The sequence below is a fragment of the Lotus japonicus genome, chromosome 2, assembly GCF_012489685.1.
Source record: "Lotus japonicus ecotype B-129 chromosome 2, LjGifu_v1.2".
NCBI classification, from domain to species: domain Eukaryota; kingdom Viridiplantae; phylum Streptophyta; class Magnoliopsida; order Fabales; family Fabaceae; genus Lotus; species Lotus japonicus.
In genome coordinates this window covers 1,159,590-1,231,678 of record NC_080042.1, presented here as the reverse complement: position 1 = coordinate 1,231,678, position 72,089 = coordinate 1,159,590, and the positions used below count along the sequence as shown (strand labels likewise).

The following is a 72,089-nucleotide window of genomic DNA, read 5'->3' as shown; positions in this document are numbered from 1 at the left end:
CTTATTGGCTCTTTGCAGACATTTGAGTTGAAACTGAGTGGAAAATCTGAGAAGAAGAATAAGAGTATTGCTTTTGTGTCAAACACTGATGAAGGTGATGATGAAGATTGTGAGGATGAAAATCTTTCAGAGGCTCTGGCCATGCTAGCAAGAAAATTCAACAGAGCATTGAGAAAAATTGACAAAAGAACCAGGCCTAATGTCCAGGACATGAAGTTCGATAACAAACCCAAGCCTTCTAATTCACAGAGGAAGACCAAAGAAGAAGAAAGATCTGGTCAGAATAAAGGAGTGCAGTGTCATGAATGTGAAGGATATGGTCATATCAGGTCTGAATGCGCCACCTATCTAAAGAAGCAGAAGAAAGGTATGATGGTAACTTGGTCAGATGAAGACACTGAAGATGAGGAGGAAATATCTGCAAACAAAGTCAATGCTTTCTCTGGAACCATCTATGAGTCTGATACAAGTGATGAGGACATTACAGATGAGGAACTGGCTGAGACTTACAAGCTGCTACACATCAAGTGGGAAGAAGCATGTAAACTTGTGAGAGAAAAGCAAAGTGAGATAGAACAACTTGTTTCTCAGAATGAAAGACTGAAAGAGCTCAGCACAAAGCTGAAGGAAGATCTGGAGGAATGGAAAAGTAAGTTTAATAATGCTGATGTTATTGAAAAGGCTAATCTAGTGTTGATCAATGCAGGACTTCAAGAGGAAGTGGCAACTCTGACAAGAAAGCTTGAAGCTACTCACAAATCTGTTAGAATGTTGAACAGTGGTTCTGATATGCTTGATGAAATTCTGAAAGAAACTAGCAAGCAAGGAGGGAGTCTGAAGGGAATTGGCTTTGACTATAAAACAGCAAACAAAGAAAATCAGAAGTTTGTGTCTGCTGCAAAACAAACTGAATTCAAGCACTACAAAAAAACCGGGATTTAGCGGCGGCTATTTTTGCCTTTAGCGGCGCTAAAAACAGCCAAAAGCACTTAGCGTCGGCTGAAAAACTAACGCTAAATCTGGCTACGCAAAATATTTGGCGGCGGTTATATTGGCGTCGGTTTTAACCGCCGCTAAATATAGCGTCGGCTTTTGGCGTCGGTTACAACCGCCGCTATATACACAATAATTTTTTTGTTTTATCATCATTTAGTGGCGGTTTCAACCGCCGCCAAAATCTCCAACTTCATTTTAGTATATAGAATACACAATTTTTAGAGCAAAAAACTATGAACCTTATGTCCCCTCTAACAAATTCCACATTAGTTTTATAAGCAGCTCAGCGACATATGTCTTCTACATGCTAGTACCACATGAAAGAAACATACATTTTGTTCAAAAAAGAAACATACATATTCTCATAATATCGTAATACATTATCATAATGTCTTTGCTAAAAGTTCCTAAAGGGGCACATATTTTGTTCAAACATAAATATCTATATATCTAATTCTGGACCAACCTGATGTATCTTTTCTCTGCCACTAGCATATGCCCAGTTAACTTTGATAGGCTGCCCAAAGAACAAGAAAGTCAATTATTTCAATTTGATCAACTGCATTGTAGAATGCATCAACTGCCATCATGTCACAATAAGAGAATATGAGGCCAAGGGTTTTTGTTTTGGTTTTAATTATTATTGCTAATATTATTAGTTTTTACAAGGCTGCCTTGCATCCTTTGAATGTGAGTAATCTTTGTTTCAAACACTGAAGCAGCCCCTCCTCACAAGTTCTTTCTCCTGTTTCTTGTAGGCTATAACCCCTGACATTTTAGACATCCCTCAACTATTGAGCTCAAGCTTGTTCATGACTTGAGTCATCCCAGTGGTTAGCTAATAGAAAACTGGTAATCAAGGCTGAAAATGTTATTATATTTACACCAGAGATCACTCTCCATTATTGATACAACCAGAGAATATTTATACACTAAACGTCTATCCCCATTTAATTAAATATTAAATAGTGTGAATGGAAATGTGTACATTTACAGGACCAATTTCATTTAATTCTTCATATGAATAAGTAGTTTGAATAGTAGAATAGTATCTATATTTACTCTAATATACTATATATGTGTGTGTGTGTGTGTTCATGCTTTCAGGAAATTTTGAAAATGAATCTTCACATAAAACTTACGAGCAATTAACCGTATAATCCATATGACGACAGGGATATGGTAGAGGAACACTTTGAATGATAAGATTTGTACCAATGCAAGTTCAAGATGAAATCCATCAACAAACCTGAAGAGAAAAACACAACTGTATATTTCAAGGTGAATGAAGGACAAGATATGATGCCATAGTAGAACAAAAAGCAAAAGAAGGAATAGATGGGCACCCTAAACTAGCTCCCTGATCCATTTAAATAGAACATTTGTCGGGTTTAAGGCTCAATCACATAAAGAAATGAAGGAACAAAGAAAATAAGTGTGCAGCTGAGATCACTTAAAGCAAAATATATCAGATGTTTTTTCCACTTACACATGCACCTTCTATGGAGTGCTGCAAAGATCGGAACTAGATTTTGAATTTGATGACAAACATTTCCCTTTATGCAAGACACTTGTATTTTTTTTCCGACATAACAGTGGTTAGGATAAATTATGCTCCGATACCCCTTCTCTCATTTTCTCATTTTCTACCAGCATAGAGTTTGAGCTATGGAAACACACAATAATCAAATCCTTGACGTTTGTCAAGGGTACTTACTACCTGACTATGTACATGAACAAAGGCAAACCCTCTTTGGGTCAACAATCAAATTTGTGCATATGCTAGCAAGTTAAGGGGTTTTTTTTCTCACCGAGTGCTGAATTGTGCCATGCTAAGAAGTTGATTTCTTGATCATTAGGTTATTTCTATATCCACTTGTGACGGTGAGCTGCATCCACTTTTCCTATCAACCTGATCCATAAAATCTAATTAATTACATCTTTGCTTTGGATATCTTCCAAGAACAAAATCTGAGAAATGTTATTAAGTAACATTAATTATATTAGATGCATTCTCCTCCATAGTTAGAAATCGTGGAATGAAAAAAGGGAAATCATAATAATCATTAAAAATTGGAAGTTGTAGAGACCAAGCTCTCAGATTTGAGGTGTGGCCGAATAAGCATTTGCAGCAGCTGAAGACAAAAAAAATCGGGAACTTGCAGATACCAAGGCACAAGAGTGAAGAGAGTGAAGAAAACATGTCCACTCACCATATTATGTGTGCTGAACCCATTGATTCCTGCATTGTTCACCTGCATCATGCGAGTTTGGAATTCTTAAAATGAGTCATTCATGTAATGAAAAAGAGAAACAAAAAAATCCAGGTTATTACTATTGTGAACCCATTGATTCCGGCATTGTTTAAGATCACTGGTCAGCCATCTAAATGTAACATAATATCAGGAAAATCTGAGCATAGTAACGGATCAGAGGACTCAGTTCACAAGATGTTCTGTGTGTTTCCCATTTTAATGGGTTTGTCACACATAGAAAAATAATTCAAGGGTACAACCACAAGTCAAGGGACCCCTAGATTCAAAAATGAGTTACCAAATCAAAAAGAAACACTGCAGAGTCCACTGTTAAAACAGACATACACAATTGCTTGCTTTTGCTTACCCCGTTATGTTTAAGCTCTCCCATGGAAGACCCTGAATGTCATTCCCCTCCATTGCTTGTGTAGCTGTTGTATCAGTACCTTAGTAAGCTGCTACAATCATCAAACCCAACAAAGAAAACAACAAAAAGAATTCCCTTGGTTCAATGATGAATACATGAAAAACACTCAGAAACCAATTTCAGATGCAGCAAGAGTAAAGGAAAATAAACAAAGTAACAAACCATCTCATATTCATCAAGACCAACATCTTGAACACCCCCATCATAGATTTCAAATGTTAGTAGGCAGATTTAGGGAATTAAGTTCACTCCACCCAGTACACAGAATAATCAGTCCCAAAGTTGAAGCACCCTTTGACAACACAATTAACACAAGGTCAGTACATTGGAAGACATTATGATTTCAAAAACATCATTCCCAATTCAAAAGAGTGAAAGCCAAAGCACATAGAAAAGTCAAGCTTACCCATTTGCTATCTGAATGGAGTGAGAAGAAGATAAAAAAGATGAAACCTTACCTCTTGTGCTTGTGGGTTCAGAAACCCTAAAACCAAACAATGTGTTGGGGCTTCGAGAGAAGGAGCTTCAACATAACATCTACAATGAATCTTCTGGTGAAAGATGGAAGATATTGCAAATTTGCTGAGGATAATGAATTTGAGAGAAAATAAATAAACGCATACCTTAGAATTGCAGGAGATCTCAAGGGTCTGTGTTTGAGGTTGTGACGAGCACAAGTGTGGTGAGAGCTTGAGCGGTGAGCATATGTGCGACAAGGGCGAGCCTAGCGGCGACAACTAGGTTATGATTTTGAGACTCGAGGGAAGATAGAGGTGGGGGAACCGGTGCAAACTGAGGGGAGGAGAGGTTGAGGGTTTGCCAAAATGTGAGGGAGACGTGAAGAGAGATTGAGGTTGAGGGTTTTCGAAGATGTGAGAGAAAGGGGAAGAGAATTTGGGGAGCGGGGAATTAAACCGCGCTGTGCATTTCGCGAATTTTTTTATTATGATAGCGGCGGTTCAAACCGCCCCTATGAACAACACAGCCGCCGCTAACGCACAGTCTTCAATCCTAGTTAAAGACTTTGGTGGCGGCTTGGATAACCGCCGCAAAATAACAGCCGCTAAAACCCGTATTTTTTGTAGTGAAGAAGCCCCGAAATTATCAGTTGTCAGATTCATTGCCTCGACATGTACCTATGCATGTGAAACCCCAGCTTAAGCTTGACAAAACTTTACCTTGGAAGTGTCACTACTGTGGTAAGAATGGTCATATAAAGCCCTACTGTTACAGGTTATATGGTTATCCTCAGATGCACGAGAAAAAGCCTGTTCAGATGAGGAAGCAATGGAAGCCCAAGGGTGAAGTCAGATGTCAGGTAGCCTAAACGTCCTTCAGAGTATCATCAAAGGAAGATTGGTATTTTGATAGTGGCTGCTCAAAGCACATGACAGGAAACAAGAGCTTCTTGTAAGACGTCAGAAGTCACTCCACCAACTATGTTACTTTTGGAGATGGAGCTAAAGGAAAGATCAAGGGAGTAGGAAAACTTTTTAGCACAGAATCTCCTAACTTGAACAATGTGTTACTTGTGAATGGTTTAACAGCCAACATAATCATCATAAGTCAACTGTGTGATCAAGGATATGATGTGAAGTTCAATAAGATAGAATGTGTTGTGACCACTGATGATGAGGAAGTTGTGATGAGAGGAGTCAGATCAAAAGACAACTGTTATATGTGGACATCAGAAGAAAAAGCTCATGTTTCCAGATGTTTGTTAACTAAAGAAGATGAGGTGAATGTATGGCATCAAAGACTAGGACATCTCAACTACAGGAGCATGCAAAAGATTCTTGCAGATGAAGCAATAAGGGGATTGCCCAATTTGAGCTTGGGAGAAGGAAAGCTATGTGGAGAATATCAGATTGGTAAGCAAACCAAGGTGCCACACAAGATGCTCCAGCATCAGACCACGACAAAGGTTCTGGAATTGCTTCACATGGATCTCATGGGTCCCATGCAGGTTGAAAGCTTGGGAGGAAAAAGGTATGTGTTTGTTTGTGTAGATGATTTTTCAAGGTATACATGGGTTGAATTTATGAGAGAAAAATCAGAGACTTTTGAAATATTCAAGAATCTATGTATGAGACTTCAGAATGAGAAGGACTGTGTGATTGTGAGAATCAGAAGTGATCATGGAAGGGAGTTTGAGAATTCAAAATTCTTGGAGTTCTGTGGAACAGAAGGTATTAGCCATGAATTTTCTGCCCCCATCACTCCACAGCAGAATGGAATAGTTGAAAGGAAAAATAGAACTCTCTAGGAATCAGCTAGAGTAATGTTACATGCTAAGAAGATTCCACACCAGTTCTGGGCTGAAGCTATGAGTACTGCTTGTTACATACATAATAGAGTCACCATCAGGGCAGGGACATCCTCTACACAGTATGAGCTATGGAAAGGTAGAAAGCCGTCTGTAAAATACTTTCACATATTTGGAAGTAAATGTTATATCCTTGCAGACCGTGATCCTAAGAGGAAGCTTGATGAAGGAATTTTCATGGGGTATTCTATGAACAACAAAGCTTATAGAGTTTTTAACTCTCGCACAAGGACCATGATGGTATCTGTGAATGTGACTGTGGATGATGAATCAAGCAAGAAGGAAGAAACAGTTTTGAATGAAGATGATGATGATGCTGATGTTCCAGCCGATGCTTCAGCAACCGCCCTCGACAATGAGTCAGAAACAAGTGCTGATGAAAAGGAAGACAAAGATATCACATCAAACAAAGCTCCATCAATCAGGGTTCAGAAGAATCATCCTCAAGAAAACATTATTGGGAATCTTCGAGAAGGGGTAACTACCAGATCCAGAAGTATGATTGCCTACAGTTGTTTCATTTCTAAGATAGAACCCAAGAATGTAAATGAAGCTCTCACTGATGAATACTGGATAAATGCTATGCAAGAGGAGCTAGAGCAGTTCAGGAGAAATGAAGTATGGGAGTTAGTGCCTAGGCCCGAAGAAGTAAACATCATTGACACTATGTGGATATTCAAGAACAAATCAGATGAAACTGGAACAGTCACAAGGAATAAAGCAAGGCTAGTGGCTCAAGGATATACTCAGATAGAAGGGGTTGATTTTGATGAAACCTTTGCTCCAGTAGCTAGACTGGAATCTATAAGACTCTTGTTAGGTGTTGCTTATCTCTTGAAGTTCAGACTTTATCAGATGGATGTGAAGAGTGCTTTTCTGAATGGCTATTTGAATGAAGAAGTATATGTTGAACAACCTAAAGGGTTCATAGATCCACATCATCCAGATCATGTGTACAAACTGAGGAAAGCATTGTATGGCTTGAAGCAAGCACCTAGGGCTTGGTATGAAAGGTTAACTGAGTTTCTTGTAGGCAATGGTTACTGCAATGGAGGAATTGATAAAACTCTGTTCGTGAAGAATGTCAAAGGAAAGCTCATGATAGCACAGATCTATGTGGATGACATTGTATTTGGAGGAATGTCGAACTCAATGGTGGAGCATTTCGTTCAACAAATGAAATCTGAGTTTGAGATGAGCTTAGTTGGTGAATTGAATTATTTTCTAGGACTACAAGTCAAGCAAATGGAGGATTCTATGTTCATATCTCAGAGTAAGTATGCTAAAGGCTTAGTTAAGAAATTTGGCCTTGAAAAGGCTGGTCACAAGAGAACCCCTGCTGCTACACACATCAAAATGTCCAAGGATGAGCAAGGAGAAGATGTTGATCAAAGTCTCTATAGAAGTATGATTGGAAGCTTGTTGTACCTTACTGCTAGCAGACCTGACATCACCTTTGCTGTCGGTGTATGTGCAAGATATCAAGCAGCTCCTAAGGCTAGTCATCTGCTACAAGTCAAGAGAATTATCAAGTACATCAATGGCACGAGTGACTATGGTATTCTCTATACTCATGATACAAATTCTTCTTTAGTTGGTTTCTGTGATGCAGATTGGGCAGGTAGTGCAGATGATAGAAAGAGCACATCTGGTGGATGTTTCTTCCTAGGGAATAATCTGATTTCATGGTTTAGCAAGAAGCAGAATTGTGTCTCATTGTCTACAGCTGAAGCAGAGTATATTGCAGCTGGAAGTAGTTGTACTCAACTCATGTGGATGAAGCAAATGTTGAAGGAGTATGATGTTGAACAGGATGTCATGACATTGTACTGCGACAATCTCAGTGCAATCAATATTTCCAAGAATCCCATACAGCATAGCAGGACCAAGCATATTGACATTAGACATCATTTTATTAGAGACTTGGTGGAGGATAAAATTATTAATTTGGAGCATGTTACAACTGACAAGCAATTGGCTGATATTTTCACAAAACCCCTTGATGCAATCACTTTTGAAAAATTAAGAGGCAGTCTAGGGATTTGTTTTTCTGATGCATAGCAATTAGCGTGCCCCAGTGTGTTAACGGCTAGTTTATTCTTGGTCATCACTAACTGCCGTTGTGACATCAGCAGAGAGAAAGTTACTTCATGGTTCACTTATCCTATAACTACCTCCAACGGGCAAATTGTGTTCTCTCAACCGCTTGTGCATCTATCTTCTTCCAGTCATATCATCTCGCATTTGCAGTTTTATTTCGTTGTTCTGTACTCTGTTTGTAATTGCTCTCGATTCATCATGTCTCAAAGTTCAGGAAAGAAGGAATCTGTCAAGGCCAAGATTGAAAGAACTGCTAAAGGAGTCAAGTGTATGGGTTTGAAGAGTGATTCTTCTCAACCATCTTCTGTGTCCACGAAAGCTCCCAAGAAGATGAGATCACGAAACCCAATGTGTAAAGTCTACAAATCACAGGTCAAGAATAGCAAAGCTCCGAATGTTCCTATCCTTGAGGATGTTCCTGACGAAGAGGAAACCAATGATGAAGATTCTCCTGTGAAATCACCCCCTTATGTTGTGCCTGATGTTGAGACATCTGGGTCTAAGGAAAGTTCTGCTCAAGAAAATTCTGGAAAGGATTCAACTTCTCATGAAGATTCAAGTGGTGCTACCCAGCCTGATATCTCTGTATCATCCTCTTCTAAGGATGCTGATCCAAATAATGATAACTCTGCGGGTATCAACTCTGAAGAACCAATCCAGGATCCCGCCTCTGTTCAGAACATCTCTGATGATGCTCCTGATGATGTTCCTCTGACTGAGACCTTTGCTGATAGTGTTGCTGCGAGGATGAAGAAGAAAAGAAGGATTTCTTCTCCTGAAGTCACTCCTACTCCATCAAAGAAATCCAGACAGGCCAGTGTGAAGAGTAAGGGAAAGAAAAAGGAAGAAAAGACTCCCACTAAGAAGAAGAAGAGGAAGATTTCAGTTGAAGTTGAAGACTCTGAGTCAGATGTTGAAGTCGGTGTCCAGGACATTCGATCTTCTGAGAAAAAGAAGTTCTCTGGTAAGCGTATTCCTCAGAATGTTCCTGCTGTTCCTATTGATAGAGTGTCTTTCCACTTAGAAGAGAATGTTCAGAAGTGGAAGTTTGTTTGCAATAGGAGAATGGCCAAGGAAAGGGAAGTTGGTTCTGATGTTCTTGAATGCAGAGATGTAATTGCACTAATTGAGAAAGCAGGTCTGATGAAGACTATTCAGAATGTTGGAAGGTGCTATGAGAAGCTTGTGGGAGAGTTCTTGGTGAATCTCTCTGTTGATGTAGGACTTCCTGACAGTGCAGAATTCAGGAAAGTCTATGTGAGGGCTGAATGTGTGATGTTTTCACCTGCTGTTATCAATCAAGCACTTGGCAGAAGTGCTATTGAATTTGTAGATGTAGAAGTGTCCATGGATGATGTTGCCAAGGAGCTTACTGCAGGTCATGTGAAGAAGTGGCCCAGCAAGAAGGTGTTGTCTACTGGAAATCTCAGTGTGAAGTATGCTATTCTTAACAGGATTGGTGCTGTGAATTGGGTTCCTACTCAGCATACCTCTGGTGTTTCTGCAACGCTTGCCAAGTTGATCTACAGGATTGGCAAGTCTATTGCTTTTGATTTTGGAACTTTCGTGTTTGAGCAAACATTGAAGCATGCTGATACTTGTGCTGTGAAGCTGCCTGTGTCATTTCCTTCACTTCTTACTGAGATCATACTGAAGCAACATCCTCAAATTCTCAGGGCTGATGATGTGGCTATGTCTCGTGGTGTTCCAATCACTTTGGATCAACGTTTATTTCTGGAGCCACATGTGCTAGACATTGCTTTACCAACCAGCAGAACATCTGCTCCGCCTGTGACTGAATCTGGCACTAAGGCCATAATTGCTGAATTACTGGAAGTCTCCAAGGCTTTGCAGGAGACAATCAGGGTGAGTACTGCCAGGAAGCTCAAAGTTGATGCGTTACTACACAAGCTTCAAGAAGAAGAATGTCAAGGTGGTGAGCACAGTGCTGCTGCTACAGCTGCTCAGAAAGCGGGTAATGAAGAGGTGGAAGGTTCTGAAGAAAGTGCAGAAGGGTATGGAGAGAAGTCAAGTTCTGAAGACTAGTTTGCTCTGATCTTGTGCTATTTTCTTTTTTTTTTGGATGCACCCTTTGCAAATTTGTGCTAAAAAGGGGGAGTAGTTAGTTGGATTGAAGATTCTATCTGCTGTAATGTTTTTTGTTTCTACTGTGAAGTTGCTTCTGATCGTGTTAGCTCTGATAGTGTTAGCTTTTGTTTGTTTAATTTGAAGACAAGTTCAAGATCATGGCTATGTTTGTTTCAAGAGGCAGTTTCTGTTGGCAGTATTTCTGATAGCCTATGTGTTGCTAACTTCTGATAGCAGTAGTTCTGAAACGATGCATCTGATTAGTAGTATTTCTGACAGCTTATGTGTTGCCAACTTCTGAAGGCAGTATTTCTGAAACGTTATTTCCAAAACGTTACATCTGATAGTAGTACTTCTGATCAGTTGCTGCCAGCTTCTGATGGTAGTATTTTTGATACTATGGTGTTCAAGCTGTTCTATCTTGGTGTCATCATGTGCTTAGGCTGTTTGTACTTTTGGTTTTGTGTTTGTGAGTATTTTTGTTCCAACTATGTCTTCTGAAGAATGGTAGTTGGTTGTGTAGTTGCATCAGTTGAGGGGGAGATCTGACTAAAGGGGAGAATTGTCTCTCTAGTTTTTATCCTCTCTGATTGTGAGTTGTTTTAGACAAAATTTGACAAAGGGGGAGATTGTTGGAACATGTTGTCATGCATTTTGTCAAAACAACCGATTGTCGAAGCAGATGCCGTGGCATCTGATCTCGTGAAGCTAGGGCATCAGTTCTCAGCTTGTGTTTCTGTTGTGGGCCCTCTGAAGATTTGCTGAAGATATGTTTTTGAGTTACTTGAGGAGCAAGTAGCTATTCCAGAAGGGTTTATTTGTTGGGTTGTTATTTGTTGAAACAATCTTTATTAAAAGATTGGTTTCTATCTTTACTTGTGCAATAAGAAACCGAATCTCTCAAGATTGCGTTTTGAATTGCTGTTACTGCAATCTGTTTCTTCAGCGCGTGCCAACCCTAAAGCCCATGCTACCGCTGCTGAAGTCTATAAAAGGATGAAGACCTAAAACATGAAGAAAAAAAAGCTGATAGAGAGAGATCGAGTGTTTTAGGATTTGTTAATTGTGCTTTGTCCTTTGTTGGTTGTGAATCTGTCTTTGCTCACTGATTCTATAAAGCAAAGAGAGATTCTGTGTGTTTGATTGCGTTCAAACTCTACTTGTTTATTGTGTTAACCAATCACTGTGGCAGTGATTGAGAGAAAGTGAGAGGGGCTCTCATACTTAGGTTGAGATTCTAAGTAGAAATACACTGGGTAGATTAGGAAGTGAACTATGAACTGAGTTGTTCATGAGTGTCTGTAATTCCTGAATTTTGAGATAGTGGATTTCCTTTCTTTGGGTGCAAACCCTCCAGACGTAGGTGAAAGTTTTCACTGAACTGGGTTAACAATTACTGTGTGTTATTGTTTCTGCTGTTAAGTTTTGTTTTACTGTAAAGCAGTTGTCGAACCTCTCGTCCCAGCATCGTGCAGGACAATCGGATCAGAGGGAACCTGAATTTACAAGACTCAACAAAAAGACACAAAACTAGCAAGGAAAAACCCTAAAAACGTCATATAAATCCGGGTCATCACACCACTATACTCAATGACAGCTCGCCCTCGAGCGTCACTAAGATTAGCTTGCCCTCAAGCACAAAGAATTACTCCCAACACACATGTCAAAAGAAAGATACATTTTTAGAAAATCGGGGGATCAAGTAAATGCAGTTAGTTCTAAGAGAAAGATTCAACAATCAACTTCGTGCAACTTTTAGACAAAGAGGAATTAGAGTCCACTATGAGAAGAATTTAGAGCTAACATCCTAGCATAAGACAATTGTTTGGTGCACTGAGCACACAAGCAAGTTCATAGGTTATGAGAATCATTCACTCAAGAGCAACTAAAGTTGACAATGCATTATTCAATGAGACTTCAAAAGGGTTATGATGTTGGCTAGGTAAAGCACAAGGTAGGTGGTCCCTAACGAAGACTAAGGTTGCTGCACAAAGTTTGAGTGTGGTCCTATTTGGAATTCCGGAGCTTTCAAGCTATTGATACTTAGCACACAAGTCTCTTAACCCCCTTTTATTTCAGATTTTTTTTTTTGGAACTCCACCCATACCATGAAATTCATTTTTTCCTTTTGATTTTTTTGGAACTCCATCCACCCCATGGAGTTCATTTTCTCTTTTCAATTTTTTCAATTTTTTTCTTTGGGGCAAGAGACAATTGCACTTTTCATAAACTAGCTCCATTAATATTTAAGGACCATAACTCCCCATTGAATCCTACCATTCATCCAGCCTAATAAACAAAGTAACAATATGATACAGCGGAAGTCATACTAGGATTGCAAGCACAAATCCTAAAAGAAAAGGCTTCTGAAATCCACTAGAAAGGGAGATAGCCAGCGCTAAAACCCTAGAAAATAATCTGGAATCCACCAGAGTTGATAAACTGGAATCCACCAGAGTTTGAGAGAAATCTCCTTTTTTTAATAATCAAAAACTTACTATGGCTCATGCCTTACAACTGCTTAAATAGAGAAATAGGAAAACCCTAATGAAACTAAAAATATTCTATTCTAAAATAAAAAGATCATATTCTGAAAATAAAAAGATCCTAATATGAAAATAAAAAGATCATAATCAAAAGTTAATAAAATACACAAATTAAAAGACCCCATTCACAGAATAAAAAGATCCTAACCACAAATAAATAAAATTACTAAAATACTAAAAATATCCTAAAAAGCTCCTACATTAGTCTCCTCTTCTTGTGAAGAACTCGACCCCGAGTTCTCATCACGATAAAGGACTTCAGCTGCCTCAAAATACCAGGATCAAAAGGCTTTCAAATTAAACCAAGGAGAGTGAGTGTTGAAAATCTAATAAAAGCACATGGAAAAGAGTGTGGAGACTCCTGTTTTGAAACACTAGCGTCCATTTTGTTGATGCCAGGATCAAATTGTTTTCACCGAATACCATGAAATTGAAAGAGTGTGTTTTCTGGATGAATAAGCAATGATTGAAACAACTTCCAGTGGCATGGAATCAATTTTCTGAATTACGAGTTAGACAAGTTGGATTGCACTTCCTCTTGCTCACGCATATTACCAAACATATGGGGTGCAAACTTGGGAATAAGGACAAATTGAACCTGAGGCACAACCATAAGTGTTGGATTGTAAGGTGTGAATACTGCCTCGATGCCCAAATTGACAGAGATCTCTGCCTCAGATATAACATGGGGTACAACCTCTAAGATGTCATTAGATCTATATAGAAGAGAACCGTTTGTTGGTGTGCTCTCGCTGCACAAATCATCCATCAATGTTTTTGTCTCGTCTTCCAGGCCAACAACAGAGGATGGCGCAAACGAAATTTGAGAATCCGATTCCAAAGAAGTTGCGTGCACCGCAGGTGGACATGAATTTGATGCGAGTTTTGGTAGGGGTTGTGGCAAGGAAATTGGATCTGCAGTCAGTGATATGTTGGGATAAGGATTGATAAGGTTGGGTGTTGCAGGTTGGTGGTGTGGAGTTTCGATGGTTTTAGAGGTTGGGTACTAAACTTGGTAATAAGGATGAGATACGGATGGTGAAGGTAAGGATTGGGAAGGTAAGTATATAGCGGAACGATTGTTGTTGTGGTCGCACGGAAACCTATGTGGTTTCCCTCTCTTGTCTCGTCGCCGGTAACGATTGTTGGTATTATTGATCTGCGCCGTTATAGCCGTCGTGAACGTCGCCATCTGTTGCGTCATCTGTTGTGTCATCTGTTGTGTCATAGCAGTTAGGGCCACGATAAGAGCTGCGGTAACATCCTTCAGGTCTGCTTTGGTCACTGGTTGATCTTCCATGGTTGATCAAGCAAAGAAAAGAGACAGGAGAAAGTCTGCTCTGATACCACTTGATACAGCGGAAGTCGTACTAGGATTGCAAGCACAAATCCTAAAACAAAAGGCTTCTGGAATCCACCAGAAAGGGAGATAGCCAGCGCTAAAACCCTAGAAAATAATCTGGAATCCACCAGAGTTGATAAACTGTAATCCACCAGAGTTTGAGAGAAATCTCCTTTTTTTAATAATCAAAAACTTACTATGGCTCATGCCTTACAACTGCTTAAATAGAGAAATAGGAAAACCCTAATGAAACTAAAAATATTTTATTCTAAAATAAAAATATCCTATTCTGAAAATAAAAAGATCCTAATATGAAAATAAAAATATCTTAATCAAAAGTTAATAAAATATACAAATTAAAAGACCCTATTCAGAGAATAAAAAGATCCTAACCACAAATAAATAAAATTACTAAAATACTAAAAATATCCTAAAAAGCTCCTACATCACAATAGAATCTCCATAAGGCTCAAAAGGGTCGACTAGGGAAAAAGATGTTATAAAACAAATTCTGACGTCCAAGAAAACCTACCAGTCTCAAAAATGCAAATCTCATAGAGCTACTCTCAAGGTTGCACAAAATGAAACACAGAACCAAGAAGTGCAAGTGAGTCAGGATCCTCCAGGGAAATTATATAGTGAAGGATCAAAAAATGACCCTTGTGGACTCACTTCAACTTTATCCTCAAGACAACACTTAGAAGACCGAAGTCTCCTCCTCTCTTTCCTAAACATACAATCACTCCCCCAAAAACAACACAATGTATCCACTTAAAAATATTTTCAAAACCACCATCATGTGAGTGAGCAAGACTTGGGAACATGTCATTTGAGTATAAGGACTAGAGACCAAGGTATAAAAGACTCTTATGCATGATCAAAAAGGATAAACAAAAACAAAAAGCTACAAAAGAAAAATATACAAGAATGCATGAACTAAACTCAGAGTAAGAAAAGAACCTCCTTCCAAGTGATTGAGTGCTTCCAAGTGTTTTCCACTTTTATTTCCTAAAAAAACTAACAAAAGAAAAAAAACGTAAAACAGGAAGAAAAAAAACATGGGTTGTCTCCCATTCTGCCCTAAGTTATAGTCTTAGGTAGACTATACTTCACACTCGTAACTCAAACCAAAAATCACAAACAATCCCCGTCAACGACGCCAAAAACTTGTTGGTAAATCCGCAAGTGTACGAACCCACGCGGTTTTAAATATCGAACCACAGGGATTGTGAGTGAATAGATTCGGTTTAAGCCTTGAGTATAAAGGTTTGTTTTATTGAGATAAACATATGTTGAAGCAGTATTAAGGAAAAAGGAAAATAAAAAGACAACTGAGAAAAGAAAGATACTTTGGGTTCTTGTTCAACTAGTCAATTCAAGCACATCATTCTAAGCACATGAACTCATGAATCTCTCCTTGATGCTATAGCCTAGTTACTCACTTATTTATTCCTCACATATGCAATTCTCCCATACTAAAAGCTAAGCTCAATTCCTTGTGTACTTAGTCATTTATATGAGGTTTTAGATCATGCAAATTCAGGCCAACGAACTCCAACCCTTCCTCTATTCCTAGTAGCCAAGATAGAAGGGGTAATCCCAAATCGGTTCCCTAATCTATAACAAACTTCCGTTCTGATTATAGAAAAGCATAAAGCAAGCATGCATACAAGCTTAGATTGAAATTCAGAAAATGGGATTCAAGGAAAGAAGAAGATTATGTGGGAAAGAACTTAAGATTATAACTCAAATATGAAAAGTCTAACATGAAAACCAAAGCATAAGAAGAGAATTTAGCCAAGCATGGCTATGAACCTGAATTACAAGCTTGGAAAACTTCTCTCACTCTTCTAGATATTCCTCTCCCTCTAAATTTATTTAAAAATGGAATGAATATCCAAGATTACAAAAGAAAACCACTAAAAACCTATTTATAGGCAAAAAAAACGAGTCTGGGCGCTCAGGCGCCAATTAAGCACGCCTGAGCGCCAATTCCACTAAAAAACACAGCCTCTGGAAGGCAATTGGCGCCTAGGCTAGGCGCCAATTAAGCATGCGTAGGCGTCAATTCCAAAATCCTAGAAATAGCAATTGGCGCCTAGGCGCTCTAAACACGCTGGAAAACCCTTTTAACTTCCTCTTTACTCCTCTTTAAACCTCTTTAAGTCTCCATTCAATTCTCCAAGCCTCTAGACCTTCCCTCTTTAGCTGATTCAACCTGAAACCTTGATGAACAAGCTTGGAAAATATCCTGAAACTTAAAGGTCTGTTTTGCACAAAGGCCCTCAAAACAAGTGGAACTTTCAATAACCTCTTAAACTAACCTAAAATGCAACTAAAGTCCCTAATAAACTATGAAATTACCTAAGTGAAGCAAAAACACAAATAAAGATATAAAAAATGCATGAGAATGCATGAAACACTAAATGAGACTCAACAAAAAGACTCAAGACTAGCAAGGAAAAACCCTAAAAACATCATATAAATCCGGGTCATCAAAGCACTGTAGAAGCGAAATTCAAAAATCTTCAGAGGAATATAAGAATTTATCTTATTCCTTTCCATGACCAGTGTTTCGACACGAAACCCTGGACTGTACGAACGATTGATTTCAATTCTCGGAAGTTTGCCGAAACCGAGTTCCTGATAACTCAAGAACCTCAAAACGAACTGTAGATGAAGACTTTTTCTATTCGGAGCTTCAAACGAAGATTCCACACGTGTGCACCCATTTCTTTCGATGTTTCCAATCTTTCTTCAGAAGGAAGTTTTCTCATCCGACATCAACTGCAAAAAGTAACTTTTCGGGTTAAATCGATTAACACCGGTCCAAGATCGCCCTCTTCCTGCTTCAAGCACCGGTCCAAGATCGCCCTCTTCCAGCTTCTGATCTGCAACAACAAAACCCCCAATTTCTTCTCCCTTTTTTCCGACACTATGAGATCTGCAATTGCTGATAATCTCTCTGGAGATGGCAATTTCTTCTCCCCTTTTCCCTTTGCTGCTACTGCATCTGATTTTTCTCCTTGCCTCCAATGAAAGATAGAAGAATCAGATTAGGAATTGTGTTTGATTTGGGTTTGGAATTGGGATTTGGTGTTTGTGAATTAGAGATCTAGAATTGGGGTTAATTTGAGTTTTTAATTTAATTTTATGATGCGTAATTTTATTTTATTTTTTTTAATCCACGCCACCTCAATAAATCCAGTAAGCATGCATGGCATTAAACCATCGTCGGAGCTCCAACCTCCGGCGAGATCCGCCTCAAAAAAATTTCAAAGATGAGGACCATTTACAATAATTTTTTCAGCGAGGGATCTCAGACGAAAACACAAAGACATGAACTAATATGATGCTTAACCCTAATTAAGGCTTAATTGCAACTTTGGTCCCCGACGTTTACCAATGCCACAATTTTGGTCCCCCACCTAATTTAATTACATGGATGGTCCCCGACGTTGTAGGTCGTGTGCAACGTTAGTCCTACCGTTTATTTCTTAATGGAGGAGACTTACGTGGACGTCCAATTGGAGAGAGAAATGAGGTATGAGGAGAGAGGGAAGCACGTGAGTATCACGTGACCCTTATCTGAACCCATTATACCCAAACCCCTGACCTCCCTGGAACGAAGAAGGTAACGCGATTTAGATCCCTAGGGTTTCAGATTTGGGTATAATGGGTTCATATAAGGTTCACGTGAGTTCACGTGATACTCACGTGCTCCCCTCTCTCCTCAGATCTCCTTTTTCTCTCCAACTAGACGTCCATGTAAGCCTCCTCCATTAAGAAATAAACGGTAGGACTAACGTTGCACGCAACCTACAGCGTCGGGGACCATCCATGTAATTAAATTAGGTGAGGGACCAAAATCGTGGCATTGGTAAACGTCGGGGACCAAAGTTGTAATTAAGCCCCTAATTAATAACACTAGTAAATATGTAAAGAAACATATACACCCCTGAGCATATTATAAAATGCAGAAAAATAAACTCCCTGAATTCATCATGCATGTGATCTTTAGTTATTGATGGATTCATCTTTCATTTTAGACAGGTCTTCTGATTTAATATGTTATTCCTATTTTGTATTGTTTGCATGTAATTGTTTTTATGTAGGGGAAATGCTGAGGCAAGGGCATCCATGGAGGACAATAAGATTTCCACACTTCTGACAGAATTTAGACTTCACGCTCATCTTGTTGCACATTGGACATCACTTCATTCTCTTTTAATCATCCATATTGCTTGTTCTTTATAAATCGAAAAGAAAACTAAACCTTTTCTCATTCATCTTGCGGACACTGGAACCCTTTCATTCTCTATCATAAAATCGGTGACTTGATACCTATGAGTATTATTACTGTCATACTCACTTAGTTCTTTGCTAATCACTTTGTTGTCTTCTGATCGAAGTCCTATATCGACTTACTCTACTCTCTACTCTCTAGAGCGACTTCCTCACTTTAGATGAGTCAAATCCAAACCTATGATACATCTGAAATCATGATAGAAGCGGAACAAAGTAAAAAATGTGTTACTTTTGAATTTTGGATTAGTTTAAAATCCCACAAATACTTGTTATAGCTTAACGATGAGTAATTATAATGGCACATTATAGCTCATCGAATCTAAAATGCCTCCCTCACAACATAATTTCCTGATACTTAACGCTGGGCCAAACACTACCATCCAACTATCTTGAATAATGATCTATCAAATATCTTAAGCAAACATCTTAAACTGAAGTTTGTCTAAGAAACCTTTCTGGTCAAGACTTCCATCATCTCTAAATTTTTTTTGGATAAGCATCCATCATCTCTAAATTTTTTTTTTTGAAAGGCCAAATAATATATATAAAAATTAAAATAGATATACAATAGGAGGTTGGCACTAGGGGTGCCCACAGCCCTTACATGAAACAGAGATCAGAACCATGAAACAAGAGAAACAAAAAAAAGGCAGCTTAAGGGAAGCAAGAATCCACCAATCCTAAACCCTTGGTGATGAAGACCTTACAGTCTTACACAGTAGAGCCAGAGACAAAAAGGTTGCTCTAACATTAAAAATCCAACAAGAAGCAGCATAGGACACGAGGATGGCAAGGTAGGAAAGAAACCAACACCGAGCAGCTTTGAGGACAGCTAACAGAACTGAGGCAAGAGGGACCAGCAGCAAAAAACCAGTAGGAAAATTACCAAGATATAGCAGCGCCCAAGCAAACACTAGGATTAGTTTCCCACTCATAAAAAGAAGCCTTAAAGTTGTTCTGTTTACACTTGAGCCATTTCCAGGATCTAAACTTCACCAATTCTACCACTTTTTCAGAACTGATAGGTCTAGCATTAAATAACACATCATTTCTGTGGAGCCAAATGGTCCAAATACATGCCACCCAAACTGACCACCACCCTTGGTTCAAAGTCGAGAAACGAGTTAAGCCATGTTGATTGAAATGCTTCCTTGTCTCCTCATGTTGAACAAGAGATACTCCCAGTCAGCTATAGCAGCTTGTCCAAATCTGCCAAGAAAATCTACAGGAAAAAAGCAAGTGATTCTGACTTTCCTCATATTCATTGCAGAAAATACACACACATCCAATTCCTGGTTGGATTACTTTCCTCCGTTTCAGATTCTCTCTCTTGTTGGGATTCTATTCCATAACACCCTCCAAGCAAAACCCACCACCTTAGAAGGAGCTGCAATTGACCATAATTCCTTGAAGACTTCATAGTCCTCTTGGTCCTCTTGTGTGAGTTGGGATTCATAAGCTGGTTTGACTGAGAACTCTCCATCTATTGACCCTTTCCAAACCCATTTATCTGATTTTCCCTGAGAAAGAGAAATTGAGTTAATGATTTGCATCATCTCCTCTTTAAGTTCAACTTCCCAATCAAATAATGTTCTCCTCCAAAGCAAAGTCCAGCTCCATCTCCCCTCATTCCACTCACCCATCTCCTTGATCACACAAGTAGTTTGTGTTGAGATGTCAAAAAGTCTTCTAAACTTCACTTTAAAATTTGCTTCTTCCGAAGTCCATTTATCTAACCAGAAAAATGAAGAGCCCCCATCCCTAGCTTTTTACATATGTTACCTTCAAACCATCCATCTATTCCCCCACCTACATTCTTTAAATCCTCCCACCAACCTGAACCCCTTTCCCTGATGCTCCTTCAAACCCCCTTTATAGGTCTCCATATTTTGCTTTTAATACTCTTCACCAAAGACTACCGGTTTCCGTCAACAATCTCCACTTCCACTTACTTAACAGAGCTTGATTAAACACATCTAGATCTTTTATTCCTAGCCCACCCTCCTCCTTTCCCCGACACACCTTATCCCATTTTAGCCAAGCAATCTTCCTCTCATCCTCCCCACCACCCCAAAGGAAATTTTTCTGAATCTTTTTTATAAAGCATGGCTATACCTTTGGGCATTTTGTAGAAAGAGAGAAAGAAGAGAGGGATGGAAGTCAAAACACTCTTAAGTAGCCAGATCTTACCTCCAAACGACAAGGATTTATTTTTCCAAGCCGATAATCGTTTGCGCAATCTTTGAGTAACCGGTTCCCAAGTAGTCTTGCTCCTAGGATTAGCCCCCATTGGCTCATCCATTAGTCTTACTGCTATGTTGCAGTTGGACAACAAGAATGGCAGTAAAATGGAACCAAGAGATGATCAATCCAAGGATTCTTATAAGGAAATGTTATGCACGTTTTCAATCACTTGTGCATAACAAAATAGAAAATCTTATTTGGCCTAAATGTTATGGCTCCATTTGAAAATATTACCACTTGTAGAAAAACTATCACCACATCTATGCTTTCACTCTTTTTTTTTTCTCAAGCTGACCACTGGCTGAAAACTGCTAACCCTGTAGTCAACACCAGCAAAAAAAAATGTCAGAACAAAGCTTAACATGCCTCTGCCCAATTAGACTTGAAAAAGGTCCTCCTTCATAATACCTTCAAAAAAAAAACTTGAAACAACCAACACAATCCAATTCCACTAAGTACCCACTTTTCAAAGAAAGCAAAAATTGCAGAACACTATGACTAAGATTCGCCATGAGAATGCCTTCCAGGAAATCGTGGAAACTCAGATCATGACTTTCCGTTTCCTCCCTTTAGGATTCTTTACTTGAAAAAAAATAGATTTACTATAAATATAAAACCAAAAAAGCAAATTCATTCAACCCAAAGATAGTCCAATGACAACCACCAATAAATAATCATTGAAAAATAAAATAAAATAAAGTTGTAAAGGAACAACGGATACAATCGACCAAACAATTGATATGAAATGACAATGCTCTCAAAAATAAAACCTACCATAAATTAAGATGAGTAACATGTGTATAAGTATAAAAACTTCATTACTCTCCATAAGGCGAAAACAAGCTTTCAACATAACCCATACCAGAGGACCAATCTATATCTTTATCTCCTAATCTAGTTTGCTTTGCTCTATTATCCCTCATATTATAGAGTATTGCTTGATCATAGGCATAACATGCCAATATTAGTGTATCACCATTGTAAAGGAACAATGGATGCAATCGATGACTAAGGGGATCCATGAGAAGATCCTGATAGCTAATCTTCAGCAATTGAGTCCAAGAGTTTTCAACCCCAAACTCCTTCATCTGCCACACAACAAAATGGCCAGTTCTCTTGCAAATATAAGAAATACACAAGAAGTCCGTCAAGGCCCCAACAAAAAGCCCATCACCTAAATCTGGCAGCAAAAACTGGGTATATGCCTCGGTTGCCAGATCAAGGGAAAGAATCAGATATTGTTTAATTTGAAGGGGATCAAAAGCATAATATTTTTTATCACATGTCAACCAGTTAAGTGTGCCCCTTAAATTCACTCCGTTATTTGGTTTCTGAATCGTACCGAAAAAAGTGAAAAGAGGTAAATTTTGAAGGACTCTCCAAACATTACAACCTAAGGTGAAAACTCTGACCGAAAAGACGTATGCGATCGTGGCGTCCTAAATCAAAAAACACAACCTTGAAAGTATTGGTTGAATTATCATAACCAAAGGTAAACTTGTAATATATGGCTGTAATACAATGAGAGCCTAGTTTTCCAGTTAATAACCCGGTGGCCGGATTCCAGAAACGAAGCCAGTCGTTTCGAGTCTTATTTTCCCCAGGGAATAACCGTGCAAACACACCAAGCCGTTGCAGGAACCGACGACGGTGAAGTAGCGGGTCAACCAAGGATCACTCTTCAACCATTGGCGACGACGGTCATGGGGAAGTGACATCGACGGGTTGTGAATTAAGCAGCTGATGGGGAAGTGTACGATAGTGCGATCATGGCCACGGTAGCCTTAGGGGACATCCGAATCAAACATTACCAAGAGGTGTGGGTTTCCTGTTGCGGATCTTCGAAAGTGCAATTTGATGAAGGTAGAATTGGAAAGGATCGGATGGTGTTCCAGGATTTGCATACGCACTTGAGTCGCGTGAGATGTTTCACCGAAAGCCAGGATAAGACTTGCTCAATGAGTTTGTCTGGAAGAACGACCATTAGTGCAGTGCAGTGAAGATGGTACTGTTGGAAGCAAAAAGAAACAACAGTGATTTATACTATGGCAGATTAAAAGCATTCAAAATGACATACCTACACTATTTGAAGGGAAATTTTTAGAGAATTAGGGTTTCTGTGGGTGCATAGAACGAGATTTGGAAAAATTAACATACAATAAGGTTGAAGCATCAAGCACACAAACAACTAGAATTCAGAGAAAGAGTGACAATGCTAACAATTTTTCAGAGCAGAATCAAGGTCGTACCTGAATTAGAAACTGAGCGGACTGGGAGAAAACTCAAAACACACCCTAATGTAGTCAACTGTTTTCCTCAATATATGACTCGGGCCACTTAATGTCGGTCAACAACAATGGTATCCGACTCATAACCTAAAGCCCTTTAAAATTACTATTATTTTATTTTTTCCCCTTATTTTATTGGCTTTTGAGGATTTGGAATGATTCAGTTATATGGTTTCAGCATGAAAATTGCATTGGATGGGAGCTGAATTGGGTGCAACCTAATCTTACCTGTTCCAATTTCTAGAAGACTTAGTTTTGCATTGATTCTGTAGGCATGAGGCGTGAAGGGGATCACATTTTCTACATTCTGGGTCGGTCTTTTGGAGGAGCTGTTTGTTTGAAGGGCAATCTTGATCAAATATTTTCATGGACTTATTCGTTGGTGATTTAACATTTGCAAGGCTTGGCAGCAGGGTTTGGGGTGGGTTATTCGATATCTTCGAAAATCTCCTTGAAAATATTCTCTTGATTTTTCAAAATTAGCACTCTTTTTCCTTGATAGGTTTTTCCAAGGGGGTTTTATTCTATTAAGGTTTTAATGATGCTCATTTTGTTAAGTCTGTTTTCAAAGAGGTATTAGGTGGGGTAGTCTCGTTATCCTTAGGATCTTTGCTCTTGTTCAAGTTAGTTTGTAGCTTGTCTCTTCCTATCTACTTCTTTCTCTTTGTATTGAGTTGAAGTACCCCTTGTACTTCTATTCAATATATTTCTTATTGCTTATAAAAAAATAAAAAAAATCTGAATGTGCCACCAATTTTCCTCAACATATTACTGCTACTGATTGGATTGAATCTTTTGACTTCACAAAATTTGAACAATTAGAACACTAGCAGTCTTCATTTATCACCACTATATGTGGAGAAATTTGTTGATATTAATGATTAGTAGGGTCTGTGTGTATTAAAGAACTTCATTTATAATTTCAAGGGTTAGTCTACTGTAATATGACAAGGTCTCATACCTGACAAGTCGTAGGTTCAAACCCTACTAATCTCCTTGGGTGAAGTAAATGTTAGTTTTCTGTAAGTATTCTTTGAGCCTGATAGCTTTCTTTGTCTTGTTCCTATCACTTAATATGCCTTCTCCAAACTAATTCATTTTGGTTGGATTTCTTTATCTTCTTATCTCAAAATATTCTGCTTGTGATTCCCATGCAAAAATAATAAATGACGCGGTGGAACATATATAAGAGAAAGATCAATTGCCATCTCATCACTTAACAAGCTCACTAATGATAATGATTACTTTCATGCATTTTGTTAACGTTGAGGACTTTTTCTATAAAAAAAAATTACATGGATGAATTTCAATTCACCTCTATTTTTCAGGGATTAAAAACATATTTAAGCCCATAAAATTATCACAAGAAAAAGGAAAATTGGACGAATTTCAATTCACCTCTCATCGCATTATCTTTTAGCTGTTTTAGTTTTTTAGTTTTTTAGTTTTATAAATTGAAAATGAGAACAGTTTTCAAAAACAGGTCGTACCAAACAGGTTTTCAGTTTTTAAAAACTGAAAACGGTTTTTAAAACAGCAAACAAACAGGCTCTTAACTGGAATCAAACAAACCCCTAGTTTTCAGTTTTTAAAACAGTTTTCGGAAATAATTTTTAAAAATAATTTTCAGAAGAAGAAAACAGTTTGAATGACATATTTTCCAACATTTAGAAAATGATATTTGTAAACTAAAAACCGAAACTGAAAACGTCTTTTAGCTGTTTTGGTTTTTTAGTTTTAAAAACTGAAAATGAGAACTGTTTTCAAAAACAGTTTTTGAAAAAGGTCATACCAAACATGTTTTAAATTTTTCAAAATTGAAAACTGTTTTGAAAACTGCAAACAAACATGCTCTTAATCATTTTATATGTTGAATAACTACTGCTATCAGTAATGGATTTCTACTATATGTTCAGTAGATAATGAGGAAAGAGTTATAGCTTTCTGGTTAGAAGACAAGTTTCAACTTCTTTGGCACCTCTTTCAATGACTTAGAACCGTTTGCTCCCTGAAGAGGTCCTGAAATCATTTGAACCTTGTGAAGAGACCATAAAATTTTCATTTTCAGGATTTTCATTAGGCTGATCAGCCCCTCGGCCGCCATCTGAAGATGTATCAGAATTTCCACCTGGTTGCTGCTCATAGTGCTCACTGATACTTAAATTGGCACTTTCAAGAGAGGTCCTGGAACTTAAACTCTTTGAATCCAATTTAATTGGATCACGACCATCCGAGTAGGTCATTGCAGCAAGAAAATTTGGACCAAATATTGGAGATTCATTTGTGGGAAAACATCTTCGGCTTAGCTGCAACAAAGCGCCATTACTCCCTAACAACTCCTGAAGAACTCCAGGTTCAAACTGAAGCTGATGGCGCCTGCCTAATATTAGCAACACTCTAGATGTTAAGAAACATATCACATGAAATAAATGGGAAACTACACTGCATATTAATCCTTAAAATGCAGACTATAAATTGAATAAGAATTTTCCTATATATTGGAAACAAGTCATCCCAAAAAAAATTATGTGACTACACTTCCTTAAAAGTTAAAATGCAGACTATAAAATGAATAAGAATTATTCTATATATTAGAAACAAGTCATCTCAAAAAAAGTTATCTGATGTGATAAGAAATAAATATGACATGTGTGAGTGTGCACATGCGTGCGTAATGTGTGTGTGAAATGAGAGATACTGAGAAAATGAGATTTTTGATGTTTTTCTTTTTTTACTTAAATTACATAATTATGGCTATGACATACTTGTATGTTTAATAACAAAAAACTATTTTGAGTTATATGTAAAATATAAATTATGTTTTCCTAATATGCCTTTTTCCTTATAATTTGTAGTTTATTATTTTGATTTAAGTATCATAATCTCTTTTAGGTCGAAAAATTGAGTATAAGTCTTGTTTTATTTTATTCTTTCAATTTAGATGTGTTAAATTTCATCTTTATTTCATTTTTTTTTATTTTGAGTATAATCTTTCTAAAGATTTCATTATTGAACAGCAACCGCTCAATAAATAATTTCGTCGAAATTAAATTTTTTTTTTAACCAAAAAAATATTTTAAATTCTACAAACCACGTAATTCAAAAAATAAGTAGATTTTCACCCAAAAAACAATATTAAATAACCCATCAAAATTCACAAATCACCCAAAGTAAAATCAACATCATATACTCCATTTTTTCTATATCTATCTTTCAATCATACTGTGTTTTTTTTCCCGTACGTTGCACGGGGAATATGTCTATTGTATTTAATATATCAATTAATCATGAATGTGATTATGCGTGTTCGTTTAAATCTTAGATAATTAGGGCAAATCTTTTAAAATTCGGTTTCAATATCTTTTTGGGAATTAGGAAACACGTGTCAACAAAAGATAAGTTATCTAATTCTTTTCTAATATATATTAATTAATATATAGAGGAGAAGATGGCTGACGCGGTATCTTAGATAATTAGAAAAAATCTTTTAAATTTTAATGAATTATAATCTTAGCACTACACATTTTTTTTATATTGTGGATCATGAAAAAGAATAAAAGGAGAGATCACAGGATTCCTGTAAATATGTAGTAAATTAGGTTTGAGACTTTTCCTAATTTAAAGAGATAATAAAAACGATTTCAAGATTTGTTTTGAAAATAAATTTAGTAAGGAGTAATCTAGGTAAATCTTAGACAATTATGGCAAATCTTTTAAAATTCGGTTTCAAGATAAAATAACACAACATAAGAGAACCTATCAAATGGAATGACACGCGAACTTTTTTTATGACAATTAACCTGAGAATGACACGTGAGATTTTTTTTAGAGTATTAATTAATTTAAGATAAAAATAAACAACCTAAATCCTAATTAATTTATACTCTAAAAATAACTCTAAAATAAAATAAAATATTTTCTGAAATTAACATTAAATAAATAATAAGATAAATTAAGATAAAATCAAGAAATAAACAACCTAAATCCTAAAAAAATCTAAAATTTAAAAAGGTAATAAATAAAGATAGATAAAAACTAAAAAAATCTAGCAAATTACAATAAATACTCATAAAATCCTGAATTAATTAAAAATCCGAAAATTCAATAAAAATACCATAAAAATTAATTAATACTCTAAAAATAAATGATAAGATAAATTAAGATAAAATCATGAAATAAACAACCTAAATCCTAATCAAATCTAAAATTTAAAAAAGTACTAAATAAATATTAATAAAAACTATCAAAATCTAGCAAATCACAATAAAAACTCATAAAATCTTGAATTAATTAAAAATCTGAAAATTCAATAAAAATATCATAGAAATTAATTAATACTCTAAAAATAAATTAAAAATAAATTAAGATAAAATCAAGAAATAAACAACCTAAATCCTAATCAAATCTAAAATTTAAAAATGTATTTTTTTTATGAGAATTAACCTGAGAATGACACGTGGAATTTTTTTTATGAGAATGACACGTCACTAAGAATTAACGTGAGAATGACACGTCATTAAATAAGCCTGATATAAGTTCTTCTTTTCTAATATATATTGATTAATATTGATTACAGTATCACATATAACATCATATTTAATATTTATTTTCATCATTTATCTCTTTTATGTGTTTTCATGTCTACACAGCTGCACATAAAGTGGGTGTTCACCAAACACATCAGATAAATACTAGCAACATTTTTTTCTAACCCTTTCTTTTTTATTTGTCAAAATTTATATAAAGTTCACGAAATTATATGAGTTTCAATCTTTTTTTTTTTTTTTGAACTCTAAGAGTTTCAATCTTAAGTTGGTGGAACTTGCATGAATTTTTCCCGAATAAACCCTTTAGACTTACTAAGCTAATGTTAATTAATTGATGTATCAGTCAGATTCAATGTACATGCTTTAACTAAACGTTGATATAATTGAGAAGAAAAATGAAATCAATATATACTTTAATGGCTTAATTAATTGCACATTTGGTCCCCCAACTATAGCCTTTTCAACACTCTCAATTATTGATTTATATTCATATGAAATTCTCTTCAAATTTAGGTTGCGCTTACAAACTAATGAAAATCACGTGAGTTTCAACTAATAAATTTGAAAGTAATGGAATGAATATTGCTAGCACTTTTCAATTAATTCAATGTCAATCAAAGATGAGAACTCAGTACCAATAAGTTCTACCACAATTGGTAGATAATGGTCTCATTGAGCATTTAGTCAAGATTTCGATCTTTAAGTGTTGTCTTTTTTAACTTTGATGTCTAATTGTCGTTGTACGTGAGTTATTACCAACTCCTCTCAGTTTGCCACAAAGTTTTGATTTTGCAATTGAATTGCCGGCAATAACGTTATTTCCGCTAAAAGAAGTTTTGTTGTGGTTCCAATTGTTTGCTGCGCAATCATCAATTAATACCGTGCTGATAAAAAAAATTAATATTGTTGAACTGTGTTTCTAAAACATATATAAAAATTAGGCTTAAATACATTTTTTATCCCCCACTTTAATGATTTTGGTCGTTCACTAGGTTTTTTTTAAGGGGGTTTTCCTAGTAAGGTTTTAATGAGCCACAATCTTGAAAGTCTATTCTCCAAGAAGGCCCTATTTTCTTGTTTTTCTATGTTTTCTCTTCCTCTTTGTATTCGGTTGAAGTACTCCTTATACTTCATATCAATATAATTCTTTGGCTTATAAAAAAAAATGATTTTGGTGGTTTTGAATTTTGATCCCCTGAATATTTTTTGGGAATTGTTATTCAGACCCCCCCCCAACATCTATTTAGACCCTCCAAAATGTGCGAAATATAAAAAATGCCCTTAATGAAAAAAAAATTCAAATACCCCTCTCTCCCTTCCCACCTTCTTTCTCTTGGCTTCTTCTAACCCCACCCCCTCCCTCCAATACAAACTTCCAAACCCATACCCATACCCATTATAGCAACCTCCAAACCCACCAACCTCTCCTTTGCTCCCACCACCGGCCACCACCACAGACGTCGCCATCTTCGTCGTCGCCGTTCGCCAACACTGTCGTCCCCGTCGTCACTATCCGCTGCCGTCTCCTCTATGTTGTTGTTCACCGTCGTCAGTATAGGTAACTGTTGCATTTCCCAATTCAGATTTGTCGCGTCTTAAACGTGCGTTACGTGCGACGTTGACGTTGTTTGATGGTGCGTCAACACAAAAAAAACTAAAAACTCAATGGCGAAACGCAGTTACAAACTGCGTTGGTGGCCCTCTTAAGGTGTGCGTCTATGACGTACTCAACAAGAGCGTTATCAACGCACTTTTAACGTGCGTTTGTAGTGCGACGTGGGCGCATGTTCATAGTGCGATTAATTGCAGTACAGAACCAGTAAACCATTTGTGCATCTGTTCATTTCAGAATGAGTTTCCCTGAATCATATGAAGTGGATATGCCTAGAGAAAAGGTACCTAAAAACAATGTGGAAGATAGACAATTAGCCAACGTCAACGTAAATGCCAGCAATGATGTGTCAATTTCCGCGGACTACATAGAGCAGTTTACCACAAACAGGGAATTTTCATACACGTTCACTAATGAGTGTGGTTTAATTGTCTTAAATTTATATGTGATACATATATGTCAGAATGTATGCAGGTTTTTGCTACTCGGGAAAAGTAGACAGTTGGCTATATTGGGGTGCGAGATGGGTGGCAAGTACAAACAGTACAAGCCTCATTTGAAGCGGGAGGGGACAGGAACAAAGAAATGTGATTATCCGTTCAAGCTTAAGGCGAGACGCACATCAGAAGATGGTTTGTCGAGGTTGACTATTGTACGTGGAGACCACAACCATAAGCCAGCTGAGAATCTACATGGTCATGCCTATGTCGGCCGCCTTACAAGTGAAGAAAAGGATATGCTGGGTAAAATGGTTGACAACAAAGTCAAGCTAGGTAACATGTTGCTGGCATTGAATAGTGTCAACCCTCAAAATCTGACTACCATACGACAAGTGTACAATGAGCGGATGACACACATGAGGGCCAAGAAGGGAGCATTGACAGAGATCCAGCACTTGATGAGGTTGTTGGAGGAAGACAGGTACACGCACTAGTCTAGATCTGAAGAGGGTTCCACTTTGATCCGCTCCTTATTCTGGGCACATCCAGTTTCCATCCAGCTGTTCTACCAATTTCCTACTGTTTTCTTACTTGATAGCACGTATAAGACAAGCAAGTATAGGGTACCGCTCTTGGAGATGGTTGGTATGACTTCTGTTGGATTCACATACGCCATCGGGTTTGGCTACATGTGCAATGAGCGTGAACCTGAAGTTACATGGGCGCTACAAAAGCTGAGGAGCTTGATACTTAAAGAGGAGGATATGCCTAAAGTCATGATTACTGACAGAGACCAAGCTTTAATGAACGCAGTTGAAGCTACATTCCCTACAACTACTCACTTACTATGCCAATTCCATATTTCTAAGTGCGTGAAGGCAAAGTGCAAGCTGACTATCCAACCGGGATGATGTCGGGGACGCATGGAATAAAGTAATGTATTCTGAATTAGCAGAAGAGTTTAATGCTAGTATGAACTTCTTGCGTGCGCTAACTGGGGAGAAGTTTGAGTTCATGGAATATGTGAAGTATACTTGGTTGTCGGTTAAGCATAAGTTTGTGAAGTTTGTTGTTGACCGTTATATGCACATGGGTAACACAACTACAAACAAGTACATTCTTATACACTTACATGCAATTTCCTATTATTCATTAAGTACGTATTAATGTTAATCTTTTACACAGGGTGGAAGGTGCACATGCAAAACTCAAAGCTTGCATCAAAGATAGCAAAAGCGACATGTGTGCGACTTGGGCGGCTATACATAGGTGCACACTTCTCCAACATACAAAGATTAATGTTGCTTTTCAGGCAAGTATATTCATCAGGGAGGATACATTCAAGGAGAAGTTGTATGACAACTTGCGTGGTCTAGTGTCAAGATATGCACTTATGCTGATTGCAAAGGAGAAAGCACGTGTCGGAAAATGCGGTTGTACTATCAGGAGGACGCACGACCTCCCTTGTTCATGTCAGCTTGCGACCATGGATTGTATTCCATTGACGACAATTCACCAACATTGGAGGAGGCTTACAACAATAGCTGCACCTGATGAATCTCAACCTGTTATGGGATTGAGCATTACAACTGAGTTGGAGGTCATTGCCAAGATGTTTGAAAAGGCTAATGTTCCGAGGAGACAAGCTATCAAAGAGAGGCTTCGGGAGATTGCATACCTAGATCAGACTTCTTTGTGTCCTCCTCTAAACAAGTTGCCTACAAAGGGCCGGCCTGGTGAACTTAAGGGTTCAACTAAACATCTTCTGTCAAAGTGGGAGAATGTTGATAATCTAGTAAAGTCACTAGAAGCTAGCAACTCACCTAGGCTTCATACCAGTAAGGTCACTAAGGTGCCTAAAACCCGCTCAACAAAGCGGAAGAGTTTAACACAGAAACAATCTGCACCAAAGAAGAAAGCTAAGCGGATGCCAAGCAAGTCACCTGGGCTCCCCCCACCGACCCGTAAACCCAAAGTTTACTCAGCTAACTACATTCATGAGGCGCCCAAATTCCTCCGTGAACATGTAATTGACATTGTGAATGTTGACGATGATGAGAATTGTGGGTATAGATGCATTACTTCTTTGATGGGCATGAGGGAAAATAATTGGCATAAAGTTTGGCGCTAAATGATAGCGGAGCTTAAATCACACAAGGCAGATTACCTTGATTTATATACCACAAACAAACATTACAATCAGGTACTGGAAGCCTTGCAACTTGCTCCGAGGGAGGTTGCAACAATGGACAAGTGGTTAAGCATGCCTGATATGGGCCACATTGTTGCTACATTGTACCAGATTCTGTTCGTGACGTTGTCCAGTGCCACATCCGTTAGAGCACCAGATTGTATGTTTGATCCTTGTCAACAAGAACCATTGAGTGAAGGTACTTTTGATTATTACATTTAGTATACATTCACATTACATAACACTATAAGCTAATTAACAATATAAATCATCATTTTGTAGGCGCATATGTCAAGTGACTCTCCTTTGCCGTTGATTAATCCACAATGGCGCTATCATTGTACCGTTGAAGCTCGTGGTTGGGAGCGACCATACCTGAATCGCATGGCCAAATTTGTGGAATGCATACCTAGATCACACAGCGATGAAATCATAGATCTCGCTGATGACTAGTTTATTTATGTTGTAATAGATTTGAAAATCATTGATGATCATTCTTGTAATGTAACAATGTAACATAATTATAGTAATAATGTAAGATGATCACTATCATGTTTCTTTTTTGAGGTTGTGTGTGTTTCTGTTTTAGTTTCTGTCTCTGTTACTGTCTGTCAAGTTTATGTTATTTGTCGCGTATTGCAAGTGCGTCTCAACCGCACTTTGACCATGCGTCTTAGACGCAACCAGAACGTGCGATAAAACCTGATGGCAATTACTTAGTGTAACGCCCCGAATTTCAGGGGTTACGGTAACAACCTGATAAAGTAAATATGCAATGTTTTCAAAAAGGATTTATAAACATGAGTATATTTTTTCTTTTCGAAGTATTTCCAAAACATGTCATGCATACTCCCAACTGTAAATAAATTTACATCAAGCCTTGAACAAGGCAAGTACCCGAGGGTAAACCTGAAAGCACTCAACCTACAAAACCTAACCAATAGAAACAACTCAACAAAAAACCTATTATGCAATGACACTATAAATCCGACATACTCCCTACGATCTCCACATCGGGGAACCGCAGGAAAGCAAAGCATCGTAACCTACCCGGAAACTCGAACATAAATTCCTAAAAATCATTAGGTAAGCTTAAACCAATAACGGTAAGCTCTCTAACCCAATGCTCTAGCCTTACACCCGACTCTACTCTTTAAGTCTTTCACAAATCTTCAAGTCTTCATCTCCGACTCGTACAAGGGTTAAGTTTCTTCGAGATTCTCCATCGCCTAATAGCGTTAAGCGCCCAAACAACAAATATCAAACAGAAAGGGTTAACTCCATACAACTACCACGTATAAAAGAGAAAAACAAGCTATTCAAATTTAATTACATAACATGATAAATGAACTAGCAACTTAATTCAAGTTAGATGACAACTCATCCAACAATATGAAATCAAATTACCTATCAACGAAATCGACATATAACCACAAATAGATAAACTAACAATATAATCCAAGACAGATATCAATAGAAGCAGCAACATAGAATTAAACTAGATATAAACAACCTCAACAATATAGAATCAAATCATATGACAATAACCTCAAATCAGATATCAACAACCTTAAAAATATAACATCGAATCAGATATCAACAACTTCAACAATATAACATCAAATCAGATATCAACAACCTTAAAAATATAACCTCAAATCAGATATCAACAACTTCAACAATATAGAATCAAATCATATGACAATAATCTCAAATCAGATATCAACAACCTTAAAAATATAACATCAAATCAGATATCAACAACTTCAACAATATAACATCAAATCAGATATCAACAATCCTCAACAACATAACATCAAATCAGATATCAACAACCTTAATGAGTGTCCTGTAGTACAACTATGTGTTACTGCCAAGACAGGTCCAATCAAAAGCGTATCGCAAGACGGGACAATCACCTAGAACGAAAATCATTGACCTGCCACTTAATATGCCATGAAGGCCCCACAATATCAATCAAACAATAACGTCTCGCAAGATGAGACAGTCATGTGAAAACATCCACTCCACTGCCACTTGATAACGCCTCGAAGGATGGGATAGTCGTGTGAAAATATCCACTCCACTACCACTTGATAACGCCTCGAAAGATGAGACAATCATGTGAAAATATCCACTCCACTGCCACTTCAAGCAAGTCAAAACATCCCCAAACCAATAATCAACTTAGGGTAACCACATGTTATTCATAATTTTAACAAGCATAAACACATCAAGCTCTATTGAGCGATGAAACAATAATTCAGTGCTGTAAAACATAATCATGTTCTATCCACTAGGAAGCAGTAATGACAGAAACCAGTAAACGACCGAAGCCTCAGAAAACGGAGACACACGTCTCAATAAGTTCACTCGGCCGAAGCCTCCAGAAAACATTTGGCACAAGCCTCAGAAAACATTCAAAATAAGCAAGCATACAACATTGCAAAACATGCCAATATTTCAATCAATTGTCAATCAAATTAAACACATTCATCTCAAAAGCATGCAGTGCGATAAAAGCATGCAAGACTCAAAGACGCGCTAAAACTGAGTTACCCTTACTTAGCCAATTTCTTTCCTAAACTGCAACTTCAATTCAATCACATCCTTGCTTTCCCGTGTCAGCTCGCTTCCTTTTTTTTGTTCTTTTGTTTCGTCGCCAAACGCTCCTGTTATTCCTACCCTTCATAAGTACATATGCTAAACCTTAGCCTCTAAGGTCATATCTAAAGTTCCAAAATAAGCTTAGCTAATCATTCTAACTCACTTAGGTTAATGCATATGTTTTATGTTTCAAGGACTAAAGTCCAAAGAGAAGATACTTGTGAGTTTTTAAGAAAGGTCCTTAAGAAAACCCATTTAGCAAACCAGTCCTCAAATTTTAATAAATTTATCAAACAAACCCCAAGACTTTTAAAACTCAAGTTTAACCCAAAACTTCTAAACATATTGTGTTTTATTCCTAAGGTTTTCCCACAATAAACTTTTAATCCTCAAACTTAACTTATGATTTTCACTAAACAAAAACAATTTTCAGAATTGATTTTCCAAACCCAAAACACATGTCATAGGCTCGGCCCCGTCTACATAAATATGTATAAATTTTCCTTTTTCCCCAAATCACTTCCAAAGCCATTTTTAACATTTAAAAATAACTAATCAAGGCTTAAATTAAATCATTAAAATCTGAAAATCACTTAACTAAAAAAAACAACTTTTTAGAAAACTAATCGGTGAAATCCATAGATCCGGTGATGGGGAATAACATTTGTAAAATCACTTTGGAAAAAGCTCTAATTGAAAATTTTACAAAGACAAGAACTCAACTTTTTTAGAAACAAAAACTATGGTTCAGTAAATCATTTCCATAATCATAACTTTAATGAAAACACTATGAGTAGAAACTAAAAGGATAGATTTAATTTACTAAAAACATGATCAAAGAAAGAGGAGAGGTTTTTACCGTAAAAAGGCCTTAGAGATGGTGGTGATATGTTGAAGAAGAAGATGGCAAGCTTGTAGTAGTGTTGTGGTGCTGTCCACGTGATTTCATGATGGTGGTGGTGTTTTGTTGGTAAAGGAATGAGAAAAAGCTATGATGATGTGTGGGTGCAGTGCGTTTGAGAGAGGAAGAAGACTATGTTGGTGATGAGAAGGAGTTGGCATGGGAGAATGGTAGGAAGAAGAAAGAAAACATTGTGACGGGTTGCAACACAGAGGAGAAAACGAGAAGAAGAAAAAGGGAGGAGAGAGTGAGATTGAGTCGAGGATGAGAGTGGATGGAGGGATAAGGATGGATGGTTAGATATTTATGGGAGATATTTTTAAAATCGGTACGAATTGATTTAGACACCGAATGACTTAACTCATAGAGTTAAGAGAAAAATATATGAGTGAGATTAAGAGGAACTCTATGAAATGGTAAAATATAAATTTGAATCACTTGTAGCAAAATAAAACAATCCATGGACAAGAAAATGAGTAAAAACTGAGCTAAAGAATAAATGTGAGACAGTTAGAGCAAAAATAACGTCGTCATTTAAGGCATCTAGCTAGAATAAATTATAAGAAAAATGACAATAATAATTATTATCATTCGTGGAGAAAATATTTTGGAATCAGTTTAGAATCAATCTATTTCAAATCTGGCACAGAACTGATTAGGAAAATATTCTCCGGATGAGAAAACTTCTTTCACGGAAAAGATTTCTAGAGATGAAAGGATTAAAACGGCGCGGACAAAAACTCCAAAAGGAGCTTCGAACACGGTTCAGGGTCTCGCTTAAGTCCCTGCGGAGATAAAGTCTAACTTTATCGGATTTCCGGAAAGCGAAACCTATCGATCTTACAGTCAAAAGTTCAGTAATGGAACACTTGCCATAATCAAACATAAAAACAATAGAATATAAACACTCAATTAAATTAATAAATCGAAAATAAATCAATAATCTAGTTATTTAATTCGGGGTCTTACACTTAGCGCACCTTCTACAAGCGTCAACGACGCTTGTTCATGGTGCGTCTTCACCGCTCTTCGTAAAGTGCGACAACACGCTGTCCCAGAGTGTGTTCGAAAGGGGTATTTATGAGAATCTAGAATTTCCTTGGGTCTGAATAGATGGGGGAGGGAGGAAATTCCCATATTTTTTTTCTCAGTTTTAGGCCCTAACTTTTCTGATCAATCAAATTTTGATCCTAGCTACCATTAACTTTCTTCTACGCCAGAGACACAAAACACAATTGTTGCTTGCAGCCAACTCTTCCATTGGAGAGAAAGCTAAGCTATCATAAAAAGCTAGTGTAGCATCAAAATTGTTTGATTAAAAAGTTAGGGGAATAAAATTGAGAAAATGTTGAGTACACACCCCTCCACCTCTTGAAATTTACATGCACTCTTCAATTGAATGATATGTAAAATACGCTTACACTAACAATGCACATCCCTTTAATTCTTTTAAAAATAATGAATATTTTAATTTATTAATTGTAAACAAAATGTAAATCTGTTAATACAAAATACCACTATTAATAATTGACAAAGTTTGACTTCCCACGTTACATTGTCCACATTGCAATTAATATGATATGATTTTTCATTTTTTCATTACCTCTCAAGTCTCAATAGTATATATTATGGCTATGTTTGGCATGTCATTTCAACTAGCTTATAACTTATTTGACTAGCTCAAAGCTTATTTGACTAACTTAAAAGCTCTATAAAGGTGTTTGGTGAAGGAGCTTATTTTAGTAGCTTAAAGCTTAAAGCTATAAGCTATCTGAGGTAGCTTATAGCTTATTGAATTTATTGTCATTTTTATCCTTATTATTTTATTAAAATTCCACCATATAGGTATTAATGTTAAAATAAAATAAGTAAAAATTAATATTATATTTTTCAGATGAATTTTTTTGTTCCTTCGGAAAACCTATTTTTAAGATGATAAATAAAATTAAGTCAAATTAAAATATTTAAAGTTATAATAATTTTAATATTAATATTCTATAGGTATTAATGTAAAAATAAAGTAATGTTAAATATAAAAATAATTATACTGTTCTTTTATGTCATTTTACAATTTCAGCTTGTTCAACAGCTAGTTTTACCAAATACTTTTGTTATAATTACGTAGCTTTTCAGCTTTCAGCTAGCTTATCAACTTTTAGCTATGAGCTAGCTTTTCAGCTATCAGCTAGCTTTTCAGCTTTCAGCTAGCTTATCAGCTAAACGTGCCAAACATAACCTATATTGGTATTAATTTTATATTTTTGGGCTAAAGCAATTGCCTACATAGTCTTCCCTATCACACAGCCCTGCTTTTAGACGTAGATGTGTGATCATGTCTCTATTTGTGAGCTATGTAATCATCTCTCTATTTGTTAGCTACATTGCACTGAGAAGTAGCTTCAATATGTCTGCATCTTTTTAGGGCTTTTGGTATGTACAGAAAAATTAAATATTGGGTTTTTTATGTGTATGTTTTCCCTGCTATTTTTTTAAGTGTAAATTTATAGAAATATCTTCATAGTTTTATTTTGAACAATTTTCATTTAGAAATCAAAGCCCTATTGAATAGACTAAGATATACACCCCCTGATGATTTAATTTCCATGCCACATGCATGATGATATATTCCCAATAGATGATGCGCGATGTAAGCTTGACTTGGTCCTGTATCTGCATCAAACCAAGTCTTTGTTGTTGTGTGAAGGGAAACAAGACTATACAAATCAAGATTGCAATCTATCTTTGATCACTGAAAGAAAATCTGATTACAAATATGAAGTGAAATTGAACATGCATATGACAATGAAGCAAAAGGTCGAACATGTTGTGGGCACTAGTAACATAAGGTAAAAATTCTAACTGGCTAACCTCTCATGTTTCAAAGAGCAGAAATAAAAAAAACCTTAAATCTTGAGTCTTGGCCCTGTTTGTTTCCTGTTTCTAAAACAGTGAGCCTCTTTTGGGTTCCTATCCAAAATATACTGGTAACAATTAGTTGAAACACATTATCGCAACTGGGGTCGCGGCGGGATGGCAAATAAAGTTTTGATGTCAGAAGAGTCGCCACCAATATTTGTTAACATGGAAAACATTGGAAAATCCATAGAAAATGGGTCTTTGAAACCAAATTCGGATTTGGGAGTCGATTACACGTGGGGAAGGTTTTAGCACCTCACAGCGTCAGTTTATAAACGGTACCTCTAGTTAATTGTACAAAATATTATAGCTTTCAAAATATTTATTTCACCCAAAATTTGTTTTTGTCTTTTTTATTATTCAAGTCACATTCTAATTAACTAATCAAACACAGTTTTTTTTCTTTTATTCAAAAGCAATAAAACATGATCGGTAAAGATACTAGACCGAACCGTTTGGAAAACACGTCAACACAATAACCATTTTGTTACTACTTGTTATCACCATCTTAGAAAGAATTAGCTAAATATTTAATTCGCTGCCCAGGAAAGAAATCTTCATCAGTTTTTCTTTACATTGATTTTGCTTTTAAGAGTATAATAACAATAAACTAGTGAAAGATAACATTAAGAAAAAAATCTGGAACAAAGAAAGTGAAACTAAATTAAGAGATAAGGGGCAAGGGAATACGCATCGTTCCAAGAGAGAAATTAAGAGGAGGGGAGAAGAGAGAAAAAAAAGGATGAGATACAGGGAATAACAGAGAAGGAATGACAGCTTTGGTTGTTTGCCTTCTTATTTATGCTCAAAAGTTTGATTACAAAGTTTAGTCACAATGAACACATAACGAGATTAAATCACAGAGATACATAAATTAAATTGCAGTGTTATAATTTGTGCAAAAGGTGAGGTAAAAGAATGAAGATAGACAACAATTACTTGGTGATAGAACCAGTTGCAATTGTTTTCTTTCCACTGTATCTGTGACAAAGCTCTCTTCCTCCGCACGGTCTATTTCACTCTCAACACTCTATGTTCTTAATTTTTTCTCTCCATGTTCTGACTGTCTCCCCCCTTTTTTTCAGTTGATGACTACTGCTTATATAGAAGAAGGAGTTCAGAAAATTTCCAAAATAGCAAACGGTGCATTTAATTCTTAGCTAGATTTCCTTGACTTTCATTTTCTTGATCTGGCTATGCTGCAAGCTTTGACAATGAAGCACCTTGAAGCAGCAAACTTGGACATTTAGCACTGAATTGGGATAGTGGATTTGGACTCCATGTCAGACTATTTTTCTTCTCCTTTGTTCCCAAGCATTCTTCATTTTCTATTGTTGAAATGCTTCCAAGATGACCAGCAAGTGGTTTTGAGAGAATTGAATGGGATGCAATTTTTCAACAAGATATCTTACACTTCACTTGATGTTTTCAGAAGCAAATCTTTAGGCCTCAAAGCTAGTAGATAGCCTGCAAGAAAAATGGTGCGCATGCACCAAAAGTTCCTTTTTTTTTTTGGTTTAATTAAGACTAGAATAAGAAAAAGATAATTAAGGGTAGGATAAAATTAGGTGTTCACACACATCTATGCACCAAAGGAACACCCAAATAGCGCCCATATATGGTTATCAGTTAAGGAAATCCCTACCACTCGACAAAGTTTCTTGGAAACATTGGAGTTGACATTATTATAAACCATCATATGGATTTTAGAGACACTAACGTTCATGCCCGAACCTTTACATAAATCATCCATACAAAACATGATGCTCTCCATCTGTCCAAGAGATACCACCCCAAACAGTAGTAATTCATGTGTTGATAATAAATGACAAATAGTGGGTCATTTCTAGAGGGCTCGTTTGACATGTGGTATTAGACATGATTGTATAAGCTTATACAATATATTATGAGCTTATTCATTGTTTGGTACTAACATTGTATTGTATAACCTTATCTATCAGCTCACCCTCATACATCAAAATGATGGATTATGTAATCACCATGTAGGTGATGGATAAAGCCTGATAAGATTTGACGTATAAATCACCATCACCGCCACCCTCCACCATTCACCCTTTACCACCACTACCATTGTAACACCCCGACTTTTAGGGGTCACATTAGTAACCTGTTTAAGTAAATATGCAATGATTTCAAAAAAAAGATTTATAAATGCGGGTACTTTTTTTTCAAAGCTTTTCTAAAACATGTCATGCATACTCCCAACTGTAATTAAATTTACATCCAGCCTTGAATAAGGCAAGTGCCCGAAGGTAACAACAACTGAACCCAACTTACAAACATAACAAATAGATTCAACAAGGAATCTATAATGCAATGACATCATAAATCTGATATACTCCCTAGGATTTCCACATCGGAGAATCGCAGGAAAGCAATGCACCGGAACCTACCCAAAACCTCAAACAATACTCATAAAATAATCATGAAAGCTTTAACCAACAATGGTAAGCTCTCTACCCAAAAGTTTCTAGCCTTACACCCGACTCTATTCTTTGAGTCCTCTATTGTTCGTCCATGTAGAGTAGCATCTGTTAACATCGTCACTTATCGTCGTCTGACAGTTTGTGGACCGCCCAAACACAAACAATACAAATAAAACAGTGCGAGAGTCAACTCACGAAAATAATGTATAATACAATCAACATGTAAAGGATAAAGGGAATATATATATATATATATATATATATATATATATATATATATATATATATAGGTTCAACATGTTATATCCTACACGTATACCTTAGCATGCTATCATTTGAAGCTAAAAATCAACTTTCCAACACATCACCGAATATAATTAAATGTATGGCGTGATATGCAATGTTATGCTAAAATGATGCTTCGGACAAATTCAGGTTGAGCGCCATCAAGTCAGTCATAACACAGGCCTTGTGCTTAACCATTCTGCTCGGGTGTCAGGATATGATATAAACAGTAAAAAAATATATCAAATTTTCCTTTGAATTAAAAATACATAATATTTTTTAAAATTCAATTTTCTAAATTAACTTTTTTTCTAAATGTGATGATTCTATTATATTTAATTCTTTATATTTTTATAAATGAGCCTATGTTTTAAAATGATCTAAAATTTTCTTAATTAGCATAATTAATTTTTTTTGTGAAGGGAACCTATTTTAATAAAAGTAAAAACTATATATTCGATCAATTGATTTTAACTTAGTAGTAACAAGTGATAAAATATACAAAATAATTAAATTTAAAAATAGACTTAAATCCTCTTTTGGTCCATGAAATTGTAAAGGGAATCAAACATGATTCCTGTAAAATTTCCGCATCAAATTGGATCCAAAGTGTGTTCGAGTCTGATGTGTCATGATACGTGTCTTTTTTTATTTTTTAAATCTGAATAATGTCACTTGTTCTAATTAATTGTAAATCAATATTAATCCCTAATTAATCATCTCAGCCCCAATTAAACCCTAATTAATCATCTGCCCCAATTTAAACCCCAGATTACCCAAACTTTATCTTCTTCACACTAACTCAAGTTCAGATTCACGTTCCTCTCAACAACAAATCAATATCAAATTCAACATCCCCATCATAGTTAGTGCTATATAGCTATCGAAATTAACCAGCAACGATTTCATGGAACGTGGGTTATAATGTCTCATGTTGCTAAGTTCTTGTTCCGTGCTAGAACATAGAATGGGAAGGTAGTACCCAAAGTGTGAGGAAAGTGATATGAATGCTTAGAGAGAGAAACTCTAACCGCTTAGAGAGAGAACATGTAACTGAATTTCAATGCTATTATTTCTCAAATGAGCTAAAAGTCTCTTACAATTGGTATTCCCCTCTTATTTATAGAGGTGGAGTTGGGCTTTGGCGCCTATAATCTATCTAAATGGGTCAGTTGGGCCTCGAGAAGGGAGGCCCAAGGTCATGACGCGTCCCACGCCCAAGGTTGAGTCTCCTGGGCGGGGGACCCTAGGGTCTCGCCCAGTCCACAAAACACCGAGCTCGAAGCATGAGAGCTAAGTGTGTCTTTAAGTAAGAAATAAGGCGAGAGCCCTAAGGATGTTGACTAAAACTTAAAAACTTAAAATCTAGAAGTGAAAAACAATGGCCAACATGGCCTAATAAATAAAGCCTTTTGCAATCAACACTTTGGACCTCCAGCCGCGCCCTCTTCTTCCGGTCGGCCCAAATCCACAGGCAGGCTTGTGGCGACGGCCTTTAGTCCGCCCGCCTCAGCATAGTTATGCACGTGCCCTGAATCGTGATATTTTGTCGCGTGTTGTGTCCATCCCACGTGTTGTGCCTTGAAGTGACGCCAGGGTCAGTGAATCCACATAATCTCAACCGCTACCTTTGACATATCCTTTCCAGTCACGTCACAACTTTGACAATTTGAATTTTAACCAATCGGCAGCAACCGTTGCAGCTTTTCATTTAATGCGTCTTTCCCACTCCCAAGAATTTCGCAACTGCAATCATGCCATTTTCTGACGTCATGGGGCACAACCTCTCTTGTTCCTCCACATCTCTCGGTAACCGTCCACAACTTCTTCTTACACGTTTCCTCCAGCACATCACTCCCTGCTTATAACAGCATTATCTTACTAACCCCTTTCATTCCTTTACGATTACGAACCTTTGCTTCTCCACCCTTGCGCGAACTTGTCCAGTGTCAAAGTAACCTTTATTCCTTGCATTCCCTCTGCAATGACTCCGAAGCGCCAGACCAAAAGTTCCAAACGTAATGTCGTCGTCGCCGCCCCTCTACGGTGTGTTCCTCTTGTTCTCCCGCCCGCTCTAGGAGGCGTTCCTCTTGAAGAAAAAGACGTCATTGCCTTCCGAACGGGGACTTGGAAATCTTTAAGCACTCCCTTCGCAAGGGCTTTGCCCGTCGGGACAATGCCTAACCAACGGTCAAGTTTAGAAAAGGAATCGTCCATTTGGGAGATTTCCACAGAATCCGGCGGATTTTGTCATGAGAAGCCTCTTGACAAACTTATGTATGTCAGTGCCTACTCACCCCTTGAACGCCCTTGGCTTCGTCCTCAAGACGACTTCATGGGTGCTCCCCACTTCTTTTACGTGTATGAGTATATGTTCACAAATTTGAGGATTAAATTTCCTTTTTCCCCTTTTATCTGCTCCGTTCTTCACAATATCAATGTGGCTCCTAGTCAACTTCATCCCAACAGTTAGGCCTTCCTCCGGTGTTTCGAAATTCTTTGCGACGCGATTCATCAGGAACCTGAACCTTCGACCTTCTTTTATTTCTATCGCGTATCTGTCCAGCCTTCACCGCAGCGCAGCTGGGTTTCCCTGGAAGCTAGGCCCGGTCGTTAGCGCTTCAACCCAATCTGGCCTAGCATCACCATCGATTTAGCCCGGAAATTCTTCAGGGTTGTGGTGTCCCACGAATATCCTGAGGTTTTTACGCACAGAGATGGCACCGCTCGATTTCCTTTCTACTGGACTCAGGGCGCGCACCAAGTAATTGACCCGCCTGAGGACTCCATCACTCCTGAACATAAGGTTGTCATCAACTTTCTGGCCCGTCTCGCTGTTTCAGACTGCTCTCGCGTGATTGGTAAATCTTCCTCCTCTACCCTCTCGTTCTTTCTATTTTCTACCAGCTTATCTTTCCTTTTTTACCTTTAGGACAAATTCATCGTGCCAATGGGGAGCTCCTGGCGACCTTTGAGAAGAAAAGTAACGTCTCCTTTCCCCCTCGAATAAATTTGAAAGGCGACAAGGCGTCTCTGTTGAGAATCCAGGCGAGCGGAAAACGGCCCCTTGGCGAGGAGGATCCTCGCCCTTCCCCGAAAAGGTTGAATTCCAGCGAGCCTTCAGGGACGATTCTAGCCCAAAACGGTCTTGTCGACGGCTCACTTTCCTGTCCAACAGTTATCTCATCCCCGCTTGGTCCAAACCTGAAGTCTTCCGCCAACGCCCCTCCTCCACCTACTCATACTTCTACCCCCTCCACAGGGTCTGTGAGTCGGGGATTCCCGTACTCTTTAACTTTGACATCAGCTCAAATGGCGCGAATGGACAAAGTTGTTAAGCAGCGTGGTTTGGATAATGTCTCTGAAGGGGCCGTGGCGGGAGTGCTCCACGCGTTTCACTACTATAGGCGCTCCGCCCAGGATGTTGACGAGTTACGATCCGAAGTGGCACGCCTCCGCGTTCTCAATTCCCAACTTGCTGAGGATCGCGAAGTGCTCGCCGCTCAACTGATCGCCAAGGAAAACTCCTTTTCCAAAGAGCTAGCCGAGCAGTCCACTCGTGCTGAGGTTAGCTTAGAGTTTCGAGATAGGAGGATTTCTGAATTGGAGAAAACTCTTGCAGAGCTGCGGCAGGAGGCGTAGCTAGAATCGAACGCGAGGGCAGACCAAATAGCTTTGATGGAGGCCGACCTTGGAAACCTTCGATCTGACCTGGCGAAGAAAAATGAGCTTTTATCTTCAGCGAAGACTCAAGCTCAACTTGACGCGAAGGCCTTAGAAGAAAAATTGAGGTCAGAGGCTGCGGTTGCTGTCTTTTTGAACGCGGCCGAGGCTTTTTCCTCGCCAAAGCCCAAGTCAAACATCTCCATCCTCTGATTGATCTCAGCCAGATGGGGGCATTCAAGAGGGTTACACCCACGGGATTGGTCGGGCATGACGATCCTTCAGGCTTCGTCGCCGAGCGTTTCCTGACAGAAGAACACGTAGAGCCAACTAAAAATGTTAGGAGTCCTTAGATTAACTTTGTACCAAGGGTCTCTCCCTTTTTTTTTTTAACGAGAACCCCAAGTTTTTACTGCTTTTGCTATGAGTTTTAATTGTAGGCCTCCCGCCGGGAAATAAACTATGCGGGACGTTCCTTTTAGGGAATTCCAAATGTCTGCCCAAGTGCTTCTTTTCCACATTCCAACGGTTTACTGTTAACCACCGGCCACGAACGCTCAAGCCTTTATTGCAAGTCGCGTTCCTTTCCAAGGACAACTCCTCGTGAAATTGCTTCCCTAATAACTCTCGAAACCTGTTTTGAGGCTATAAATAGAAATTAAGACATGGCAATCCACACCCTCCACCTGTTATCCAAACCAACAATTGTCATGGCATCCTACACAGCTCTCCTTAAAGAACTAAGAACAAAGGCTTTTGATGAAGATCTTTTTATCAACGTTAGGCACCCTGAGGGTCCCAGCGTTCATGAAGTGATAATCGAACTGTTAGGGATGGATCTGAGTCCATAAATGGACAGAATTCTCAAAGAATTCCTCTGCTTCGTGGAGGAGATACGAGAGCTTTGCCGGCGGGAGCTGGACCTGTTGGAAGAGAAGGAAGCGGTGAAGGACGCTCTGGAGATAATAGGAGAGGGTCCTGAGAAGCAGGAACTAAGCCGAAGACTCTGCAACTTAGAGTACCGGCAGTACCGCCTGGAGCATGAGAGAACCGACCAGCGTAGAGAATGTTGGAGAATGAGGAGAGATCCTCCTTTTTAAGTGTATGAAATCAAATATTTGAATGACAATAGTTTCTTTCGTGTTTCCTATCATTCGAGTAAACAAATATCGAATTAGTGAATCATTTAAGAGCCAATAATCATCTGGACGAATAAAGGAGTAAATAAATGAATAATTAAATGAGCGAAAGGTAGATAGGCGGGCGAGGCGGACGACCCGTTACTTATCTTCGCCCTTCGTTGCTCGCCGTTCAGCACGAGTTTTCAGTGTTGTATTCCAAATTTCGCGTGAGTAATTTTTCGAGAGTGTGTCGTGCTTAACTAGAACTTCCGCTCGGTATTTGACCGAGGCTTTTATTCACACGCATATTTCCCGTAAGAGCAGGTGTGGCCCCTCCAGCCTTATTAGGTGGGGTCTTACAGTTGCTCGGGGCTCGATTGCTAGTATTCCTCTACTGGCAGCGTTCATGTCCCAGTTCCCGTCATACCACTCATTATCTTTTTGAGCATAGTGCTTGCCTTCCCCCATCCTACGGGACTCTTCGCCCTGACTCCTCCCTTTTCTTTCGTCACCGTCGCTCTGGCTCTGTGTTCCCAAACGCTCTTGTTCGCCTTCACCGCCTTCAGATGTCCCAATCTTGTGGCACCTGTGTCTGTCGCCAGCTCCTTTTCTGTCATACAGGTTGAGGCAATGTCTATGACACTTCCTCGCCCCCTTTTGGTCTATTGCTATTTTCCCTATCCTTCCGCAAAGTAGGGGATACTTTACCGCAAGGTGGGCCGTAGATATCACTGCATGGAGGTGATTTAAGGTACCTCGTCCTATGATGACGTTATAAGCTGCTGCAACCTGTAGGACCATATATTTTATCCTCAAGAGCTCGGCGTCCTCGCCCACTCCGAAAACTGTATCCAACTCCACGTAGCCACGTACCTGAACTTGCTTCCCGGAGAAACCTACCAAACTTCCCATGTATGGCTTTAAATCTTTGTCCGTCAGCCCCATCTGTCTGAATGCGTCCTCATAGATTATACCCGCCGAGCTGCCCTGGTCTAAAAGCACCCTCTGTACATTGAAACCTTTTATTCTTACCATTACTACTAACGGATCGTCCGTCTGGGCCTTGATTCCCTTGAAATCCGCGGTCGACATCACTATGTCTGGGTGTGGGCACCCAAATGGAACTGGATACACCTGTACCGACGTTGTTGCCCCTACTGTTCCTCGGCTGCCGTCGATACGTCGTCGCAAACTTCGAAACCTCTAGCGATCATGTTAGCTGCTTCAACCGTTCCTTCGCCCTCGCCGCTATCAGTTTCTTCAAACTCCTTCCCCTTCGCCGCTCGCGGCCGTCTCGCCCTGATCAGCTGCTTGATTTGACCCTTCAGCATGAAACAGTCGGTGGTGTTATGTCCCTCTAAGTTGTGGTACTCACACCACCTCAGCGGATTTTTTGCCTCGCGTCCGGGGTCCATTCTACGCTCGCCGACTCTGTTCATGTCCTCAATTTCCACCTCGAGAAGTAACTTTGCTAGCTCCTTGTTTGAGCATCCCTACGACCTCATTCGCTGGCATACCTTCGCTTTTCGGCGAGAGCACCTGTGCTCTCTGGCACCTGTGCTCTCTGTCCCTCGTTCTCGGGCGGAGTAGCTTTCCTTTATTCCCCTTTATGAATCGGCCAACTTCCCTAAACCTCTGCTCGCAACTCGCTTCCTTGTCCTGTATCCTTTTCCTTGCCAGCGACACCTTTGCCGCTCGCTCGCCCTTCCTCTTGTTCGCTTCGATTTCCTCTCCTAAGATGTAGTCATGTGCTCGGGCGCAGACTTCCATCATTGAGCATGCCAACTCCCTACTCAGTTCGCAATAAAATTTTCCCCGGGACAGACCGCCTTTGAAAGCGCACACGCACATGCGTGGCTGCAATTCCTCGAACCTCGCGAATATGGCATTGTATCGTTTCATATATTGTTTCAAGGTTTCACGTTCCCCCTGCCGAATATCAAACAGATCCTCGATCGTTCTCGCAGAGAAATGGTCAAGGAATTTTGATAAGAAATCGCAGAACTTATCTATGGATCCCGGAGGCAGATTCGTGAACCATTCCTTTGCTGCGCCTCGAAACGTTGATGGAAGCATCCTGCATTTTACAGCGTCAGAAACCGCGGACATCGCCATCTTCGCATCAAAACGAGATAGATGATCTTTTGGATTGGTTTGTCCGTCGTACGCCTCCAACATGAGGTTCGTCATGCCGTCTGGTACAGTCACCTCTCGTACTGCCGCTGAGAAAGGCTTGGTTCCGGCCATAGCCGCAGCCTCCTCCTCCTCTTGATTCCACTGCCGGAGGTGATAGTACTTCAACTGCTCCTGTAGACACTCATTTTGCATCTTTAAGTCGCCACTTAGCGCTCGACGTGCCTCTGCACAACGATTTCTATCGTTCCTTGCGGTGCGCGGGGAAGAGACGTCGTTGCCACGTCGTTGGCGAGGCGTCTTCATCAGGCTTCGCTAATGAAAACGAAAATTCCGCCAAAAATCTTCGAATTACGGAGAATCTCTTAGAGGATCGAACTTCTCGAAATCAAATCGCAATAACCTGGGAACCAAGTCCGGATGAGGAAAATCGTACAGAAAAAGCAAGCTTAACTCCACTGAATCTCGATCCACGTAGTCCGGGAATAGAAATCTACCGTTCCCCACAGACGGCGCCAATGTTCCGTGCTAGAACATAGAATGGGAAGGTAGTACCCAAAGTGTGAGGAAAGTGATATGAATGCTTAGAGAGAGAAACTCTAACCGCTTCGAGAGAGAACATGTAACTGAATTTCAATGCTATTATTTCTCAAATGAGCTAAAAGTCCCTTACAATTGGTATTCCCCTCCTATTTATAGAGGTGGAGTTGGGCTTTGACGCCTTTAATCTATCTAAATGGGCCAGTTGAGCCTCAGGAAGGGAGGTCCAAGGTCATGACGCATCCCACGCCCAAGGTTGAGTCTCCTGGGCGGGGGACCCTGAGGTCTCGCCCAGTCCAGTTCTTGGGTGCATACAGAGGATTGAAAAATTGTAAGCTTTTCCCAAAAGAACAAATCATAGTAAGTGATAATCAGGCTCAAGTTGTAAACCATAAGACAATACGTGGTAAAATTCCTTTCCCCTAGAGGACAAGGTTCTGTTTTTTTTTTAATAAGCTTCCCCTAGAGGACAAGGTAGCGTGAAAAATTAAACTAGAAAAAATTGACATGTAGATCAGGGTTTCAAGATCTAGAGGAGCCCCTTTTTCATCTTTCTCCAATAGCTTCCCAAATTTGATAGAATCAATTGTGACAGGTCACCTTGTTCTAATGGTTGTTAAGAGCAATCTTCAATGCTAGTTCTTATTTCTTAGTTCTTAACTCTATTCATGTGGGCCCGTATTGTCACATGTGTTTAAGCAACTCTCAAGCAATTTTGCTCCAACCATGAGTTCTTAGTTCTTAGTTCTTAGTTCTTACCACTATTCATTTGGTCACACCAACCACATTATTTATACTTTTTATTTTCATAAAATAATAAAACAAAACTCATAAAATAATAAAGTAATTTGAATGAGAGAGAAATAATTAATCCCTCCTTATATAAGAACTGAGTTCTTATTTTTAAGAACTAAGAAGTCCATGTCAGCACCTCCAATGGTAAAGTTCTTAGTTCTTAGTTCTTAACTCCAAAATAAGAACTAAGAACCTTGCATTGGAGATGCTCTAAGTTGCTTTGTCTGGTGAGTGTGATCCGAGCATAAGACACATCAATCTATCTATTGGTCAACATGAGAGGTGGTGCCTGAGCTTTAATCTTATAGTTTCAAAACACCTGTTTTTAGGTAAGGCAAAATATATTAAGGAAGTATGAGAGATACTTCAACCCATAAAGAGAATACAAAAGAGAGTATGCACATTTACACTATGTTTGGTAGAGGGAGGTTTCGGTAGAGAGATTGGAAGGAGAAAGTTAGGGGAAGAAGGGCGTGATATGTGCGTTTGGTTGTTGGGGAGATGAGGGAAGAGAGAGTTTTAATGGTGGACCCCGTGCTTTTTTTGGGTCTCCCCAAATTGGAGAGTAAAGGAACAATAATCGGAGGAGCAACATGCGCCAGTTTTTTTTTTTTTTTCAATTCCGTCATATTTATGGTGGTTTTAAACCATCATTTTTTTTTGCATTTTCCTGACATTTAGTGGCGGTTCTAAAAATGTTTTTAAGAACCGCACTATCTTCTTTCTGACTTTTTTGTTTTTAAAAATGTTATTTTAATCAAAAGTTTAAATTTTCTCTCTCTTCCACCTCATTATTTTTCATCTCTCTCTTCTTTATCTCTACCGTGCCAAACAACTAAATAAACCTACTCTATTTCTCTCTACTCAACTTCTCTCTTCTCTACGAAACAAAGTGTAATAGCTTTTGCGTGTCACCGGTAGTTCAAGGAGAACAAAGAAGTAGCACAGTTCTGCCTCTTTGATATATTGGACTTCACCGTTCATTAACTTCCCTCACTAACACAAGCAAAACACCATCAGAGGTGCAAGGGTTTGACATGTAAATCTGGGTTTCGAGATCTAGATTTACCTCCCTAACTACCTTGTATCCAAAACCCCCTAACCACCTTGCATTCGAAGTTTCAATTTTTAACCCATATCTCAGATCCACCAATCGCACCACCACCGAGCAAGCCTTCTTTCTTCTCTTCTTCCTTCTTCTTCCTTCGCTTCCTTCTCCTCTTTCTTTTTCATTCTCTCCTTCTTCGATATATCTTCTTAGATTGGGTTTATTTTGATATTAGATTAGGTTTTTTTTAGATTAGATTAGTTTTTTTTAATGAAATGAGTAGGAACTAAAAATAAAGGAATAAGAATAAATTATATAAAAAGAAAAGAAAAAAGCCACGTGAAAAAGCCGACGGGTAAAAATTAAGACACATAAGACGGAAACACTTGTCCTTAATTGGATTAAGAAAAAAAATTTAGGATCCAATTTGATGCGTAAATTTTACAAGGATCAGATTTGATTCTCTTTACAATTTAAAAGTCCAAAAGAGTATTTAAGCCTTAAAAATACTATTAATTTTTTTAAAAGTACTTTATATTTAAATAATAGCAACTGATGATATAAAACTAATTTATATTTACAACTAATAAATCAATATTTATAAGTGAGTAGTCTATTATTTTTGGTACAGAGTGAGTAGTCTATTTCGTTGTAATTGAATAGTAACTTTATTTATTTTTATTATATAAAGTTAATTAAGTAGAAGCAAGTGATAATTATAATTTTATTATTTTATATGAGTAAATTCAATATTTTCACCATTAATACTTTAGTTCTTTTTTTATGAATTGAATAATTTAGTTCATTTTTAATTAAATTATGAATAAATATTTTTTTAACTTAGCAATAAAAACTAGTAATTGATAAATAATAAAACTAGTATATAACTAGAATTAATATTTATATTTATTAATTAATAATAGAGTTTAATGGATATGCACTGACAGTGTAAAATAGTTTTACACAGACATCCTATTGAATTCCGCCACATAGGAAGATAATTACATTTGACTTTAATTTTAATTAAAAGAATAAGATATTTTCTGATTTGGCGGAATTCAATTGGATGTCTGTGTAAAACTATTTTACACTGTCAATGCATATCTATTAAACTCTTAATATTATTATAAATTATATTAAATATAAATATTGAAAAATAATTGAATTTAGGGTTACAGTACTAAAAATGAATTGAAAACTGTTATCATATCCTGTTAGGATAATTTTATTCTAGCTCTCCCCATAATAAGTTTTATACATAATGAACATGATAAGATAAGAAATAAGATTGCATTATCCTATCCTGCTGGCGTAACAAACAACAAACATAATATAATTACAGTATCATATTCTTCCTGTTTATCCTATTCAACAAACAGTAAATATCTAATGTAAAATTCAATCCCTATTGAGTGAGATGTGTCGAATTGTTCAAAAAAGAGATGTGTCAAAGAAAAAAGAAAAGAAATCACACACCACCTTTGGTGTATGAAGAAAGCCAAGCTGTAATAAAAATTCCAACTCAGAAAGCACCGACCAACACTCTTCACCCACCCAATAAACAGGCTTTACTTACGCTCACTCTCTGCGTGAGTTACTCCAATCACAAATGTGATTTATGAAAGGAAAATGTTACTTACACACCTCTCAAAAAGAGGTGGAAGAGGTGGAATGAGGTGAGAGATAGGAAGAAAAGAAAAAGTAAGAGAGAGAAAGTATGAGATGTGATAAATGATAAGAGGAGAGAGGTAGAAATAAAAATAGGTGGAAATGAAGTGTTTAAAAAATGAGCAGTGCTATATGACACGACTGATTTCTGTCGTGTCATGCACGAAATACATTTTCTGGCGGTTTCAAACCGTCAGAAACGCATAAGTGCCACAAATTGCGAAAACCCAACTCGCAATTTCTGGCAATTTTAACACTACAAGCGGCTTATAACCGCCACAAATTGACTTCGTGCATTACACGAGAAATCTGTCTCGTGCACTATGACATTTTCCTTAAAAAATGAGATGTGTATACCATTGTTGATTTATGAAACACTGAAACGTCTTTCCATGCATTCATTCCATTTCCAACCCAATTTCAATTTTTTTATTTCCAACCCAAAAATGCGTAGTCTCACACAATGAATGTCAAACTTTTTTCTCCTTTCTCATAGTGTTTCTTCAGTTTCTTTTCTTCTCGCTCTCGTTTCTCACTCTCTCTCACACATTCTGATTCTTTCCAAAATAAAGAAAGCAATAACTTTTTTTCCTTTTCTCACATTATTCTCTCCCAAAATTCCCTTTTTCGGAATAATCTCTATCATTCACAGTGCCGTGTGGTTTTTGATATTTGAATGATCATTGTTTGCGTTTCAAAACCTTTGCACATTGCAGATATTCATATTCCTCTGTTTTGCATTCTCTGTTTTCGTAACGCCACCTTGTTCCTTCCTCTGTTTCCTTTCTCCAACAAAAAAAAATGGGTTTTCGGTTTTCTCTGGTTCATCTTCTTCACCTTGTTCTGTTGTTGTTTTCTTTGATGTTTCTGCCTCGTGCATGTCCTCAAGATGCTGTTGTGATGAACACGCTCAAGAAGGCGATAACTTCAAGCTCTGGTCTAAAATGGTCAGACCCTGATGTCTGTAACTGGAATCATGTTCAGTGCAATTCGAACAAGAGGGTCACTGCAATTCAAATCGGGTATCTCAACCTTGAAGGGTCTTTGCCGAAGGAACTGGTTCAGCTCACTGAGTTAACTCGCTTTGAGTGTATGCAAAATGGCTTCACTGGGCCGTTTCCTTACATGCCCAAATCTTTGGAGATTCTGATCATTCATGACAACAATTTCAGTTCCATTCCATTTGATTTCTTCAGCAACATGACCAATTTGCAGGAGGTGAGGATTGACTACAACGATTTTCCTCAATGGCAGGTTCCTTCTAGCCTCAAAGATTGTGTTGCTCTTCAGCAATTTTCTGCAATGAGAGCTGGTTTTGTTGGGGGAATCCCAGAATTCTTTGGGAAAGATGGTCCTTTTCCAGGTTTGGTTTTCTTGGGGTTGTGTTTTAATTCTTTTGAAGGTGGGTTGCCTGCAAGCTTTTCTGGGAGTTCTATAGAGAATCTTTTGGTGAATGGTCAGATGGGTAACTCTAAGCTCAATGGATCACTTTCTGTGTTGCAGAACATGACTTCGTTGAAACAAATTTGGGTGCATGGTAATTCATTTACAGGTCCTATACCAGATTTGTCAAACCATGATCAACTTTTTGATGTGAGCTTGAGGGATAACCAGTTAACTGGTGTTGTTCCACCCTCTCTCACTGATCTTCCTGCTTTGAAGGTTGTGAATTTGACCAATAATTATCTTCAAGGGTCTCCTCCCAAGTTCAAAGATGGGGTTAGGGTTGATAATGATATGGATAGGGGGAACAATAGATTTTGCACAAAGGTTGTTGGTCAGCCATGTAGTCCCCTTGTGAATGTTTTGCTTTCTGTTGTTGAACCTTTGGGGTATCCTTTAAAACTTGCTGAAAATTGGGAGGGTAATGACCCTTGTGGTAAACAATGGATGGGGATTGTCTGTGCTGGGGGTAATATTTCCATTATCAATTTTCAGAACATGGGTCTATCTGGCAACATTTCTCCTGGTTTTGCCCAACTTACATCTGTGACAAAGTTGTTTCTTGCTAACAATGATCTCACAGGTACTATACCAAGTGAACTTACTAGTATGCCTCTTCTGAAACAGCTAGATGTTTCCAACAATAAGTTATATGGTCAGGTACCATCCTTCCGAGCAGATGTGGTTTTGAAGACTGGTGGGAATCCTGATATTGGAAAGGACAAACCTCAAGGGCCGCCTGGCTCTGGAGGTAAAGATAAGAAACATGGTGCTGGAGCTATTGTTGGGATTGCTGTAGGGGGTGTCAGCTTGCTTGGTATAGGGGTTCTGGGAGTTGTTATTTATGGTAGAAAGCATAAAAAGCGTCCTGCTGGAAAACTTCAAAGTCCAAATGCAATTGTGGTACATCCTCGTCATTCTGGAGACGGAAATGGTTTGAAGATAAGTGTTGCCGCAGCGAGTGGTAGTGGTGGGGGAACTAGTACTGGTGGATTTAGTCCAGCTACTAGTGTTCAAACTGTGGAAGCTGGTAACATGGTCATTTCAATTCAAGTTTTGAGAGAAGTCACAAACAATTTCAGTGAAGAAAACATATTGGGGAGGGGCGGGTTTGGCACGGTGTACAAAGGAGAATTGCATGATGGAACAAAGATTGCAGTGAAAAGGATGGAATGTGGAATGGTGGTTGAGAAAGGGCTGGATGAGTTCAAGTCTGAAATCGCAGTACTCACTAAAGTTCGACACAGGCATTTGGTTGCACTCCTAGGCTATTGCTTAGATGGAAATGAGAGGCTTCTGGTGTATGAATACATGCCTCAGGGGCCTCTTAGTAAACACCTATTTGACTGGCAAGAAGAAGGGTTAAGACCACTGGAGTGGAAGAGAAGGCTTTCCATTGCCTTGGATGTTGCTAGAGGTGTTGAATATCTTCATGCTTTGGCACAACAAATTTTTATCCATAGGGATCTGAAACCTTCAAATATCTTGCTTGGGGATGATATGCGTGCTAAAGTAGCAGACTTTGGATTGGTTCGGCTTGCACCAGATGGACAAGTCTCATTCGCAACTAGAATTGCTGGAACTTTTGGATATCTTGCACCAGAGTATGCAGGTAGACATAAATTACTTTTAGCTAACTTTGTGCAGCATATGGTTATTTTTAATTTTTTTTTGGTAAAATTAGTCTTTGCTATGCTTTCAGTTTATTTGAAATCTTATGCACTTATGGTAGATGATCTAAGTGGTTCATGTGTAGTATGCATAGGGGAAAATAGAAAAATGAAGGAATAAATCCTCCTGCCAACCATTGTCACTTACTTTGGTGTTGATTGTTAAAACACCTTCTAGATATTGTGAATACTGTTATGCAAAGTGACCGTAAAACTCTTAACTAGTATGCTCCTTTTTATAAAATTTTGTCTGGAAATACAACTTTATGGACACCTCCTAAGAGCCATTTGAATTATTTGTATGATTTTCTACCTCTATCCAATTTGCATACCTTGTTCTACTTTGGGTGTTGATATTTATTTGAGTTCATCAGAAAGAAAATTTGGTGCTAGCTAGCTTTGCTCATATAAATGAGTGAATATGATTATTTACTGTTTGTATCACACATTATTTGTAATTCTATGTGTTTGTTGTTGCATAATATGTAAAAAAACAAAAAAAAGTAACTTGACTTTGATTACCATATGATTTTTTTCTCTAATTATTATCAGGACAAATAGTTATGACATTCTAGAATACTGGTCATTTTTTCTCTTGTTCAATTCCGTAACTCATTGAGATGGTTTCATGGCGCAGTCACTGGACGAGTTACAACAAAGGTTGATGTATATAGCTACGGCGTGATTCTTATGGAGATGGTAACCGGAAAGAGAGCAATTGACAATAGCCAACCAGAAGAGAGTATCCACCTTGTTACATGGTTCCGAAGGATGCTGCTGAACAAAGACTCATTCAGAAAGCTCATTGACCCCACAATAGATGTTGACGAGGAAGCCTTAGATAGTTTGAAGACTGTTGCAGACTTGGCCAGCCACTGCTGCGCAAGAGAGCCGCATCAGCGTCCTGACATGGGTCATGTTGTGAATGTGATAGCACCGTTTGTTGAGATCTGGAAGAAGCCTGCAGTTGTAGATGCTGATGACATGTGTGGGATTGACTTAGACATGAGCTTGCCTCGAGCACTCAGTAAGTGGCAGGCTCTTGATGGAATGAGCACTCTGGATCAATCATCTTCTACATCAATGCTTAGTAGTGGAGATAATACACAGTCAAGCATTGCAACAATGCGACCTTCTGGATTTGCAGATTCGATTTGTGATGGAAGATGAAGTTTGATATATACATTTAGAACCTCTTTGATTTACTATTAAAAAGTAAAAACAAGAAAATAACATATTCCAATGGTACTTCAACTATAAGTGTATCGGGATGTGTTATTTTTCTATTTTCTTTCTAACAGTAAACCAATCAGATTTTGAAGTTCTGATATCTATGTTATTACTTTTTCCTGACTCTTTGAGCTATTATTTCTGTAGTTTGTTTTACCATCTAGTTGGGAATTTACTGGTTTTTTTTTCTGTTTTTACATTTCATTCCTGAAACTTCTCTCTAACTGTTTTTACATTTCATTCTTCAAACATCTCTCTAGTGTAATGATCTTTTTGTTTTTAAGTTTCCTAGTATTTGAGATCCTGGGATGCAAAATGGCAGAGATGCAGAACAAACAAATTAAACTTTTTGTTTTCATACTTTTCAACGATTTATGTGAATAATATTTTGCGAAAAACGGGAAACAGGGATATGATTATGTGAAAACTCCACATGATATGGATACGTAGAAATTTTGTTGCTATCTCAACCCTCATGTGTACTAAAGGGCAGGTGATCCTTAGTTTTAAACACTTGGTTTAGGATTGTCAATTAAAAAGTTATTATATCAAACGGCTAAAATTGTGGATCATCGGTGGATCACTTAATCTCTCTTACCTTGTTATTCAGAACAACGTCGCCACTAACCAAGATTTTAAAGATTTGAGAAAAACAGTTTTATAGATGAAACATTTTTAAAATTTAATTGGTTATCACTGTGACTTTTTTTATTTTTTTATTTTATTTCTGTGGCAGATGATTAATCTTAATCTATGAGCTTGACAAGTCATCGACAATGAAAATGGTTTCGTGCACTAGAAGCTTATCTAAACAATGCAAATGCCCTTCATTTGGCCACAGTAGTCAATATCAAGTTGACTATATATCTCTATAATGATACTTCATCTTCTGGATTCATGATAGAAGATGTGATGCACTTAATTACAGATAATAATCAAACAAAAGATTCTAACATCCGAGTTAGTATTGGGTAAAATTCTTAACATCTCACTGAGAAATTTTATTCGCTGAATATATATATATATATATTTGAAGCCTCGGTATATATTTGTCCAAAACACATAGCTCTGCTTCTTATAAAGTTGGACTATGCAATGGTATGCAGCAAGCGATTTTCAGGAAACCTGTGTCAGGTTCATGGAAGCATATGAAACAATGTAATAAGCCCTAAACACCAAAAATAAAGGATAGAAGCATAAAAGGAAGGAGTGAAAAATTGGTTTTCTAAAATATCATAAGGATATTTTCTGTCGCATGCTGGACTTTCTTCATTGTGCGTTCAAAAAGAAAACTTTAGCAGAGAGGTTATGTCTTCATAAAAAAACCGCTACCCCCTTTTGGGGGGGATTCCTTTCTCCTCTAGGAAGGATTCTCATTCTTCATGGTAGGTGTTTCTCTCCCACTATAGGTGAGTATCTACCACAATTAGTGGTTTTGCTACACAAATACATGAGTCTTTCTTTTTTTAGTGAGTGTCCTACTCTGCCATCTCTAGTTTCTTCGTTTCTATCCCCTCCGCCCTACCTCCACCTCCACCTTGCCGCCTCCAATTCCACTGACGTCTCTGTTGCCTTCTCGCCACTTCTATATCTTCCTTCTCTCCTTTCATCTCCCTCCCCAGGTTTCTTCTGATGTTTGTTTGGGTTTACAGAAGCCGCTTTCTTCACTCAGTGTTCCCATTGTTGCTGGTTTGACCTCTTTCGATGTCGTTGAATTGTGATATTGGCTCCTCTAATAGCTGCACAGATTGCAACTCAAGCAGAATCAGATGAGTTTTTTTAAAATTGGAGCGCTAACTAAAACGGGAAATAACTCTCAACTCAAAAGTGAGTTGGTTTCTGTTATGATATTGAGATTTAGAGGATTTTGTATAACCTTTATATTTTTTACTTCATTATCAAGTGGATGTTTCACCTTAAGTGTGCATGTTTGAAATTTTATTCTCATATGTTGTAAATGCGGCTGAGCAATTCTTTGAGTGTTAAGATTAAAACCTCTTTAAAAAAAAATCATAAGGCTGAAATCATACTCCCCGAAGGATAGCTCAAGTGGTAAAAGCTAGGAACATAAGGGTTGAGTGGGGTGAAGGGTGTAGGGTCCCGGGTTCGAACCCGGAGGAGAGATTAATTTACTAACATTTCTAACAACTAACATTTGCCTATAAAAAAAAAAACTCTTTAAGATTTAAAAAATATATGATCTATAATAGGAAAAAGAATAAATTAAACTCTACTACCTTGAGGTTTTCCCATATATGAGAGTAAACTTCAAACTTACTCAAATATTACACTTCACCCCATTTGATGTTAGGGAATAATATTAAAAAAAATTATTATCTACTTGAGAAAAATAGGATATAATTTAATATTTGAGTAAGTTTAGAGTGTAAGGTTGGTGCTCATAGTCATCCGGCGAAGTTGTCCCTCTACTAAGTGTCCGTGCACATCGTAAATATCCTCGACCACTCTACCTGCATGGGCCGCCTTCCTAGTGGCGTGGTCTACCACCCATGGACTAATGATCATCTTGATCTATGAACTCATAGCGAAATCACCCCGCATGGCGAATCCTTAACCACCAATCCTCCATAGTCTTGCAGTTTTCCGACCGCCCAAACACGAACATACAAACAAGGCATGCAAGGGTCAACTTCCCTGAATCATGCATCATATAGAGCATCATGTTATGTTATGATAATAAGTAACATAACTAGACATAATCAACATCTATATATATTACAACATGTTATTCATCCAAGTCATGTTTTCAAATCACAATTCAAAATCAACACAACAATGCATTAAGGTAGTAGAATGGTATACTAGTGCAATGTATGCTTAAAAAAATGATCTCGATAAACGTCATACCCATCTGGTGACGGGACAAACCAGCAGAATTGTCACTTAAAAGGTTGGGCACCTCAAAGTCGATCCAACATATGCCTAATGTTGACCATTTATGCTCGGGTGTCGCTTACCACATAGGCATAGCTAAGTCGATTCAACCCTCCTGGTTGACCATTTCTGCTTGTATATGTCGGAACACGATACCTTTGTACGCTTCCATGAAGGCCCGATTTGATATCGTCTCAACCTTCGTGTAATCTTTCGGTCGTCTCAACCCTAAGATACGTATGCATGAGTGCAATATGGTTAGCCAAACAACAATTTGTCCTCACAAGGATACGTGTTTCTAGTTAACAGTCATTGTTCTATCATACCCTAAGGTAAACGTCGGTTCTCCGACCAAGTCGCTTCAACAAGAAAGGGACATAAGGACTTCTCTCATCGCAACGACCCATCCTCTTGATGTACGAAACTCGGGTTCTCTTTCTTCTTCTCACACTTGAATTCTCACCCTTTCCCGTTTTCAAAACTATTTTCAATATCGTAAGCTTCTTCTCAAAAGATTCTTATTAGATTATATAAGTGTTATCACTTGGATTGGTTCCACTATGAAGTTCTATTCTCAAAACTAAAAGTCTTATCTTCTTTTCCAAAATCTATCCTTTTTAAAAGATCCCATTCCCTCTAAGGTAATCTTCCCAAGAAAGTATCGATCCACAACAACAACATTAGTTCAGACATCCCGTCAGATCCTACTTGCTAATACTCATATCATCACTCTGTTTTCACAGTAGATAAACAATCGATTCTCATGCATTATTAAAAAATTATGACAATAGATATACATTCATACCATCAAATCAGTCATGCATCAATATCAATCAACACTTCAATAGCATTCTTCAATAGTAAACAACAATCCAATTAAACATACTCTGTCATCGTTTCATATCATCACAAACAATTACCAACAAGTTGATGTTTAGCATATAGCCAGGAATGGTAAAGTTTCCCTCACCTTGATTGTTTTCTTGTTCCTCCTTTCTTTTGCGTGTTTTCTCCAACCTTGAACTTCTCAATTCCGAACGCTCCAACCCTTAAGAAAACACATTCACTTAGTCACTATGCGACTTATCGACTCAAAGAGACTTGCACAACACAAGGAAAGTTCCCTGGACTCTATGAATCCATCATCTACCCAACACATAGGAAACACTTACTTCAAGGCAACTTGCCTCCACACACAAGTCCAAAAAAAGCATTTACCAAGTAAGTTTCCTAAGGTTCTAACATCACATACAAACACACATGATATGCAATTACTCAAAATTATATCCTATACATGTTCCTAGTAATTTTCAAAAACTTTTCTCCTTCTTTTCTCATATATAGGCTCATGGCCTCTAGTCCAATACATGCAAAAAAATTCCTTTTAATTCTCTTCCAAAAATACAACACAAAACTAGGCTCATATAGAGCTTTTCATGCAATTATACTTAGCATATTCTTCACTTACTTAAAAAGCAAGAAACTCATAACATATATCAAATTTTCTCTATAAGTATAAACCCAAATCTTTCCCAAAAAAAGCCTAAGCGCCATGCATTAATTCTAAGTATCAAAAATAATATTTTCGCCCCCAAAACATACACATAGTCCCTGGCCAAGCATGGCTCAAAAACAGCCAAACATTTTCTTCCAAAACTAAATAATTTCTAAGCATATTCATGTCATGTATAGGGTGAAAAACTAATCAAATACTCATAAAATCCCTAACTTGTATTACAAATTTCTGAAGTTTAAAATCACGCATCAATATTGCTATTTTTGGAAAGCTTAAGACATGATCATTCCTCTTTTTAGAAGCCTTGAACCAAACGCCTAACTTGACAAACCCTAGATAATACAAAGTTGGGGTTTTCAAAAACTGTTTTCAAACCCTAGTGTATATATATATATATCTCAAATTAAAGGTCATACAAGCACAAAATGTAAAGACACTTAGCAAGAATCATGTTCTAACACAATTGTAAGTTCAAAAAGTTTCATAACCTTTGGGTTTTTCTCTCTTTTCATGCACAAATCAACATAACAACATAGATATAATATTTCAAAGGTAAATAAACCATCAAAATATACTCCTAAGCCCATCAACTCAAAGCTTAAGGCCAAAACTAACCTTGACTCAAGAAAACTCCAAAGAAAAGGATGAAGATGAAGTTGTTGTGAAGTTTTCTACCTCCTCCAATCAAATCCATCTTCAAGCTCTAAAGACCACTGACCAACACTCAATATCACAAGAATAAAATCAAAGAGTTTTATCTTCTCTCCTCTCTCTAATACCCGCAGCCTCTTTCTCTATGTGTGGGGAATTATGAGTTTTTTCCTTTCTTTTGGTTACTTAAATAAATGAGTGTGTGGTCAAGAGGCTTTGGCTCTTTTCCACCACTCATTTTGGACAAGTGTCCCTCCATAGGAGGTTGACACTTGTCTCTTGTGTGGCCCACTTCAAAGAAAATATATTTGGAGCAACTTGCTCCAAAATCGGTTCATTTACGACCTGAAATTTTTCTGTGTCGGGGGAATTTTTAATTTTATGGCTGGATTCCTTTTTTTAACTGGAAAAGTTTGGTGATTTCCGGATTGTTGAATCGAGGTCCCGAACTTGCTCGTTCGTGGCCCGGAAGACATCTACTTAACATTTTCAGTCAACGAGAAAAACCTTCCTTGAGTTTTTGAAGCTAAAACCTATCAATGTTGCAGTCAAAAGTTCTGAAACTAAACATACATTCTCAAACAGAACACCACAAGGTCTAATTCTCGCTCCGATTATGAATTGAGGCTTAAGTAGTATTTTTACGGTAAGAAGTCACTTTTAGAATATTTCGAATTGTAATCAAATCATGAATATGATTCATGCATTCGAAGTGACTACAACATCATATATATAGATATGTCATGTTTTTACATCGTTTCTCTTGAAAGCTATAACATACACTTCTTACAAACACTCTTATGTCAGCACATAAACCTAGGAGTAAGTCATAAATTGATTAAATATATTATTTATGGAAATCTAGGTCATATATGAAACAAGGCAATGTTTTGGAGTTCGTTGCTGGTTTTGATAAGGCTTTGGACCACATGAGAGTCCTCCAGGGAGACTTGGATTTTTTGGCTACTAATCCTGTCAAGGTGATCAAGGACGAGAAGATCATGGATGATGTTTAGAGGATATGTTTGATGTGCATTATCCATTGTGTTGTAAACATCTATCTATTTTTCTTTTTAAAGTATTTGCCTTGCATCTACGTTGACTGTCTTGTATTGCAACTTGATTTTGTCATTTGACTTGATCGACTGTCTATCAGAACCTTGTGTCGTTTTCATTTATGACTTTTCATCAACAGGTGATAGCTTTGCCGGTACTCTGTGTCGTCGTCCATTAGCTCGCTCCTAGCCTTTTCTTTAGATGGCTTACTTACTTGCTACCACATGTTTTTCTTGGATGCGGTTTGGGCACGGTTGATTCATGGCGAGGAGCATCGTCGCCGAATTTTTGGATCATTGATGGAGGACTAAGGCGGTAAAGCTTGACGCGCAACTAGAGTTGGCAAATGAGTAACTCACCTGCCAATGACGAAGTGGTAAGTCTTGACGCGCAACCGGAGTTGGCAGAGGAGTAACGCACCTAGCCGAGGACCAAGTAGTGAGGCTCGACGCGCAACCAGAGTTGATGAAGGAGTACCTGGCTGAGGACTAAGGTGGTAAGGCTCAATGCGCAACCGGAGTTGGCGGAGGAGTAGCGAACCTGGCATAGGACCAAGTGATGAGTCTCGACGCACAAACAGAGATGGCAGAGAAGTAACGCACCTGACCGAGGACCTAGTGGTGAGTCTCGACATGCAACCGGAGTCGGTAGAGATCCTAAAAGCAAATGGTTGTTTGATCTCTACTTGTGGGTGGGTGGACGAGCTTTTTTTCCGGCTATCGTCTATGGCGTACCCTCCTTCTTTTGTTGCGTTAAAACGACGTGCGAGCATGGTCCAAAATTCCTCCACGGTTGTGCGTCTAGATTGACCGGTCAACTTTCTCCCTCCTTGTAGGTCGTGATCGCAACGACCTACCGTCTTGCATTGGAGGACCGATTTCTAATAGAGGTCTTCTTGAAAGAAAAAAGTAAATATTTTGACGATAAGAAGGTTGACGTTATACTTACATGTTGTTTGCACATCCTCCCTCAGGACCTACAGATAGCCTTCCGATCCAAACTTTTTGTGATGGACTTGTTGGCATATTAGGCAGCATCCTATGTAGCCACGGACAACTAGTCGGCGGTGATAAGGCACAGATGATGAACTCTTGTGGAATTCGGAATGTTTCACTAGGCCCCACGGTGGATGCCAATGTTCTGATATAAAATATTAAGAGCGAAATGGATGAGCAAAAAACTTAACAGGGCGTGTATTATTGATGAACTCTTGTGTATTATTCGAATAGTGAAGTGAACATTCATGAAACTATGGAGGTCCCCTTTTATAGTAGGTGGACCTCCTTACCCTATAAGTCTCTAGGATGACTTAACAGGGTGCTGATCAAGGCACGCGGTTGGTTGACCTAGCAGGCAGAAGACGCTGATCAAGGCACATGATTTGTTGACTTGGGAAGCATAGGGAATTGATCATGGGATTCGATTAGTTGACTTAGTTGTTTTTCCTTGGTTGATCAAGCGGATGAGAGGCACCCAACTGTTTCTTTAGCTGGAAACTCTCTCTGACATGGGATGGAGCTCATCCTCGCTCTTCCGGCTACATAGTTGCTCTTCCGGGCCCAATAGTTTCTTTTCTGAGACTCGACCGTCCAGCCCAAATCCATATCAATCCAGATGATAAATTACATTTTTAGATTAAATACGTTCCAAGTTCATAGTATATGGGGTAAAATCCAAATAGATTTTTGAAAACGTTTTTATAAGTTTTAGTCATAGACAAATAAGAACAAAAAGACATCATGGTGCTCACGTGACAATCCACATGAATTTTTGAACTCACTTTTTGTCCACAAAGAACTTTGAGTTAGTCGGATAGAGATGAAAGACTAGTATATTTCTCAAGTGTGAAAAGGATGGATCCCTATACATGTGGAGGCCCCCATTTTATAGTCGACGGATCCTCTAACCCTAACACTTCCGTCTATTACATAGTCAACTGACTAAATGGAGTCGACCGCGTGGATCAAGCTGGACGTCTTGACTTTATCCTTGACCTTGCCGAGATTGCAGCTTATTCGACTGTTATGTTTACTCTCCCGTGATTACGGCTGGATCCCTCACCATTGAGTTGGCCCCGTAATGATTGTGGTAAGATGAGCCTCGATGGTGACTGCGGATGGTTGGGTCTCCGGAGCAACCCGACCGTCTCTATGGGGAGCGCATTGGGTCTTTATGGTGAGTGTGGATGGCTGGGTCTCTGGCGCAACCCGACTGTCTTTATGGCTGGGTCTTCGGAGCAACCCGACCGTGTCATGTCCACGCCACCCAAGTCGTAAAACGGTCCGGATGTGTCCCTTGGATTAGCTTGACCAGCCCAGTGATGGTAATGGTCGGGGTGTGTTCCTTGGAGTAGCTTGACTAGCCCTGTGAGCGCGAATTCGGATAGACAAGTCCTCTTGAGTAACCTGACCGGCCCAGCAACAGTACCATGTTTACCCGGTCCAAGCCTTGGGACGGTCCACAGCCCCCCAAGGCTTATGGCTAAGAAAGAGACAAAGCCTTAAGAAAAATTTCACGCTTCCGGATGGGTACCTTACTTGGGTATCAGCCAGTTAATTGCATAATTGTGGCTGGACGGATCCTTTATGATCTCACCAGCCTTGGATTCTTCCTTACTCACGGTTATGTACCTGTCCGTTAATTGCATCATTGTGGCTAGATTGATCTTTTTCCTTAAAGTGGCATGGCTAGATTTTGTGAATGGAACCAGGTGGAAAGATGCCATAACTGACCGGAGTCAATGGAAGGATAGAACCCGCTTGAGTAGGGACCAAGCGGCAAGCCTCGACGTCCGAACAGAGTCGGGGGAGATATTGAGCTAACTTGGGATGAAACCGAGTGGCAAGACGCCATGGCTGACCGGAGTCAGCAGAACTATAGAGCTCACATAGTTTTGAACCAAGTGGCAAGGCTCGACGACCGACCGGAGTCACCGGAGATAGAGCTCACTTTGTTTTGAACCATGTGGCAAGGCTCGACGCTTGACCGGAGTCAGCGGAGATGAAGCTCACTTGGTTTTGAACCATGTGGCAAGGCTCGTCCTTCTGCATTTGAGATTTTTCATAATATGGGCCTCGTTGAATACTTCCCCCTATAGTGAGAGAGAAAATAACATTCTCTACAGAAACAAACGCCAAATACAGAAAAGCTGAAACAAAACAAACAAACAAAAAAGCTTAGGGCGTTTTAAAGCCTAGAGCACTATCTGTAATAGAACTTTAGGTTGGTTGGCATTCCAAGAGCGGGATATAACACGACCCGATTGCGTAGGTTAGCATAACTGTTAGTGTCAAGACTGGAGCTCCTCCTTCCGGATTTGGCTACGTGGAACCTTCAACGGAGTGAACGCTTAGTCCTTCCGTCTTATCCAGACATTGCTCCTCAAGGTGTTGATGTGTCGGCCCGGACTAGTTTGGTCTCGACCCCGAGCACCTTGGCGAGGGTTCCCTCGCTCGACGGGTGGATCCGCCCGCTTGGTGTGGGCGACATGGCGGCGAGCTCCTTCCTCCTTGTCTCAAGCTGCTTTTAGATGGTTGCTCTCCTCTTGAATGATAAATGGAGCCGCCATTTTACGAATTTCGTCCAGCAATTGTGCATGGCGAACGGACATGTCATCGTTAAAGGAACCCGTTGACAGACCGTTTTCAAATGCCTCGGCACAAATTGACAGATCCTTGTTCCTTGCCAGCATAAAAACGTTAGTAAACCTAAATAGGTAATCTTTCAACGTCTCACCCGCTTTCTGCCGGATGTTGAATAAACTTGCGGTGGTGATTTGGTCGGCTTGCTTTGCGGAGAATTGAGACAGGAAACGTTGTGAGAAATCATTGAAGGTAACAATCGATTGGGCTGGAAGACTTGCAAACCATGTCAGAGCTGCCTTTTTTAAGGTTCCTGGGAACATCTTACACTTTAGCGGCTCTGTTGCACCGTTGATAAGCATTTTGGTATTGAGACGGACAGATGTTCGCGTGGATCAGTATTTCCATCGTAAGAGTCAAGGACAAAGATCATCATGTTGTCTGGTATCGTCACGGCTGCGAGTGCCTCTTAAAACGGTTGAAACTCGACGGTCGGCTCCACCTGGTGGACTGGTTGCCCTCGATCCCGTGTGCGGTCCGCAACTTGGGCCTGCAATGCCTGGTTCTGTTGACGAAGCTCTTCCATTCCTGCGATCTGGGCCTGCATCGCCTGGTTCTGCTGCTGCACCTGGACCATCAATTCGCGTATGGCCTCCTCCGTTTCTGAAGTCGGACCATTAGAGCCATTGACAGCAGATCTGGTCTCCACCATACTCCTTCTAGGTTGGTGGTAAGACTAATATTCCTTGAGGACTCGGGAAGAGTTTTACCGAGGCCCCATGGTAGGCGCCAATGTTCACAAAGAACTTTGAGTTAGTCGGATTGAGCTGAAAGACTAGTATATTTCTCAAGTGTGAAAAGGATGGATCCCTATACATGTGGAGTCCCCCCCTTTTATAGTGGGCGGATCCTCTAACCCTAACACTTCCGTCTATTACATAGTCAGCTGACTAAATGAAGCCGACCGCGTGGATCAAGCTGGAAGTCTTGACTTTTCCCTTGACCTTGTCGAGATTGCATCCTATTTGACTGCTATGTTGACTCTCCCGTGATTATGGTCGGATCCCTCACCATTGAGTTGGCCCCGGAGTGATTGTGGTAGGATGGGCCTCGATGGCGACTGCGGATGGTTGGGTCTCCGGAGCAACCCGACCGTCTTTATGGGGAGCGCATATGGGTCTTTATGGTGAGTGTGGATGGCTGGGTCTCTGGCGCAACTCGACTGTCTTTATGGCTGGATCTTCGGAGCAACCCGACTATCTTTGTGGCTGGGTCTTCGGAGCAAACCGACTGTCTTTATAGCTGGGTCTTCAGGGCAACCCGACTGTCTTTATGGCTGGGTCTTCGGAGCAACCCGATTGTCTTTATGGCTGGGTCTTCGGGGCAACCAGACTGTCCTTATGGATGGGTCTTTGGAGCAACCCGACTGTGCCATGTCTACGCGACCCAAGTCGTAAAACGGTCCGGATGTGTCCCTTGGATTAGCTTGACCAGCCCAGTGATAGTAATGGTCGGGGTGTGTTCCTTGGAGTAGCTTGACCAGCCTTGTGAGCGTGAATCCGGATAGACAGGTCCTCTTGAGTAACCTGACCAACCCAGCAACAATACCATGTTTACCCGGCCCAAGCCTTGGGACGATCCACTTTTGATCTTTCTAAAATTTGTTAATTATTTTTAGTCATTCTCCTCAATCCTCCCCTTTCCCTTATTTCCTCTTCATTTTCCTCTTTCATCTATCCTCCACAGTTTTACCCTCTCTCATTATAGGTTAGAGGAATTTATAATTATCGGTTGGTTTCTCTGATGAATATTGGGATTTTGGAGATTTTGCTTTCTATGACCTTTATGGTTTCTCTAATGATTTCTCTTTGTATAACCTTTATAATTTTTCATAAGTGGATGTTTCAGCTTAAGTGTGCATGCTTGATCTTTAAAATTTTACTATCACATGATATAACTGCAGTTGAGCAACCCTTTGAGTTTTAGGTGTTTTTTTAGAGATAAAATGAGGATATTATTAATAAAAAAGAGAACATATACAATAAGTTAGGGGTTGAAAGCCTTAAAAAGAGAATCAACCAGTACATACGATTAAGAAGCAGGTAGCAAAAATAACAAAAATACAAACAAAATAACAGAAGCAGTGGAGGATAGAAAACAGGTCCTAAAAACGCATAACATCACTAAAGACAGCAAGGTTATGGCAAGCAATGTTCTATCAAAAGCAGTAGAGCCAAACAGAAGACTTCAAGACCAGGGGAGAGAATAACAAAGAATGATGGGAAACACATAGTAAGCCTCATCAACGAGCAACATAAGCCCACCATAAATTGTTTTTCCTATTACACCCGAATTTTGCAAGATGGTCAACTATGCCATTTTCTTCTCAAAAAATATGATGGATACCCAAGCAATTGACCTCAGACATTAGGAAATCAATTTGATTCATTTCATTTAATAGCTTCCATAGTTCCATGGTCGATTCCTTTTTTCCTTCACCAAACCTATCGCTATTGTCGAATCACTCTCCAAAACAACATTTTGAAAGGAAAACTGTTGACAGAAGACAAGAGCTTTTAGAATAGCTTTTACTTCGGCTTCATATGCCCAGTCGTGGCCCATGTTTATGGAGAAAAACCCAAGGACTCTTTTACTAGAATCGCGAACTGCTCCTCCCACTCCACTTTGCCCCGAGTTTCCTTGTGAGGCTCCGTCTACATTAAATATCAGTTTTCCCGGGGGAGGAGGAGCCCAAGTAGCTACTCTAATCCTTGAATTTGGACATTTGAACTTGATCAGAAAAAAGTTCCTACTGAATTGATCGGAAGCATAAGGACAACCTTTCCACACTGCTTTAATCCACCAGCTTATACGCAGCAAATGCTGATCCCACACCTCCAGAATGGAATAAGATTGACCTCTTAAAGTCGTTGCATATCTTCCCATCCAAATGGACCAGGAGAGAGCATAGGGGATCAAGCTCCACAACATTGGATCAGATTGCACAGCTCTATGGTTCCATTCCAACACTAAATCAGAAAGAGTAGCATGAATTACTCACTCAATACCTTTTCTGTACAACACATCACACCATAGCTTCCAAGAGAGCGGACAATGAAGGAATAAGTGTTCGGTTGTCTCCAATTCTGCTGTGCATAAGGCGCATAAACCACCATCTGTGAATTCCATCCACCTTTTCATAAGATTTTTCTTTGAAGCTATTTTATTGTTACAAGCTTTCCACAAGAAGAGACCCACTTTGGGGGGGGACCACTTTCCTAGCTGGCTTTGGGATGGACCATTTTTCCTCTTCAAAAACCTTCATTTCTACTCATTTACATAATGCTTTGACACTGCTGAAATCTAAACCTCTTAAAAAAATCACAAGGCTGAAATCATAATCTTTAAGATTTAGGATATATAATATATATAATCCATAATAGAAAAAACCTTAAAATCGGTTTGAATGAAACATTTGAGGAATTTCAAATACTTTGTGTTAAATTGTGTTAACACAATGCATTTAAAATTCCCAAAAAAAAATTACATTACCACCTACAACAAATGCTCAGTACAAACACACTATTAGAGTACGAACAAAATGTGATATCCTTTATAAATTTTTTGTTAGAAAAAGAAAAACACATCTGCCGTTACCTGTATAGTTGTAATTATTATTATGTACAATTACAAAAATAAACGTAGGTCCTAGGAATTAATATTTCTTCCCTAGCGTGGGGGGTAAGGCCATTTTCTTAGTCTAGCACCTTTCATTCCGTATTCAAAGTAAAGATGGTAAATTGGTAATATGGGAATATGAAAACGACGCGTTTTGTTGACGACAAGTGAATAATACGGGTTCTGCAACTCACCCCCATGAAAATTTGAGTCTTACTTTATTTTAGGGAGTTGTCTAAATAACCCATAATAAAGTTTGGGTTAAATAATACATCATTCAATTACATTGGAGATAAGTGAGTTGAAATTTTTATATTTTATTTATTAATTTATTTCCAACTCATTTATCTCCAATGTGATTGGATGATGAGTTATTTAACTCAAACTTTATCATAAGTCATTTAGACAACCCTTCTTTGACATATATTTATAGTACTCCATATTCATATGGAAAATGTTATTTACACACCTCTTATAGAGGTGGAAGAGGTGGAATGATGAGAGAGATAGAAAGAAAATAAAAAGTAAGAAAGAGAAAATATGAGATGTGATAGATGATAAGAGGAGAGGGATAAAAACAAAAATATGTGGAAATGAAGTGTTTAAAAAATGAGGTATGTATATATCATTGTTCATATTCATATAGTTTAGGAGATCTACATACATTTTCACTAGAGAATATTAAAAAAAAGAAAAAGTTTTATTTTTTAAAATAAGAGAGCTCCATATTATTAATTAGCAAAATAGTTTAAATTAGAAGGGAACCAGGAGAGTATTCCTCAATTCAAACAAAACAATATGAAGAAAGCCTAAACTTACCCATAAAATCTCCAGCTAACCGAGCTAAGTTAGCTATTAGCTATCCTGAAAAAAAGAAAGTGTTGATACCATTATAAAGTGTAAACGTATTAGTCAATCAAAAGACGCATTAATTGGACGGTAAATAATTTTTTTGGATTAACGTAACATATAGGTAAAATCTAAATAGGTTTCTAAAATACTTTCTTTAAAAAAAAAAGTTTCTAAAATACTTGTTTATGACTTTTGGTCATAGATAAATAAGGATAAAGACGTCATGATGCTCACATCACCGTCTACATTGAAATTTTCAAATCATTTTTTATCATTCTAAAAAATGTCTGTAATTAATTTTAGTCATTCTCCTTAGTTCTCCCCTTCCCCTATTTCCTCTTCATTTTCCTCCTCCATCTACCCTCTTCGACTTCTAACAGCATAATTAAGCGATTATGGTCATAAGCGTTTATGACATAAACGTCATAAGCGCTTATTTATAAGTTATTTTAAAAAATTTATTGAAATAAATTTTAAAAATAAGCTATATATAAGTATAAGTTCTTTTTCATAAGCTATCCTGAATAGCTTATGAAAATAAACTTAAAAGCTGTTTGCATAAGCTCTCCCAAACACAGATATAAGCACTTATACTTTCAAATAAGCTCAAATAAGCTCTTCCAAACGGGGTTTAGTGGTTTAGAGGAATTTGTTTCACCTGCAATCCCCTCCCTTTTTCCCTCAAAATACTTCCCTTCTTCTATCCTTAAAAACTCAAGGACTCACGTTAAAATTAAAATGATATAAGAGAAAGTTGTAGTCAAACCTATCAAAATGAACGAAATTTCTATGCGGCTATGCTTATGGATGGTGATAATATAAAAAAGTGCAAATGGCAATATGAATTGAAGTATATAATAAACCGTAAAAATCCCCAAGTCAAGTCATCACCAATGCAGAGTCAATCTTCCCTCGTCAACGCTCCCAAAGCCGCCACTGATTAATGTCTATATTCATATTCATTCACCGAACCTAACCCACACATGTAATGTAACAAACATTTCCATCTCAGAAACAAACACTTCTTCATCTTTGAAACCATGTCTCTCTGCATCTTCTTCTTCTTCCATCTCTTCTTGTTGCTGTTCCTCTCCAATGCCCAACAAAACCAACAACTCTCATCCTTCAACATCTCACTCTCCCCATGGCTCCCTTCACAGAACAGAACCCTCCACTCCCCAAATTCCAAGTTCACTGCTGGCTTCTTCCCAGCATCACCCACTTCTCAAAACCTCTTCACTTTCTCTGTCTGGTTCTCCAGAGTCCCTAGAACTGCAAACCCTCTTGTTTGGAGTGCTAAAACCCAAGTCAACAGCTCTGGCTCCCTTGTAATCACCTCAAAAGGTGAGCTTCTTCTCCAAGGTTCAACTGTTAACCTTAATTCTTCTTCCAACTCCTCACAGCTAGTTCTTCAAGACAATGGAAACTTGGTGTTTGGGAGCTGGGAAAGCTTTGATAACCCAACCAACACAATCTTGCCAGCCCAGAACATCACTCATGTCAGGCTGAGATCTAACAATGGGAAATTCAAGTTCATTGCTGCCCAGTGTTTGGTTCTCAATGAAAATTCCACATGTGACTCTAATGATCAGTACTATAAAATCCAAAGTCCATTCCGGAGCATGGATGATGATGGGAAAATGACCATGGAAAGTAACTCTTTTCTCACTTCTGATTATGGTG

At 38.4% G+C, this 72,089-nt stretch overlaps 2 protein-coding genes and 3 long non-coding RNA genes across 8 annotated transcripts in view; 2 read left to right on the top strand and 3 right to left on the bottom strand.

Moving 5' to 3' along the window:
• Positions 1–1,184: 1,184 nt before the first annotated feature.
• Positions 1,185–4,544, bottom strand: LOC130737369 (uncharacterized). Of its 4 annotated transcripts, none has more exons than XR_009018633.1 (8): positions 4,302–4,544; positions 4,137–4,229; positions 3,841–3,970; positions 3,619–3,709; positions 3,210–3,251; positions 2,808–2,908; positions 2,139–2,245; positions 1,185–1,513 (listed from the first exon to the last, which is right to left on the bottom strand). It is a non-coding gene; the product is annotated as an uncharacterized LOC130737369 (long non-coding RNA). The 4 variants fall into 4 exon arrangements; XR_009018632.1 differs by having other exon boundaries at positions 4,137–4,226; XR_009018631.1 differs by having other exon boundaries at positions 4,137–4,215.
• Positions 4,545–22,072: 17,528 nt separating this feature from the next.
• LOC130737368 (uncharacterized) lies at positions 22,073–23,257 on the bottom strand. The gene is made up of 2 exons (XR_009018630.1): positions 22,882–23,257; positions 22,073–22,640 (listed from the first exon to the last, which is right to left on the bottom strand). It is a non-coding gene; the product is annotated as an uncharacterized LOC130737368 (long non-coding RNA).
• Positions 23,258–32,559: 9,302 nt separating this feature from the next.
• On the bottom strand, positions 32,560–35,476 carry LOC130735162 (uncharacterized). Its single transcript, XR_009018321.1, has 3 exons — positions 35,177–35,476; positions 34,276–34,396; positions 32,560–32,939 (listed from the first exon to the last, which is right to left on the bottom strand). It is a non-coding gene; the product is annotated as an uncharacterized LOC130735162 (long non-coding RNA).
• Positions 35,477–52,349: 16,873 nt separating this feature from the next.
• Positions 52,350–56,370, top strand: LOC130737367 (receptor protein kinase TMK1-like). Its single transcript, XM_057589114.1, has 2 exons — positions 52,350–54,889; positions 55,585–56,370. The coding sequence occupies exons 1-2, from the start codon at positions 52,636–52,638 to the stop codon at positions 56,115–56,117; spliced, it is 2,787 nt and encodes a 928-aa protein (XP_057445097.1). The 5' UTR covers positions 52,350–52,635; the 3' UTR covers positions 56,118–56,370.
• A 15,004-nt stretch (positions 56,371–71,374) lies between these two features.
• LOC130737366 (G-type lectin S-receptor-like serine/threonine-protein kinase At1g34300) overlaps positions 71,375–72,089 on the top strand; it is a 2,730-nt gene continuing 2,015 nt past the window's right edge. Inside the window, exon 1 of the mRNA XM_057589113.1 lies at positions 71,375–72,089. This exon is cut by the window's right edge and continues 2,015 nt beyond it. Coding sequence (XP_057445096.1) covers positions 71,447–72,089 — 643 coding nt within the window. The 5' untranslated portion in view covers positions 71,375–71,446.

Bases quoted from the DNA above. Each gene is read 5' to 3' on its own strand.
- LOC130737367 (XM_057589114.1), top strand. From the start codon at position 52,636: ATGGGTTTTCGGTTTTCTCTGGTTCATCTTCTTCACCTTGTTCTGTTG. The intron at 54,890-55,584 runs GTAGACATAAAT...TTCATGGCGCAG, and splicing joins TCTTGCACCAGAGTATGCAG to TCACTGGACGAGTTACAACA.